General features: G+C 44.9%; 4 protein-coding genes across 4 annotated transcripts; 3 read left to right on the plus strand and 1 right to left on the minus strand.

Annotated features, from left to right (window-relative positions):
• Positions 1–34,189: 34,189 nt before the first annotated feature.
• On the plus strand, positions 34,190–34,910 carry PtA15_2A212 (uncharacterized protein; the record flags this gene model as incomplete). The annotated part of the gene is made up of 3 exons (XM_053166210.1): positions 34,190–34,324; positions 34,416–34,571; positions 34,644–34,910. 3 exons carry the CDS (start codon positions 34,190–34,192, stop codon positions 34,908–34,910), a joined length of 558 nt encoding a protein of 185 aa, XP_053017454.1.
• A 4,826-nt stretch (positions 34,911–39,736) lies between these two features.
• On the minus strand, positions 39,737–40,372 carry PtA15_2A213 (uncharacterized protein; the record flags this gene model as incomplete). Its single annotated transcript, XM_053166211.1, has 1 exon — positions 39,737–40,372. One exon carries the CDS (start codon positions 40,370–40,372, stop codon positions 39,737–39,739), a length of 636 nt encoding a protein of 211 aa, XP_053017455.1.
• Positions 40,373–49,472: 9,100 nt separating this feature from the next.
• Positions 49,473–49,755, plus strand: PtA15_2A214 (uncharacterized protein; the record flags this gene model as incomplete). Its single annotated transcript, XM_053166212.1, has 2 exons — positions 49,473–49,607; positions 49,681–49,755. The coding sequence occupies 2 exons, from the start codon at positions 49,473–49,475 to the stop codon at positions 49,753–49,755; spliced, it is 210 nt and encodes a 69-aa protein (XP_053017456.1).
• A 19,605-nt stretch (positions 49,756–69,360) lies between these two features.
• Positions 69,361–69,716, plus strand: PtA15_2A215 (uncharacterized protein; the record flags this gene model as incomplete). The annotated part of the gene is made up of 2 exons (XM_053166213.1): positions 69,361–69,518; positions 69,602–69,716. The coding sequence occupies 2 exons, from the start codon at positions 69,361–69,363 to the stop codon at positions 69,714–69,716; spliced, it is 273 nt and encodes a 90-aa protein (XP_053017457.1).
• Positions 69,717–72,089: the final 2,373 nt, after the last annotated feature.

Here is a 72,089-nt window from a genome sequence, read left to right on the forward strand (position 1 = left end):
ACCTGGCAACACCCAGAAAATGCCTGGAAATACCCTGCAAATGCCTGGCAACGTCCAGCAATTTCCTTGCAATGCCCTGCAAATGCCTGGCCAGTGGCAACACCCTGCAAATTCCAGGCAAAAAAGTTACTTATCTTGCCGCTCAAGATGCTTTAGCTTAGCGTGACGCAGCACAGTGGAAGTAGCTTGGTTTAAAACTACAGGAAAACAGGGCCACTTTTTACTCTGCTATGACCATGCTAAGATGCCCTGGAGTTTAGTGTAGCATAGCGGCCCACCATAACCATTGATCCAATGGCCTCTCTTCTTCCCCCTGTTGGGCTTCCACCCCTATTATTCTGCTCTTGGCCTTCTATCCACTTTCATCTACTGACCATTCTTATCCAAAACTGGTATCTAACTTGTAGCCTCCTTAGGCTGCATAAATATATGTATCTCATTCACCAGGGGAGATATGTTCCCACTCTCCAGGGAGTGCCCTACGTGAATTTTTTTCCATAACTGTGCTGGAGGCCTTTAGTAAATATAGCTTAAGCAGTGATGTATATAGTGAGGAAGATCATCCATAAGTGGTCTGGAACTCATCCCAAAAGTCTTCTTGTCACAGGGGAAAATTATTCAGAACTGATGCACAGCTCACCCTGAACTCTTCCAGACAGTATCAATAAGTAATTCATAACTGAATTCAAACTAATTTGGGAATCATCCATAACTCATCTTGAAATATAACCCAGAACTCAAATTCAAATCAGTTGTAAATGAACTGGAACATATCAAAGCAGTTTCCTGTAAGTATAATTGAATTATTTGTGGCCATTTGTTTATTGCACCAGCGGGAAGTGACAAATGTTTCTGAAAAGGATATGTTGTTTCTTGCAGTTGAGCACAAACAAACCATTCAACTTGCACCTAGAAATAATAGTTAATGCTAATGCTTAGTGGCTTCGATGTACAACTAAATAACCTTATCTTGCTGAAGTACTCAATTTCAATGATGCCAGCTGTTGTTCATGGCATGTTGAATTGATCCAATTTTTGATAATTCCATTTTCACGTTGTTACACAGTCATTCTTGCATAGAATTATCCATGGATTAACTACAGTGAAACAAGTGCTAAAAACACCTTGTCTAAATTGATTACAGCTCTGAATGGCTTAAATAAAGCCCAATTAATCTCCACAAAGATTTATTGTTTATCAGATTACAATTGCAGTATAAAGCCAAGGGATTGAGGGAGTTGTTGGAATGGTTTGTGATATATGATTTCATCCTCAAATACAAAATGCAGTGAGAAATGCTTGTGATGTTTCAAATTGTCCAAAGGAAAGAAAGTGACAAAACTCATACATAAATGCACATATGTTTGGTCAATTTGAACCAGAAATCTTAATCTCAGTTACTTTCACAAATGTTTAAGCACACCGCATGAGCACTTTGACTATTTTCAGCGTGGTATATTGATTCTGTTGAGAAAGAAACTTGAACGGTTCTTCATCAAAAACTTAATATTCCACATTCATCCAAACCATTCATTCGTCAGAAATTGACTTTCACAACTGATGAGATACATTCTCACAAATTGATGTGGATCAAAGCACTGTTTGGGACATTTGAGAAGGAAACTTGAATTGGATTGAAGACAGATCACTTCAAGACATGGGTTGGATGAAGAGTTTGGAAATTAAGGAACATAAAAAAAAGAGGAAATCATGACATTTCATTTAAAACTAATTGTAAAAAGATTTGGAAAACAAATATTTATTTCTTTTCTTTGGAGGAGCGTTTGCATTGTCAATTTGATTCTGCAAGCCACCAATGTCTAAATCTTTTTTATATAAGCCATTGATATAAGCGGTAATAGCATTAGCCATTCTCCTGTTTATCTGACAAGAAAATCCAATTCTGGTATACATTCCAGAAGGGGAACAGCCAGGCAGAGTTTGATGGCGGTAGTCTTGAGATCTGAATACGCACAGTGTAACACCAAGGGTTTTGTTCAAGTCTAGACAGACTTGAAAATCACGAAAGGAGAACTGACCCCCCTCCATGTCAAACATTTCATCGGCCAAGATCTGAGGATTATCCGAGTTTTTTGGGTTGAAGATCGGAATCCAACCAACAAGCGTCCAGTCGTTCACATCCTTATCGGTGTGCGGATGATTGTAAAAGTCGTACATGGTAAAGGTCAGGAAGAAGGAGAAGTCGGCCAATGTATAGGGTTCGCCATACTCCGTGTGATTCATCGAAGGGTACTGATTAGTGATGAGCAGCTTTTGATTCGAGTCGTGGACGCCAGGCGCAAAGCTTCTCAATTTGTCAGAGATCCACTGTCCAGCTTCAAGGAGTCGGGCTTTCTGGTCCTCTGGGTCGAATTTCAGGAGCTTCATCTGTTTCCGCAAAAACTCCACGGAGCAAAACCGTCCAAAGTGTTCAGTGTTCTTTGAACATTTCCGCCAGCCATCGCCCCATAAAGATCCACAAATTTGGGGCCCGTTGGTGTTGATTTCGGAAACATAGTTGATTTGGCTAAGGAGGTGAAGGACAAATTTTTCCCAACCTTTTTTCTCGCTGGCCGCCATTGTTTCAAATGGATACCAAGCTGCCATGCAGAACGGAGGAAGGTTGTTCGGCGCAACAATGCAAACGCCATGCGTCAGAGATACGTAATGTTCTCTGATTGTTTGGTCAGTTGTAATGACTTCATCAGGGCACGGATCGTGTTGACGAGAAGGTGGCACGGTACGGTGGTGTATGTTGTCGTGCTGGCCGGGGATACAAACAGGTGCTTCTCTTTTTGCCTTTTCTCACGCAAATCGCTTAGCGTCCTTGCCCATTCGTGAGCGTTTGCCTGGGCTGAATAAACAAATGAAGAGTTTATATCAGCCAAAAAAACATTACACAATTCACTACAAGAAGGGAGATACGACAAGAATAGCCGGTCCAAATAATCTTGAGCACCGCTTGGTGGTAATGCAGAAGAGGTGTGGTGTACATAGGAGTAGCTGTGGCACGGTTGATGTGCACGCCGACCGCACTACTCGTACATAACACCAGAACCTCCCTGGTCCAACGGCTTCCCCAAGAATCAGTGCCTTGTAGAATTAGCCGTGGCACGGATGATATGCACGCCTACTGCACTAACTCTACAAAACACCAATTCTTGGGGAGCCATGAGGATTGAGGGAATCTATCAGAGGAAAACTCACGGTAGATTGTTTGTCGGGTACAGTTCATGTGGCAGCGCCACAACAGTTTTGCAGACATCCCCGAATACTAGCTGGAAATCCCGGGATGGTGTGGATGATGAAGTTATTTTTGAGCAGTCAAGCATGTGGTAGAGCGAATGACGAAGGGGCAGGCCGGCAGTGGTAGTGTTGCTACCCAATAAGTAAATCGTTTCATCCCACGCCGCTGTGAGTTGGCCGATAGTCATCATTTCTGCACCTCCTTCGCAAGCGACCTCATACCAAGCATAACCTACATATGACAAAGAAGCTCGTGTTCAGGTGCAGGGCAAGCAAGGCAAAATTGGACCAATAAGCAGAAGAGATACTCACTCAGGAGGTCCAAGGCCCACATGTCGCACAGTTTCGAAGTTTGGCCATCTACTCCGCCAAAAACAAACATTTTCTTGCCAAGTCGAAGTGCTGAGTGCTGTTGGCGTGGAGGGGGAAGAGATCCCGAACAAGCTACAGATGTCCACTCCTTTTTACCAAAATCAAACGTCCATATATTGTTGAAAACGTTTTTGCCGTTCGAACCACCAAAAACGATCCATGAGCGAGCATATACAATGGCCGAATGGCCTGTTCGCGCTGCTGGGCTACAGGGGTATGAAACATTCTCCCATAGCAAGTTGGAGGTCACTGGAGAGATATACATTGAAATAGAAGACGCTCTCAGCTTTGAGATCATGTAGAGGCCAGAAAGAGAGACAAGCTTGCAATGGTCGATGTCAATTCGCCAAAGGCGATTGTGAGCCAATCCATTCATGTCAGTCCCGGCGTAAACGTCAAAGAATCCTTCAAATATCGTTGTTGTTGATCCAAACGTCGCAGCTGGAAAGGGTCCTGAGACTGTGTATTGACTCCAGGAACTAGTCGATAGCGAGAGGGAATAGATGCGTGTATCTTGCTCGGCACGACCTGGTTCTTCTGTCATGCCACCCCAGAGGAACAGATGACCATCTGCTGCAGCTAAAAGTGGTTCAGATCGAGGAGTTGGGGCGGGACCTCGCGTGGCGACAAGTTTTGCGGTTAAGTTTGGTGTTGAGACGGCAGGATCAATGCTGAATGAGTATAGATTGCCTTGTAAGGCACCATCGAACGATCCGCCAAAGGAAAAGATGGTTGGGGGATCGATGAGGGGGAAGTACACCGTTGAGCCGCTTCTCGTCCGAGGAAATGGGGGCTGTAGGGGAAAGGAAGTCAACATGATTCTCTGGCGGGTGGGATAGGAGTACACAAGGGGATGATGTGACCACCAATCGGTAAAGTGGACTAAGAGAGGAGCTGGGGCATCGATTGCACCTGTTACAGATTGGCAGGCCGAAATAAGTGGAATCGGGCGATGGGGTTGATCCCGAAGTGCAAAAGCTCCAGGAAACCAAGGTGGGCTTGCAGGGGAACTGTCCTGTTCAAGAGCCGAATTGTTCTCCTGGAGCAAACGATCAGAATGGGTCATTTAAGAGGATATCAGCGCTGTTATCGAATCAACGCTGTAGGATAGATGAAGGGAAAGGTGTTCTTACGCCCGCTCCTGATTGATCTTTGCTGAAACCAATATCCGTTAGCTCCATGGATGATACAGGATACTCCTGGGTTGATGGGTGGATGAGCGCTTGCGCAATGAAACGATTGAGGTGGGGGTTGAACAACAGATGCAGACGAGTGATCAGGGTTGATAGGCAAGTTGTAGAGGTTCTGAAAACTGCAGGCAGGGGTTGTTGAGCGATTCCAGGAGAAGATTACAGAAGAATGAGGTCTTTGCTCTAGAGAGCAACACTCACATTCAAAAACGAGGTTCGGATCATTCGTTAGCTGAGGTACAAACAGGTGCGAGGCACTCACCGGAAGGAGCAGCGGGTCTAGATCAAGCATTTGAAATGAGGGGCGCGCGGTGGGAGAGTGATGCTGTAAGCAACGAATTCAAAGAGCGAGCGAGCAGACAAGAAGATCAAAAAACCCTACCAATTGAAAATAAAACAGCACATCAGACTGGAAATACATATATGTAGTACTCAACGGTCCTCAATGATAAAATGAAAAAACAAGCCCTTGCCTCATGAATATTTCGCAACAGTTCATCAGAAAGATGCCAGTGGGAGATCAGGGAGATGTGGTCCATTTGAGTAGAAATTTTGGAATCTAGATGGTTAGGATCCTCATATGAGGCTTTGTACATCTAAATGACATGAAAAGCCTTTGAATGAACAAATGGGAAGTGGGAACTGGATGACGTTATGAATATCAGGCAGCATGTTGAGTAATCAACTGTGATTTGCTATTTGGGTACACGTCAATTTGAGCAGGGGATATGATGGTGAGGTCCGATCTGGACCCAAACAGACCCAGACAAAATCATGTTGAGAACTTAAACATGTGAGGTGATTTTTTGACATCTCTCTCACGAGGAACATGCAAATACAAAATTTGCCTGATGTGACAAATCTTGGAAAGTATAGTGTATCAATTGTTCAGAGTTTGCTGGCTATGAAATCATGCTGAAAGGATCACAAAGTTAGAATTCACTTGAATAGACTACATACATATCTATGAAATGAAATGTTTATATAACAGATTCAATAGCAGGGAGGCACATGCAAGGAAACAATTTGCTCAGTAGATTGTCATGTACGGGCAAGCGAAGGCAGAAATGAAATCTGTATTCAAGTGAGTTGTACGAAATTCTATTTCCCCTCTGGAACTGAGGTTGTATCATGTGGGCATATGTATTCCCATGATTCAGTCTGCGCATGCATGATTCTTTACATAACTGGAGATAGAGGAAACAAGAAGCATCCCCATCATGTACGTGCGTACATGATGGTGGACATCGAAAGATGCACTGGCAGGGAAGTCAAGTTTGTATGGAGATTCAAACAAGATCCAACTCTGAATGATCTTCTGATCTAATTATGTGTGATGATTAAACGGGCAGCAATCATAGGGGCGGAGAATGGTAGGATTAAGCTCCGGCGGTGGGATATCTTCAAGTGGTAAAACAGAATAATGACTCCGAAGATGACTCAGGTGTAATATCAGCTATTTCTGCTGCCAAGATAAATTTGATGTACTACCCAAAAACTGGAAGGCCCTGATGTATATTACCATGCCAGCACAACCATAAAAGGAATTTCTTGCCAGCCAGTCCTTTGTTTCCTGATATTCACCTACAACAAATTATACACACAATGATGAAAATTTTTGCAAATTGCTTCTTAGACACAAATACCCCACGAAGCAGTCATGGTGATATGATTAGTTTTAATAGTGTCATCTTCTCACGTAACTCCCAAGCTAGAATTTACCCACAAAAAATGAGACGTTATGATATAAATCTCTGTAATACACCCAGACCAGAAGTTATTCTGCCATCCACCACACAAATTCTGCTTTCAGGAACTCTGATCCTTACACAAAATATACCATTCCCAACTATTACATCCGACAACGGCAATTGGATTCCGCATTCTGGATTGCTATGTATCCACCTGGGGGAACCGGATGCAACGGAGAGAATGCATGTGGGGGGCAGAGTGGCAATCACAAGTGACTTTTCGCCCGGTGGGAACAAATCAGATCATGGATTTCTGATTGCTGTAGATGCCAGCGAATTGAATGTTTGTCATTTCCCTACTCTAAGCTATGTGTGCGGGAAACCAACTGTTGATCCTTTTGCATATTTCATGGCCAATCAGCCCACGCCAATGCGTCTGGTAGGTGATCCACAACTGAATAACCTTAACCTGGCCAGGTTCAGGGTGGGAGATCAGATCGAGATGAAGGGATCAATTGTTCCAGGGGATTGTACCAGCTTATTAACTATCCAGGTGTGTGTAAAATTTAAGGCTAGCTGAGCGGGAATCATGAGAGATTTTGATTGAGCCCTCCGGAAACTGACTGCAGTAATCTTCCAACAGGTCTTTGATATAAACAAACTACCCAGGAATACAGGGCATAATCACTACCTCCGGGAGAGACCAAATCGGCGTTTTAGATTAGACTCACACAACCGCTACTAAGAAGATTCAATTTGTGCTGGTTGCCATTGGTTGTTATGCAGATGTTACTCAATTACAAGTTTTCTTGTCTTGCCTGGTATGCTGGGGAATTTTTTATCTGCAAACATTTTCTCATTTGAGGACAATTGGATTACAAGCAGTAAGTTACCATTTACAATGTTGTCCAGTTTTCCTTGCCAGAAAACATGCTTTACACAAGAGGAATGAAGTCCTCGTCAGAAAATGAGGCAGATTTCTATGATGGAACTTCCAAATTGAGGATTCCCTTGTGAGGTTCCAAGAAAGAGTTTTCTTGTTACGTTAGCCTTTGGGTAATTGGGTGGAGAAGACCTTGGGGGCATGGGTGGTGGTATTGTTGTTTTTATGTATTACACATTGTAGAAATAGACTTTGCAGTCCCTCGTGCACATGGATATTTTGGTGGTGGAAGGGATTTTGTGAAATGGGTCACAATCATGTACGCGCGTACATGGCAGTCAACACTGAATTGTACATATGCAAGAAACTATCACAAAGGTTAATCACACAAATATGTTATGTATTATCCAAATAAAACGGTTAACAGGAAGGCCTGACAAAGGATATCTTACACATAAAGACAAACAAATCCAAACCAAAATGCCTGCCGTGGAGAACACACTTTGTAGCAATTTTCAAATTGCACCAATTAACACAGTAGAACAAAGAGGCACATTGACTTGTACATTTCAAAATTGATACATAAAATCCTTTATTCCTGAGATGAGATAACGCAGGGAAGGAAAGGGAACAAGTCATTTGCCTTTGTGGGTGGAAGGCCAAAACAAAAGTTGCTTGCCCTCCAACACTTTGGGATAGATGAGTATCGCCATTAAAAGGCGGGATTGAATGCTAGGTGCCTCTTCTTGTCCCACCCCTCCCTAGAATTCCTCGATTGCCAGTCATAACTCAGCCTGCCGTATTTCCAAACTATTAGACAATCATAATGATTGAGATTGCTGCCAATTTACTTCTTGCAAATACACGTAGTATACAACGAGTTGGAGATGAAATACACCTTGGGACCCCTATTGCATCATTTAATCTTCCCCCATCATTCACTGGGTATCAAGAATATCATGTTGTGCTCAAATTTCATGATCCTGATATTCCTGCAATCTTCGACAATACTCTCAGCCAGATCTTCCTATGTGGAAAATTATCATTGTGTCCTGTATCCAACCAACCAACGATTACTGTAGAGAACCTTAATTGGTATATTCACCATGGAGAACTCCCCGACCTATATCAATACGAAAATGCCCAGGTCTTTGGTATGGCTCAAGTTGTGCAGGTCCACTGGCATCCGATTCACAAGAGGGTCTCTCATCTTGAAATTGTGGATAATACCATCAAGCAGGTATGGGATTTACCTCTAGACTGAACACTAAATATAGCAGTTCTCTAAAATGCCCATGAACATTTGCTTGAGTGTGCCCCATCAAATTGCTGACCTTGTTCCTGCGCAGTCCCACTCAGGTCGAATCAATTTGTGTTCACTCAATTCCGAGGCGCTCAAAAACTTTCAAGACCTCAAACACGGAGATTGTATTAGATTTAGTGGCAACGCAGCTCGAGTTCCCAGTGTCCGCTACGGATTTGTTTCTGTTGGTGTATGTGATACTCCATATAATCAAGATTGACTCTAACAATAAGCACTGACTCGTGGTCTGGGTGTATATCATATTAGGTTGAGTGTATAGTGAAACTTTCTCGATCAGAGGTAACTCGATACGGCTTGAGGAGTGATCCAAAAAAGAGATACAAACTCGAAGCAAAGGATTGGAAGGCACCCCGCACTATACGAAGAAAATCCACCAAGAAATTTCACTGCCGCCAAACGTGACGATTGGCATTTAGTTTGATTTTTCTCAAAGATTACTACATATATATAACTTATGTCCTAAAGGAGAAATGAATTAAAACCGTTATCAAATGAAAAGATATCCCATGCGCCAATGACTAGAAACCGCAAGTGATGCATGGAAGGAAGACTACTATGGTCACTGAGGTTTTGTTGATGAATACCCATTGTCTGAGGCAAGAATCTGCTTGGTGTTTGGAAGTGTTACACATTCCACGGTTTGCAAAACGCACAAACAGATGTAAGGGAGAGCATTAGAGAGACTTCATTTCAGAAATCAGCAGAACAATGGCAATTTTTAATCTTAAGCGCATCAGGGCAAGATGAATTACTTATAAACAATTGTGGCTAGGAACAACAGTTGACTAGTACAGGCTTGGTATCTGGGAAGCTGAATTTGAGATATAAAAGACCAAATCACAAAGGGAATAAAAGACGAGAAGAACAGTTTGAGTGAGAAGAGGCCAGACAGCAATAAACTTCAGCGTATGTACTGATGTATATGTACAAGTTTGAAAAATCAACTGTCTTCTATATGACGGGAAGCATGGGGAATAAGGAAAGGTGAAGTGGGCTGGCATTCTGCCCAATGACTGAGAAAATCAAGAGTAATGGCCTGAGCAATCTCATGTTGGGTTGGGGTCTTTTCCATGTGGGAGATTCTGTTCGGCAGGCGGAAGACAGGGGAGAATATCTTAACAATGTATGCTGAGAGGTTTTTCCAGATGGGTTCTTCGGGCGTATGAGTTGAACTTGAGTGTTGTTTAATTACTGAGATTACCTGGGTGAATTCCATGCAATCAGAGACAACGGCGTGGCGGTGGTTCTTGGATGCTAGAAAAAGACTGCAAACACCACCGAGGAGGAAAAATATCAAGGGCTGGTAGTTTTGACAACGCTGGTAGGACTGTAGTTTGCGAGTTGATTCATCTCAAAGCTGGATCAATTCTGATGATTCTTGGTTCGTCTGAGTGAGAGCATCAGATGATTTGTGGGTGGCACCGCGGTTCCGCTTATTGGTTTTCTTGTGCACCTCTGTCTGTGGGGGCTTGCTGAGTGCATGAGTTTGGAAGATGACATATGCTGAGAGAACATCAAGAATGAGGTTTAAGAAATCATGGAGAACATTGAAAGAATGAGATTGCTGGGGGGCTGGAGCATCTGAGGTAGGATTTTCTTTGGCAGACTCAAAGCTGGAGGGGCGGTTTTTGATGGCCTTGATGTATTGAAGTACTTGTACGCCTTGAATGATTTGATCGTTGCTCTGCTGGGTTGTGGGGACGGGTTGCTTGTACAGACTATTGGCCATGATCTCCACAGAAGCGGCAACAAGCTTTGCCCACTCTGAGATGGAGGTTTTGGTAGGGTGCGCAAGTTGATAAAGGAACCGGACTAGAGTTGATTTGGGATGGGGTGTCTTTGCAGCAGTAGAGATGTAGGATTGCGGCGGGATGGATTTGTCCTTGTTTCCAAATGTGGCAAGCAAGGGGAAATCAATGATGTCGGGACAGTACCACTGTTCATTGGTGGATGGTGACAAGAAGCTGTCCGCTAGATACATGGAAGAAACAACCTAACAGTTAGTTACGCTGTGTTTGGAGACACGAATGTAGAAAAAAGAAAAGAACACTTACCCAGGGAGCTGATTGTTTTAATCCATGATGCGTATGAGCATGCCGTGCGTTGGAATTGGAATTCAGGGTTTGAAGGAGTTGAAGCGTGCATGGACTGTACACAAAATTGAACCAGAGACGTGAGGGAAGCCCAGGTGGTTCGGTACCTTTGCCAAGATGGTTTGGATCCCTCGAAATCTTGGTGAATATGAACAACTTTAATTCGCACATCGACAGACTTGAGGATTGTCAGCGGGTGAACAACAACCTGAGAAGAGGGATCGGAAGGGTTTGGGTTGGATGGGCCACTTGGGGTTGGATTTGCTTGACCAGAATGGGTTTCTGGGATACTTTGGGAAGGTTGCAGAACTTGGTTGGTTGGGGATGGTTGAGGGGCCGTTGTTGTTCCGTGTGCAGGTGGCTCCACTGGAGTGGCTAGATTAGTGTTGGAGACCCCAGCTTTCGCGTTGTTGGTCTCAGTCGCAGCTGATGGAGAGGATTCGGGCGGGATATGATGTTCTGGATTTCCAACCACTGAGTTGCAAGCTACAGGTCCAACTTGAGAGTCGGCAGGTAGAGTTGGTGAAGCCTGCACAGCATTATCAGGGGTATCCGGAGAGTGGTGCGGTTCCAAGTCTCTGATGGTGGCAAGAGCTGCTTGTGCACCCATTGGGGTGTTAATGTTTGGATTCTCGGTAGGGGCATGTTTCGGGATGGTAAGCTGAGATGTGTCCGATTTGTTTGAGAGAGCTGCTGGATTGGAATCATTACTGTTTGTTGGAGTCTTGGTATTCTTTTCCAACAAGTCGGCTGGCCGACCAGAGGCACCTTTTTTGGCTCGTTTCTTGGGGGGCTTGCTCGAAGTTGCTCCAGTTGATGTTCGAGGTGATGTGGAGCTTGGTTTGATTGATTCAATTTTGATGGCTTCATTGTCCGGAATCTCGCCTGTTTCCTCCCAGGCTTTGCAAGAGCTTCAGTCAAAAGAGAAGGCAACATCCGGATGGGGAGGGCAATCTGGGAAAACTTGAACTCACTGCGTTTCGTGCTGGTAATGGAATTAGCAAGGACATCAACTAGGTGTTTCCAACTACGGGGAAGCTTGAGATTTCTCAGCCCTTTGGCTGCTTGCTCAGCAGCTTGGATCGTTTGTCCAAATTCCTCCGCTGTAATTCGCTGGATTTCATTATCAAGGATCGGTTCAGTAGGATTCAATGGAAGAGGGCCGCCGGGATCACTTTTGCTAATTGCAAACTCCTCAAAAGTGGGGGCTGGTAACATCTTGACTGGAAAGTTTGCTTCAAGTACCTGCTGACCTAGGGGGATATGGGTAAAGTGAGAAACAGCCTGGGGGGTGATCATGAGGATAAGTCTATTGACTTACTTGGTGGTGGAGTCGGAGCATCTGATGGGAGGGGTGGTTGCAGAGATGTTAATTCCTGAGGAAGCTGAGGGGCAATTCTGGACTCTGGCTCTGCCATGTTAATATGAATTGAGAGCAGTAGTTATTTCGCCAATGGTTTTTGAGGATGTGGGGGGGTCACAAAAATAAATGATGCGATGATAGGGGAGGAATGAGGTGAAAGTGCAGAGGAGGAGGAGCCACTTATATATTGAGGATTTCATTCCAGAATGATCCCCTTGTGTAAAATTTTTTCACTCAGCCTTTGTCCACCCACAATCCACCTTTGTGATTAGATTTGCTGACAGATCTATTTGGTATAACCAAAACCAGACTAAGCATGGTTTTGACTTAGACAATAGATTCCTCAGGCTGTAATGTGTAAAGTTTGTGATGTGCCAATTCATGGTTTTGGTAGGAGACGTTTTGCAGTCAACAGTCATGCGCATGATGAAGTGATCAGGACAGCTGTAATGTTCAAATAACTTCATTAGACTGTTACTCAGATTATTCATGGAACTGCCCAGATCTGGAGCAATGATCTTAATTACAGGATTATGGGCAACTGGCAGAGACATTTGGATAAGTCAGGTGAGGTCCCATGCACAAGTGAACTTCAAGGATTTCTGAAGTTGGTGCAAACTCATGTACGCGCGTACATTAGAGTGGACATCAGACTCACTTCCGGTCCCGCATTTGTACCGAATTGACTGAGTATATATCAGGTTATCTCAAATCATGATAGCTTCTGGCAGGATGAGCCCCTCCCCTATGTACGCGCGTACATGAGAGGGACATCTCAGCATTAATCAATGCCGTATATATTTTTCATGTGTAGGTGACAAACAGCTGGCCCCATGGATACAAAATACTTAGTTACCAAGTAATCTCGAAAACAATACAGCAGCTGGAGCATCCCTCAATGATAAGCGTTTCAACAGGCAAATTGATATGGAAATGGGTGAGATGATAAAATAAAGCTAATCAACATTCATCCTCCCTCCGGCAGCCGTGGCCGAACCCTCTCCGGGAGCTAAACTTGGACCAACATTTCCAGATTCATCTTCTAACCTCCGTTTGTTGTTGTTACGAGTTGGGAGTTGAGAAGCGGATTGTTGACCAGTGGATGTGGCGGTGGTGAAACAGTATGTTTGGAGATTCTTGGTAATCTCTGGCAGCCCCATTTTTTTGACCTTGGAGATGGTTTGTTGCTCAAAAGGACTCAGGAGTTGCCACCAAGCATCGGCATAGCAATCACGCGGCAAATCTCTGGGGACCCCCTTGACGCCTTTGAAATTCTTGATTCGAGTTGCGGAGCGGCCATAGATCTTCTGATTAGTGGCAATAGTCTTGTGGTGATCTGCCTGTGCCTGTACCATTTTGTCGAGACAGTGAACAACGGAGGTGAGATGGCTGCTACGCCAATTCGGGGAAACGGTTAACAGTAACGTGTTCTGATCGCCATCTTCAATATCGGAGCCACAGTCCTTGTTTTCAACAACGTGCGCCAGTAGTATATTCTCTTTTAGGACTTGACCAAGCATCTTGCACCTGTTCTCTCGTATCTTTAACACACGGAAATATATATTTACATATTTTGTCAGAATGAGTTACAGATAGACAGGAGAAGTAGAAAGGATGTACGGACTTTCTTCCTCCATCGTTGGTATTGTGCCCTCGTGGCTTTTTGATCCTTCAATTTCTTGTAATCGTCACCGCTTATGTTTCTGGACTCGCAAATTTCGCGGCATTTAGTATGGAACCATTGTTGGATTATTGCTTGGGCCTGTGAAGCCTGCTGATTGGTTAAGGGCATTGATTGACGGATCCACTCAATAGATTTGGTTGCCAAAACCTTGACCACAGTGGAGTTCCAAGGCAAATCCGCACCAAGATGGGTATCCCAGTCAAAAGTGAGTCTTGAGATACCGGCCAACGCAAGAGTCCTCTCCACATCGGCCTTGGTTTGAGAGCTGATGGCTAGGCCCTTATGTTGGCCTTTTGAGAGAGCAGGAGTAAAGGGGGGCGACTTGATGTTCTTCCGTATTTCTTTCTCTGCCTGAGAGACAAAGTATTCTATCTCTGCCGGAGTCTTAGCCTTCAACGTGAGGCGTAATTGATTGAGTTGCTTCTTGATTTCAGCCGTCCTTCTTTCCACCCAGTATTGGGCCTTGATTTCTTCAGCGTTTGGAGAAGCTGGGTAATCATGAGGCTGAGTTGGATGACCAAGAAAAAACTTGACAAAGGTTTGGATACTCCGAGAGATCTTATCACAATGTTCCGCCAGAGCCTGTTTTCCCGTAATTCCTCTTATCCGTTTTTCAGCTCGATTATGGTCCTCATCAACCTCCGCCTCCTCCCTCGCGCGCCGGGCATTTTCAACCACAAACTTTGGTTCTAGTCGAGACTTTTCAAGCAAAGCTGATGGCTGGTTCAGTTGTGTTGAAGGAATTGCTCCTACGGATTCAAAACATTTCTCAGCAAGAAAATACATACAGCAAAAAGTAGCTACTCACCATCAGGACCGGTTTCCATTGCAGAACTGTTTCCCACTGATTGGGCTTTTGGAAGAAATCCATCTACGACCGCCGAAATCCAACTTTCATCTGGATCCACAGGAGAAGATGTATCTCCCTGGTTTCCATTCCCAGATATGCTCTGTTCATCTTGTGCTGAAGGCATGGGGACTGATTGGATTCGAGAAGCTAATTAGTAGATTTTTATGGGGCAAAAAGCAGATGATAGACGGGTTGCAGTATACAATGCAAAGGTGTTGTTGGTGAAATCAAGCAAAAGAGGTGGTTGAGGATATGGAATAGTTTAAGGAAAACGTGAAATCATGTTGGATGGAGTTATAAGCAGAACACAAATTTGGGGGAATTGCCGGGCAATTCAGGCAGGCTCCACTTTGTTTCTCAAATGGAGGAAAATACAGTTATACGGATGTTGCAATTCAAAAAAAGGGAGCATGTGGCTAACAAATAAATAATGATCCCCTTTGTTTTATGCCTAAAAATCGTTGCATAGGCCTTCCCATCCCTTCATGTGTAAATAAAGCCCAAATAAAATATCAGAAAGACATAGACCAGCACGTTTTAATGGTAGTTGTTGAGACTTACAGCTGTCCCCAATCCCACAGCACTCATTTTTTGTATTTCAAAACCAAATGTTGAGATCAGATTTAAAAGAATTGCAACATGTCCGATGACCCTTTCACTGTCAATTACCTCAGTCAGGTCGTGATCAGATTTCACTAAGCGGCAGTTGAGATCTGGGTAATCCTTGTATGGATCTTCCTCCCATCCCACTTCCTTGAATGCTTTCACGATCAACCAAGTTTTCCCAGCTGTTTGTTCCAATTGGAAAATTTGCTCCACTTCACCAAATCGCTGGTCCTTCCCTAGGTAGAACTCGACCAAGGAATTTGCTGGATGCCGATCTTTAGTTGTGAATGTCTTGCCGTTGAGTTTGATGTATTCAACAAGATCAACTTTTGAGTTAAGTGGGGGTACACCTGCATGTTGACCAAGCTTTCCCCTTGAACCTTCCTTTCCAGCCACCGCCCGCTTCCATTTTGACATCAGAGTTCTGTTCAACTGAGTAGATTTCTTCTTATTGTTGTTCTCCGAGCCGCGGTTGTGTTTTGCAGTGTGGTCTTTGAGAACTAACTGGAATGTTGAGTTGATATGCCATTCCTTCATCAATGTCTTCGGTATATCATCTAAGTACAATACACATGTCACCTTCTCAGTAATTAAATTCTCACAATGGCAATAGTTACACACAAATAAGCATGAGACTAACCGATGTGATGGTTTGTTGGCATCCTCTGCAACATTCCATTAACTCTTTCCTGTGCCCAAGCTGCTGTCGATTGAGGTGGGCCAAATCGGCAGATAACTTCAGAGTAATGCTGTGTCAGATGTAGATTTGGCTTGCTTGGTGCTTCTGGCCAGCCTTTTTGAAGACACTTTTGATAATCCAAGATTAAACTGTCAAGCTCATCAAGATCTTGAAGTTTGATCTTTGGGAGAGTCAGGAAGTGAGAAATTTTGGATAGCAAGGTAGTTGATTCTAGGAGTGAGGATATCCTTATTTTGCTTTCCTCAGTTGCGCAATCCTTGTATGCTGTGGTCCAAATAGGAATCAAGGCAATGGGATAGTAGATCTTGTAAAGTATCAGCCATTCTGCTGCTTTTAAAGATCCGTGGGTAGCCAATCCCAAGTTGCGTGGAACCCTATCAATCCAAGAGGGTACAATTGTATGCAAGATAGTCCGCCGTACTATGTCCAGCTCCTCTGGCAAGAGTTTTGGTTGGTTGAAATCCGGAATTGGTGATGCAGCAGCTCTGCGAGCTCTATGTCAAGGACGAGTCGCAGTGTGATCACTTCCACTCTCATCTGCAGAATCGGTGGTTACCTCCTCATTTGCGTCACACAGCGCCTTCTTCCGCATCCGCAGGCTATAGGAATGGGCAGATGACCCATCTGATGTTGCACCAGCACCACTACATGTTCTGCTTTGACCAAGACCTAGCGTTTTTGTGGCTGGTGTTTGCTTGGCTTTGGCTGCACGGGCTCGCTTGTTTGGTTTTTCAGAGGTTTGATTTGATTCTTTGATATCGTCTAATTTCCGCTTGCCCTTGTTGGTGGAGTTAGGGACACAATTTGTTGCAAAAGGAGTATCGGTATATGACTGGTCATTCTGCCATTCCGCATCCTTCTCTTGAATATCCTTAAGCTTGGATGCGACTGATGGCAATGACATGAAGCGCATCGTGTGATCTTTCAAGTCACCCAAAATCAAGGCATGCATCAATTCAATCGAGCAGAATTCTATTGGCCTCCAGTATGGGAGCTCATTGAGCACACTCCATCTTGCGCCATGTTCCTTCACAAACTTCTTACGTTCAGTCGCATTTTCTAGTTGAAGCCAAAGTTTTGCATGTTTTTGGTGCTCTTCATTCGTCCGCCGGGTAAACTTTGTGGTGTCCGTTTCCTCAATTTCATGCTTGCTCAACATACAAAAAGAGCAAAACCTAATTGAGGCGTGACTTCCAAATCCAGCAACCTTCCGGAGAGCAGGAAGATCTGCGATCAGGGGAAAGATCACAGCCCGTATAGTTCTTCCTTGAGCATGAGAAGCAGTGGATTCAAAGAAGACTCCATTCCAAAATTCTTTCAATTCATTCACCAGCGGTCGTAAGAGATGGTTCACCTCGTCTAGACTGGGTTCGTTGGGCCCAGGGATAATTCCGAAAAGGAATATGTTTTCCTGCTTGTAGCGCTGATTTGGAGGAAGGTTCAAGCAGATCAAGACAATCTCTCCAACAGAGTTATGCTTCCCCAGATTTGAAGTTCCTTCGGCATTGAACCAGTCAAGATATAGGCTGAACACAAGATTTCCAGAATTCTGGGTAAATATCCCAGTTCCATCGTCCAAGTTGGGGAATTCGCGCCAGATTTGACCATGCCACACATCTTCCATGTCGTGGTGTGGTTCCCATCTAGTTTTGGGAAGGCTGGAGTCTAGCAAGGTCTCGAAAGAATTCTGAGAAAGCCGCTGTTTCAACCATGACTTGAGAGTTAAGTATGAGTATGTCCGAATTGGTTTTGATGCTTGCTGTTTATTGAGTTTGAAGAGGGCTTGATCACATCTGGGTACAATTTCTTGCAACTTAGCCCACTTACAATACCCCTGATATTGGGAAAAGAAGGACTGGGTGCATGTGATCAGAGGATTTTTGTCTTCTTTTATCAGAGGGTAGAGTGCAAAAAATTTTTGGCAACATATTTGTGTTGTCAGATCTGGTACAAGGCCAAGTCGATGAAAAACTGCATCTCTAGTTTTGGGAATCTGTTGGATCATTGCTTTAGCATCAATAATTTGTTCCTCAGTGCTCCACAGCTCTGCCAAGAATGAGATGTTCTGCCTTGCTGACTCGAGGAAAGATGCGGACCCACCTTTGCTCAGTTTGTCTTTTAAGACAGATTGGGCCATCTGAATCATGACCTGTGTGCAAAACTGCTCCTCCAAAAGTGGCGCCTTCCTCGTGTTGTTTTCCAGTGGATTAGAGGTGGAGGCAGTCAGACCAGTCTGGGTCAAACTTGGATTAGCTCAAGATCTAACTATGCTTTTAAAGCAGATGTGATTCAACTCACCCGGATCGGATTAGAGCCCATTGGGTGTGCCTCCGGATGATTCGTCCCTTCCTTCTGGAGTTGCATAGTTGCTTTCTTCTGATGCAATTGATAGTCTTTCCGTCCCAAGACCCTCCCAGGAACAATTCCACCGCCATCTTCTGCATGCTGCGTGGTGTTGCACCCATAGAATTCACAATGGCAAACAAGATTGGTTGTTTTAGGCATGTTGCGAGTTTGTTTGTTTTAATTCGAGTAGATTGGGGATGAGTAATTTCAGACGTCTTCTAGATGTTCGATGGGACACGAGGAAAAAATTCACATTCATACATAAGCTGGGGAAAGCTGGTTGATGCAAGCTTTATATCATCGCTACTCAGATACCAAGATCTACTTTTTTCATGAATGTTTTGAGGAAACAGTTACGTACTTGGCACCCAAAAGTTGCATGTGCATATCTTGACTCACCACCTGACCAAAGAATATGCAAGCCACCAAGTTGATGTGATGTACTACAATCATGCACAAGTGCAAGTCATTTAGATAGCAAGATGAGCATATGTACATATCATGTGCTTCAGTACATTTTCATGAGGAGCTGGCCCAGGTCGGACTTCATCTCACCCTGTGATGCTTCCTCGTTGAACTGGATGTACATTTTTCGGTTGGATTGAATCTCAAGTTCTAATGCCCCTTGTAACCCCGCGACCATCATGCCTTCAGATGCTGTTTCGGAAAAGACTGCATCAACTGAATCCACATATTTGTGGTTGCGTTAGCCTGTTATAAAATTTTACATCATAAAAAGGGTGTTGTACCCACGGTCCACAACTCTGGAAATGACATCCTCCCCCATTACAAAAAATATTAATTGGCAGAGGACCTATCTTATCTCAATCCAACATCTCATCAACCAATGGAACCTTTTCGTACTATTCTATCTCCCATACAAATTGTTTGGCTCAAAGACATGCAGACAATGATTGATGAATCACTCAAGATTTTTGAGCCAGATTCTCATGAAGAGCAACAATTGAACATTAGCAACACCAAAGAAAGGGAACATGAGGCTTGGCGTTGGTATATTTTGTGTGATGGAAAAATCAGAGCGGGAGCACAAGATATGCGTATTCCTGAATGGGCAATCCCAAACGTTGTGGTATACAAAATGGGAAAAATCAAAAGTTTTTCTCTCATTTGCGTAATTAGTCATAGAATGCCTCATGGTACAACCATATGGACCCCAGAAATGGAATCTACGGCCAAATTACCCCCTAGTCTCCACTGAAAGTGTAACTGTAGCCCCACTGCACTGGAAGTTAGACCCTCCGGACAACCTGTAGCACCCTGTTGACCCCTGTCACGCACCTCAAGCCACCTTTCCCTACTCCATGGTATCTCCACTGCATATATTATTTTGCCTTTGTTTTCTAGCTGCATGACATCATCCAGCACTGCCACTGCAGTCTGTGCCATTGTTCTCCGCATTCTAGAACTTTCACCTCCACTTTTGTTTGGTTTTATTGCATCACATGCCATTGTTCCCTGCATCATGCATGCACCCCTCGCATAAATTGTACACAGCGCAGGCCAGCTAAAATCCCTCACTGGGGCTGCCCTGGAGCTAAAATCCCTCACATTTGTCTATATAAGGGGCTCTCTCCCCCTCATTTGTAGCTTGGGAGTTTATTACGGATCAGTGATTCACTCACCACCTTGTACTCTCAACACTTACAACTATACTCATAACAAACCTTATATATCAATAACAAATCTTTATAAAGTGTATTGAATAAACTCATCTTGAGCATTCACTCCTATCACCTAATTAAAGCTTGCCAAGCTGAGCTTGGTGGGTCTTGTAGCTGGTAGTATAGAAGGGCAGAGCTTGCAACTCCTTCATCCCCTTCTCCATTCAGCAAAAGGGTTTCACAACCACTTTTGAGTCTTACAACGTCAAGGCCATATGGGATGCAAAAAGGAACCGTCTTGGAAAAGGTATTTGGCCTCAAGTTCTTCTTCTACTTTTCTGCTGAGCTGATTTTTCAATTCACATTTGACAAGGACCATTGATGTTTTCCACGCCAGATACCACCCCAGGGGGATTGGGCGGCTCGGCAGCAGGCCAGCATTCTTAGGATGATCAAGGTTAAACAATTGGGTATAGTTTGATCGTAAGTTATCAGAACAAAAGACAACTGCTAACTTCCTGTAACTAACTGTTCCTTCTACCAACAGCTAGCTGGCTTATCTCTCTCTGGATTCCACAATACTGCCTCATGGTTTCCTGTTTTTGGTTCTGTTCTGTGCTTCCTCTGTCTGGATGGTAGTAAATCTTTGGTTTGTTCTGATCCAGATTCAAGTGAGAAATTCACGATCTCCTATCTATCTGATGTCTGTGGTTGTGTATCGCAATGAGATGGCTTAATGTGTCCCCCGCACGTCAGACAAATCTATTCTTTTTCCCATGTCTGTGTCTCTGCTTTTGGAATCTACTTCAGCTAGCAATCAATTTTTGATGTATTGACGTTGTCTGGAAATATTAGGTTATGCTATACAGTGATCAGAATTTTACACCAAAGTTATATTGCTTTGGCTTAACACTCAGGAAAGGCATTGAATCTGCTGGATGTTGGGACTAAAGAATACATGGTATTGGTGTTTGCTCACGAGGAAGAGATAGCAATGGTTGCGGCTCATGTACTCTCCAATATTTGATCTGGTGGGTGTCACTGTCATGTTCGCGCGTACATTGGCGGGAACCTTTGAGGGCAAAAAACCGATTATGTGTTTTCACATGTGATGGGCCCAAATATTCAGATTGTAATACCAAGCTGGAACAAGCAATGCATTTGCCCAAAGTCACCCCCATGTACGCGCGTACATGAGAGGGATACTCAATTGACCAAATACAACTCCTTTCATCAAATGAGAGCCAAACTGAGTTCTGAGTTGGCCAAGGCCCTTTGTCAATTACATAAACTCTCATTTGCCTTTCATTCACATTAATAATTTCTCTCTCCCCTCATCCCTTTGCACTTTCCTAGACACAACCTGATTTGTGTAATATATAATCTGGACCTCCTCTTGTCTTCCCCCTCCTGACTCTGCTCTTTTGTCCTGTGATTCCTTTACTTCAGAATGTCCTTATCCCAGACTCATTTCGCCAATGGCAAACCACCTGTTGGTGTTGCAAAAGTTAATCTTGCATACTCAAAAATCCTCCTAAATTCCAAATCATCATTTAGTCGTTGTATTGCTGCCTTCACGCGAGCTCTCTTAGACATAGAATATGACCGCAAGAAAACTCCTTCAGAGGCATGGAAGCTCCCACCTTCTGCCCACGATTTCCACATTGGCTCTAACTTGCCAGACTCCATTCTCATACAGCCCATTGATCCCATTCCTGTTGGTTCAACATTACCCACCTCACAGAAGATATCCCCAATCTTTCGAATCCTATTTGTCCAAGACCTCTCAAAATCTTGTTTTCCTGGTGTTACTTTTCGCTGGTCTCATCCATGGGATTCTCACTGGAACCAACTTTTTGCAAAATTTATCCTAAAACATTGGAGGAATGCCTATGCAGCTGGAACATTTACTCCTTTTTTCATGGATCCGGTTGAAGCCTCAAACACATCCTTCCAGCTTGGCGTTCTCCACAGATGGTTTCTTGGAAGGCAGAAAGGATTACGATTGGGTCAGTTTTCAGAACAGCACAAATCCAAGAAGAAAAAATCCAAATGTAAATCCAAAGTACGAATGCAGGTATGCCACATTATTGCTTTTCTCTTGCCCAAAATGTGGGCTAAGCTCTTTCTTCATTTCAGATCTCGCAGCACCGTCAAGAAACGCTCTCTACACTCCCATTCAACCCTAACACGAAATCTTTATTCGATAACATCAAGGCTACTTCTGAAACTGAGATCAATCCCCCTCGCTCTCTGTTCAAAATCCCTTTGCTCTGGAGGTCACCGGAGTTCTCAAAATTTGCGCAAGAATTGGATCAGATTTTTATTCAGAAGAAGACCAGCACCAAAGGACGCCAATTTGTACATGATTTTGTCTTGGAAGCTCGCAGGCAGACTTCAACCACATCTCCTCCAGCTGGCTTCAAGGAAGTTCCTCGTAATCTTCCGTTGAACTGCTACTCCCTCGAATACTTGTCAACGCTTTCCGAGTCCCAGAGAAATCTTCTTAATCCAACGGATACCATCAACTTCTTGGAATTGCTAACAGTCAGATAAGGCTTGCTGTCCACCGTGAGTTACATTCAGCGACTTTCAAGCTGTCATATTGCTCATGAGTAGCTGAGCACATTCATACTGCTCATTTCCCCCTGATGGTACACTTAGCCTATTTACAAGACATTCTCAAATCAGTAAGTACAAAAAGGAAATTAGCAAGAAATCACATACAGTGCAAGCTCTCCTTTCCTCTTTTGAACCTGATATATATTCATTTCCAGGCTCCCTTTTAGATAGTATTGATATACATGAACTGGATGACCCTGTCCCAAGCGGTAAAGTCGGTCGACAGCTTGGACTTCTGCTGCAGGGTTCCACCCCGGTTCCTGAATGATGTAGTATTATTAGCTCTCTTCTATGCCTGTAAAAAACAACTATGGCTTACCGTCATGTACACATTCTGAGCGCAACGCAAATCAATGCCTACCCCGGCAGCTTGGATTGAGGCCAAGAGAACATTACACTGTCTGTTGGTTCAAAATTGATTCAGGTTTTCATCACGTTTTTTGATTGTCTGGTCCCCAGTAAGCCAGGTTAATCTAATACCGTTCTCCTGAAGTGCCCGTTCAATACTATAAGGTTGAATCAGAATCAACATCTATCCCCTTTCCATGCTCCAAAGCAAAACAACATAACTTACATCCCCAGAAACCCAGTGAAACTAGAAAATACCACTGCTTTCGTCCTTTCAATTCCACGAACTCCTCCCAAGAAGACCTTCAGGTTGTCGACTAGGTGGACAATCTTTCCTGAATCCTGCCATCGCCATTCTGGTTGATGAAGTATCTCTGATCTTGCAAATAATGGATGGTTGCAAAATTGACGAAGCATTGTCAACTGTCTGAAAAACTCCGATGAATCCCATCGCTCCCCCGCTGTTCTTAGCCTCCCAAAATATTGGATGAACGTCTGGTGCAGATCCTTCAAAATCTCCTCCCATTCGGAGCTGATTTTGACAAGTATGAATTTCTCCACTTTCTCGGGGAGATTCAACAAAACATCCTTTGTTCTTCTCAAGCAAACAGCTTCCATGAGTTGGCTTAAGGTCTTGATTGCCTCTCGAGCACCAACGTTCATTCGAGGGACCAGACAGCTCCTCCATACCCACTCTTTGTCCCATGGATGTATTTTCAACAGCGTAATCAAGCTTTGCAAGTCGGTCAATCGGTTTTGGACAGGTGTCCCTGTCAAGCAAAGAACAAACTGGCACTGAAGATTTTGAATGCTCTGGGTTCGGTGCGTTGCTGCATTCCTTATCAAGCTATCATCGTAAAAATAAATCAGAACCATGTATGCCAATTGTCCACATGAATCATTTCACTTACTGGGCTTCATCCAATACAATCCTGAACCAGAACAGATCTAGAGCTCCAATGTTGTGCTGGTTGGGGTGTTTCTTGTTGCCACTCGTTCCAATCATTTCGTAAGTTGTCAAAATCAGCATTGTCGACTGCAGGTCTTCACTAGTAAGGCTCTTCCGATTGTCTCCATGGAAAACCTCATAAGGGATTGCGTGATCTCTGAAATGGAGATCAATTTCGTTTTTCCAATTTGAAAGGGTTTCCAGAGGGCAGATGACTAGTGTAGCTGCAGATCGTTTGTTGGGATCAGCTTGTCGGAAATTTCTTGCGTTATCACTTGTCGCCAGGATAAAAGCAAGGGTTGTTAACGTCTTTCCTAATCCCATATCGTCAGCTAGTATTGATCCCTGGGACCTGTTGTGATTTGGTTCCTTCGCGCTAGAATTTGAATCTTTCTCGCAGTAATCGCGAAGCCAGGCATTGTCATGATGGTACCACAAGGCTTCTGGCTTGTTGTTCTCGGAGTCCTCATTCTTGAGGAGGAAGTTTAGGGCGGAAATCTGATGGGGTTTCATACTTGTCTTGCACTTTTGAAGCGATGTCGAGAGCCAAGGTGCTGGTCTGGAGTTTGAGTCCCTAGTGGTTTCAGTGAGGTGGGGAATTGCGAAGAAAACATCTGGGCTGTAGTTCCAGATTGGGCTTAGTTCCACTTTGGCAGCTTCAAAGGCCAATTGGACTTGAGATATGTTTTCCAAGCGGCTGAAGACACATCCCCTCAGCTGAGGCTGTATACAATTCTTGGTCACGAGGAAGGCACGCAACTTCACCAGAGCTACATCATTGGGAGGGATTTCTGGTTGGGTGGGTGGAGTTGAACAGCTGGAAACTGGCCCTAATAATGGACCTAGATATTCACTCTGCTTTCGGCTGAGATCTCCAAAGCAATTATGTGGCGCGCAGTATATGTGAACTAGCTGTCGGCCTCGTTGAAGAAAAGCTACCTGAGGGACATCAGAAGTAAGTGTTACAGTCCTAGTGGAAGGCAAGGTGATGATAAATTGGCCAAGACAGAATGTTGAAGACATTTGTGGAAAGGGATGGGTAATTTGATTTATTCTGTTACACAAATGCGAACTGAGAAAGACAGGGGAGATAGTGTGTTCCTTTTGAAACGTTCCAGAGATGGGCCACTGGGGGTATCACTGAGCATGACAATATCAAAAAATCTGTTTTGAATTTGTTTGGCACTTGTATTTGGGCTCTTGAGCTCTGCAGGTTGGGTTAGGATGGTCCAAATCGCTACTTGATTACAAGAGCATGCAGGGTCAACTTGAACATATCATGAACATGAAATCATCTCCCCTTTGCCCCTTTGGATATTGAATCTTTATGTAAACTCACAGGCAAGGATATTCATGAAGATTGTTTTTCTATGTTTAACGTGACAATTGAATATCCAATATGTGGGATATGTGGGAGTGACCTCACTTACGACTGCAAAATATAAGGTTTTCCCCTGAAGCATTGGTACGTCACATGAATGAACCTTGCAGTTAAGTAACCGTTATCTAGCCATCCAGTTAGCCTTATAGCTCTTTTTACATTTTGAGTAGTATCTTTTTTAAAATATCACACTTCCTTGCCAGATTTCACATTCACCCTGCCTGTCCTGCACAGTGGAATGGGGCTTGAGGTGGGGCAAAGCATGCTTCTTTGCAAGGGCATTCATTCCACAACACGAAATCTTTCTGGAGTAATGATTCAGTTACACTGATGCGCAACACATATTCAACAGGAATTACTGTTTGAATGGCTTGTACTAATGTCTCATTGCACATCAGTTGTACTAAAATTAAGAAAAGCAAATCAAAGAGTTCTACACAACATTGTGTTACCTCCCACATTTCTTCTAGCTGTCTTGAGACTCAATTCAGCCTCATTTCGTTGCCGTACTTATGCATCAATTGTGAATCACTTCTGGATTAATTTCAACTTTCTTGTGGCTCACTTCTGACAGAGTTCTTGATCAGATTAGGGATAAGTTACTATTCCCATCCGGCTGACATCCGACCAAAACTCACATACAATTCAGCGGTGACACTCCCTGGGGAGTGGGAACATATCTCCCCTGGTGATTACTCTGATTGGCACTCTTGCACTTCTCATCAATTGTCTATCTGAGTCACGTATATTAGTCATACTAGACTCTCAAGGGATGGGGTTGATGTTGTGTAATGGTTTGATTTGGGGGAGAAGGAGGAGGGGAATGCAAATGCAAGTAGGCATAGTGGAGTGAAGGGGAATAGAAATAATTGAGGTTGGATACAAAATGCAACATGAGCATCCCTAAGATGTGCCATATTCAAAAGGCATTTGCTCATTGGAATAGGTAAGAGACTGGCCCTTGTGCCTAAAGAAATGTTGCATGCTCTTTGCCAGCGGTGGGTAGTTACGTTACCGATAACGGTAATGTAACGGTAACATAACCGTTTTTAAGCCGTTATCGTTACATTTACTCGTAACGGTGGTGCGCTACGTTATCGCGCCACTGCTTGCACCATTTTTTTCTTCTCGTTACGTTATTGGGGCCCGCGGCGCGCCAGATAATGCGCTGATTTCAGCGCCAAAACAGCCCTTAAGGGCTTGTTATTGCGTTATCCAGGCAATAATGTAGCGTAACGGCGTCGGAAAAAGACCCGTTACGCTAACCATATGGCGCTTACAAGGCCTGTTACTCGTAACGTAACGGGGCGCGGTGGATAACGGAGGTAGTTACGTTACGCAAATAGCGAGGATGACACAACGTAACGTAACTACCCACCATTGTCTTTGCTTTGCTTCAAAAACCATGGTTTAAGCAAAGCGCAGCAGAGGGCTGCTTTACAGCCAGCCCAAAAAGCGGCAGCTCAAGCGGATTCCTGCTGCGTGCATCATGCCTGCGCTTCTCATCCCCCCTATAAAGCACAAGAAAAGCACAAATACTGTGCTAATGCTTCAAAATAAGAGCAGTGGTCCCAACTTGCCAAGCCACCGCATGCTGTGCTTCCACACTTTCTTTGCGCCCGCTGCACTGCAGGGAAGCGCAGGGCTAACCGCAGGGCTGCATTTACAAAAAAAAAAAAAAAAACGGCTGCGCTCACCGCTGTGCTGCGCATACAATGCTGCTCCAGCTCAGTGAGTGGAATTGGTACTTCTGGCCTGTTTTTCTCTTAATTTGTCTAGAAATATTGGATATTGCATTAGCTCCTACATAAACATCAATCATTGAGATACATCACATTGTTTGACTTTGGCACATGTTGTGAAGGAAGCCAGTTAGAAAATCTAAAGACATCCATGCCTAGCCCTTTTCCCCTTCTTTCTTTTATCTATGCACGCTCAAGATGCACTTTATTGAAATATCCTCACCCAATACATGCTCAATAGGTTCTTGGTCAAATGTTTTCTTGCTTTTATCTTCTGCCCTCCCCTGTTATCCTTGCTATCTTTCTTCCAAACTAAAGCGCACTGCACTGCTGCTTCACAATATCCACTCACAAAATAAGCACAATGAGACCGCTGCAAAGCCGCTTTTCTCAGCCTAAAGTGCTCCTTCTTGCACCACATGTAGCGCGCTTCGCGCTGTGACAGCGCTGATTCAGCGCGCTGCAAGACACCTAAATATGCCACTGACTCACAAAGCTGAAGCAGAAGCAGGCCACCTGCTGCACTTCAGGGAAGCACAGCGCCGCAAAAAAACTGCTGTGTTAACCGCTGTGCTGCACTTTCTGCAGCAAAGCATGTACAACATTGCCTAATTTAAAGGAAGATCTTAAGCATTGTCCGCAAAGAAATTGATGCAGACAAAGATGGTTGGGAGTAACATACCCACCATCTGTCTGCTTCATTGGAATGAGTTGGTGCAACTTGTCTTTGATGAAGGTTGTGTTGAAACCAATATGCACGGTCAGTAATTTGGCTTTCATATCAGGTGTACAGTATTTTATTTCAATAATTTTTAGCCGCCTCTCCATCCTTTTCCAAATCACTTGCTATATCAGGCAAGGTTTGCAAGGAGGAAGTGTCTGTATCAAACACAAGCGCTCAGATCAATGATTTGTGTTGTTGTGGGAAAAGGACCTCCTCCATAAGAAAAGCTACACCCGCTGGTTATATTGTTGGCTTGCCAGGAATGGAGGCTATGGGGTTTGACCATGCTCTAGGAGCCACATACGGTTTTGGGCAAAGGAGGGACAATAAAGGATGGTGGCATGTTTACTTCAAGTGGTCAAGTTGTCCTCCACAAGCGCCCGGCGCCCTTTTGCAGTTTTGCTTTGAGTAATGGCACATCCCAAGTGAATGAAGGTAGGATCTAATGTGCAAGAAGTAATTGTCCTTGCTCCTTCATTCTGCTGGCTGAGTCCAGAGGAAGGGGTTGGGTCTAGTTTGGATCTGATCCAGGAGATCAGTTCTCCATAATTGGGGGAGGGCTACCCCAAAAAGTAAATGTCAAAACTGTTTCCAGGATTTTCCAATGAACAATTTGGCCTTGTTAGCATATGATACCTACAGAATTTTATTTTCCTCAATCAGATTACCAGTGACTCTGATATTTTCATTATCATGCCAAAGTGCCTTCTTTGAAAAGTAAATTTGTACCACATTAATCCATTTCAGGAAAGGCTTGACCTATTGGAACGGCCCCTGTAAGTGTGGTCCATCCATTGTACAGAATTGCTTTAAATCAATATGATTAGATGTCAAGTGTGGAGTGGGAGTGGGTAATTACCTAGGTTCAGTTTTGAGGAGCAGCATTTCCTCTCAGCCAGCCATTTATTCTGCCGCCGCTTGGTAATCCTTGTAGGCTTGTATCAACGGTGGGCCGCTACGCTAACCATAGCGGTTAGTGTAGCGTAGCACAGCACAAATGCACTATTTTTTAGCGTGGCGTTGGCGCATGAATTGCACGCATCTGCACTAATGCTACGCGCACAGGGTGCGCAGCTAAATTAGCTGTTAGTGTAGTGTTAGCGCAGATGCGCGCGCTTGCGCTAACATTACACACGTAGGGCGCAAAGAAGCGCGCGCTACGCTGCGCTACAGCCCTTTTAGCGGAAAAAAAGGCCTTTTGTCCGCTAAAAGCGACTGTAGCGGCGCGCTAACGCTAAAAAAGAATTGGTGCGCTGTGAGCACCGCTGAAAATTAGCGCAGCGTAGCGGCACTAGCAGCGCGCTAACGCTATTCCAAATTGGCGGGCGCTTTTTGCCGCTACACTAACGCGTAGCGCTGAAATAGCGTAGCGTAGTGGCCCACTGTTGCTTGTATGGCATTCTGCTGCTGGAAATGTAGCATCAGCTTAACAAAATCTTCAGTTTTTGTCAATGTTGAAGATCTCTTGCCATGCTTCCAGGAGTTGGAATTTGGGATGGAAGGGTGTTGATTAGACATGGTGGGTCCTTCCAGGAACAGAAAAAAAGGGGAGGGGTTCTGACAGGTCCGCTAGTGAGAGCTTGGTAAGTGGGGCAATGACTGTTGCACTGACCAAGGTTGCTGTTGGTTTGGATTGAGACCAAAAATTTGCAGAGTGCAGTGGCAGGAAGACTGCTCATACCACTGTGTTACAGCGGTTAATGCCAGAAATGCTGGCAACTCCATGTAAATGTGGGGCAGTCCGCAGCAATGCCTTTCAATACCTGGAAAATATCCGGCAATTTTAGTTTCCTCTCTCTCATCTCCTTGTGTCAGCCTCCCACAATGGGCATCTTAGCTCACAGCTGCATACTGGTGTTTCTCATGTCCTGCAAGAAAAAAACCATGCTTGAAAGTTTTATTAGTGAGTTTTTCCATGTTTTGGTCCATCTCTATAGATCTTACACACTGGAAACATAACTTGACTCAATTGGGCCAGCAGATTGGCCTGCTGGGACAGCAGATTGGCCTTCTGGGACAGCAGATTGGCCTGCTTGGCCAGCAGATTGGCCTTCTGGGACAGCAGATTGGCCTGCTGGGACAGCAGATTGGCCTGCTGGGACAGCAGATTGGTCTGCTGGGACAGCAGATTGGCCTGCTGGGACAGCAGATTGGCCTGCTGGGACAGCAGATTGGCCTGCTGGGACAGCAGATTGGCCTGCTGGGACAGCAGATTGGCCTGCTGGGACAGCAGATTGGCCTGCTGGCAGAGCAGTTTGACCAGCTTGCTAAGCAGTAATTTTACCTGCTTGGCTTGCACGTTAACTTGCTCGGCCAGCAGGCTGACCTCCTGGCAAAGCCGGTACATACAAATACCTGCTCGGCCAGCACGTTAGCCTGCTGGGCTTGCGAGTACAGGTCCTGCTGGCCGAGCAGGTACCAGTAGTGTACCCGCTTGGCCAGCAGGGAGCAAGCTTAACTAGGCCTACGCGCGGGAGAAGGAGCGAGCAGCGGAGCTGTCCACGCCAGTGGAGGCCTATACCGTAAGTCGGGATTCCCGCATGATTAGTTTTATGATTTCGCCGGGAAACCCTGTTTTTTGACTCCCTCCTCCTGTACCCGCTTCCTTGATCCTATCCACCTAATTTCCTTGGCAGACAATGATGTGAATTTTGATAGAATTCGATTGGAGATCTCGGAGGAATTATTGAGGGCACCTTATAAAAGTGATTGAGAATCTGATAAACAAGCTGGGCGACGACACGACAAGTTTGAGCAATAACACACCTTATAAAAGTGATTGAGAATCTGACAAACAAGCTGAGCGACGACACGACGAGTTTGAGCAATAACACACCTGCAATGAACGCAGAGTGATTTTATTTTGATTTGATTGATTGATGTTTTACGAGGGATGTGCGCAAGAGAACGGTGATTAGTCTCTTCCTCACGATTGAATGTTTTGTTGCGCGTAATTTTATTTCAATTTTAACTAACCTTATAAAAGTGATTGATCAATCTGATAAACAACCTGTGCAGCGACACAACAAGTTTGAGCAATGACACACCTAAAAGAAAACAAATGAGAAGAATAAAAGATAGAAATGATGAAAGACAAGCAGACTAGATGAGAATGGTAAAGAAAATGTAAACGGAAAATAGGCATACCTGCGATGAACGCAGAGTGATTTTGATTTGATTTGATTGATTGATGTTTTACGAGGGACGCGCGCAAGAGAACGGTGATCTATTCAATGGGTAAAGATAGGGGAAAGAAAATAATGGGAAGAGTGTTTAGTTGTTGTTGATTTATGATGTTGATGACTTGAGGAATCTGGAAGAAGGAAAATTTTGCTTACTAGTCTCTTCCTCACAATTGAATGTTTTGTTGCGCGTGAGGAAAAGACTAGCAGGCTTGGGCGGAGTTGGCCTTGATGTCAGGGAAATTTTCAGCTTGGTTTAGGTTAAAGTTTGGGATATTCACTATGGGCGTGTAGAGTTTAGGATATTCACTATGGGCGTGTAGAGTTTAGGATATTCACTATGGGCGTGTAGAGTTTAGGATATTCACTATGAGCGTGAGAATTGGAAATGCTTGCTGCGTATTCACAATTGGAAGACGCAGTATTTCAACAAATGAAGGCTTGCTTCTTGTCTTTCTTTTGGTGTTATGTATCATGTTGTACTGGTCCTCACTGATTTTATAATGATTTTTGAAAACTGTCTGTTTTCAGCTCCCTAGGACTTGTTTTGTGTGCGCGGGGTGCTCGAACCGCTCGTTTGAGCAAAAAAAAGTTTGAAGTGTAATTTCATAAAAATCATTATAAAATCACAAGATTATGTACTTGTTCTGAGTCTGGGTGGGATGAACAGGAAGATGCAGCTCTTCCACAAACCCTGACCAAACATCCTCAAAGTTTTGAGGCAAGTGAGCAACTTGAGGATGAAGTTTCCTCCCACCAAAAGGTGGGAAACTCATCACGCGGGTTTGCCAACCTAAGGCGCAAGTCCCCCCTGCGGGGGGGTTCGCTTCGCGAACCAACCAGCCAGCCAAATGGCTGGCGCACCCCGCAGCAGGAGACTTGTGTTAAGTTCGAGCAGGGAGCAGGTACATACTTGTACCCGCTTCACCAATCTGCTTGGCCAGCAATTTGACCTGCTCGCCAAGCAGGTGCTTTTGACGAGCAGGTACCTGTAGCGGCTTCGAAGCGGGCACAAGTACCTGCTCGGCCAGCCAGTTGACCTGCTCGGCCAGCAGCTTGACCTGCTCGCGGAGCAGGTCAGGGATATGCTGCTTGCGGAGCAGGTTGGGCTGCTCGCCGAGCAGAGGTTGGGCTGCTCGCCGAGAAAGTACTGTTACCTGCCGGCTGAGCTGGAGCAGGTACCTGTAACTGTACCCCCTCGGCGAGCAGGTTGTCCTGATGGCCAAGCAGGTAAATGTACCAGCTTGGCGAGCTTTTACCTGCGAGTAGGTCAACCTGCTCGCCGGAGCAGGTCATCCTGCTGGCCAAGCAGGTAAAAGTACCTGCTTGGCGAGTAGGTTAACCTGCTGGGCGAGTAGGTTAACCTGCTCGGCGAGTAGGTTAACCTGCTGGGCGAGTAGGTTAACCTGCTCGGCGAGTAGGTTAACCTGCTGGGCGAGTAGGTTAACCTGCTCGGCGAGTAGGTTAAACTGCTGGGCGAGTAGGTTAACCTGCTGGGCGAGTAGGTTAACCTGCTAGGCGAGTAGGTTAACCTGCTCGACAAGTAGGTTAACCTGCTCGACAAGTAGGTTAACCTGCTTGGCGAGTAGGTTAACCTGCTCGCTGAGCTGTTACCTGCTCGTCCAGCAGGTTGACCTGCTGGCCGAGCCGGAGCAGGTACATGGAATTGTACCTGCTCGGCCAGCAGGTCATCCTGATGGCCGAGCAGGTAGAAGTACCTGCTCGGCGAGTAGGTCAACCTGCTCGGCGAGTAGGTCAACCTGCTCAGCAAGTAGGTCAACCTGCTTGGCGGGTAGGTCAACCTGCTCGGCAAGTAGGTAAACCTGCTCGTCGCCGCGCAGGTATGGCTGAGCCGGAGCAGCTACCTGTAACTGTTTCTGCTCGGCGAGCAGGTACTTTTACCTGCTTGGCCAGCAGGTTGATCTGCCAGGTACCTGAACCTGCTTGGCCAGCCGGTTGACCTGCTCGGCCAGCAGCTTGACAGGTTGACCTGCTGGCAAAAGTTTCCTCGGATTAGCCAACAACCGATGATTCAAAATCATCGGTTATTGAGCCACCGATATTCATTTTCCTCGGTGGGCCCCCGACCAAGTTTTCATATGATTGGTTGTGGATGACCGATGATATGAAAGCTCGATTGAACTGTCAACCGAGCTTCCACTACTCGGTTGGTGGCGGCCGAGGTTGACTCGGCTGACCCCTGACCAAAGAATTGAATTCATCGGTCAGGCATCGTGCCGATTTTGGCTTGGCTGCGGAGCAGCCGACTTTGAATCGGACAGCAAAACCTTTGGGTTGCTGTCACCCGATGTTGACTCGGGTGCGGATTGCCTTGGATGCGTGCAACCAATTTTAAATCGGTTGCGCGCACCCCAGATTAACGCGGATGCACGCATCCGAGCCTTATATGCTGGCAGTGAAAACAAAGAAAATGCAGCTCTCTCAATTCTCAACCTAGCCTTCCAACATCAGCAGTGCTGTGCCCCCAGGCTCAACCTCCAGCCCGTGTCAAGTGCACAGGTCAAGAAGGTTGGACGTGAAGGCCCCCGGCCTGCAGCAAAGGCTGCTGACCAGTGGGGGGCCCACTCTTTGCCCCTCAGACTGCCCACGTGCAACAGCAGAGGGGTTGAGGACAATGGATAGCTGGAAGTGCAGCATCTCCAATTGCCTGGGGAAACAGCTACAACGCCAAGCTACCATCTTCTAAGCTCTCCGCTCCCCGTCAGGCCAGACAGCTCACTCCCCTCACGCAAACACCACGCCGCGGCCCCGTAACCGTAATTGATTCCACGGCAACGCGCAACCCTACCCACAGCCCTTGCAACCGTCCACTGCTTTGAACCCCTCATGATTGGTATCCCTTGCTATATCAGAATCCCTCTTGCCACCTGAAAATGCTGGATTTTTGCAAAGCCATCGACAGACAGAAGCGCTTGCGGCCCCAAAGAACGCCAAAACAAACACAAAAGATATCTCAATAGATGCAGGAATTTTATACAAATTGAGTTCGGCCGCGCCAAGAGCCTTGATACCGTGGCAGGCGCCAAAGCGCCTTCCACAGCCAACTTGGTGATTGTCAGCCAAGTTCTTCGCCAAGCTCCTCGCCCCCCATCTGGCCAAGCTTGACGGTTCCTCCTCACGCCCTCAAATCCAGGATTTTCGCACAGTTGTGGGATTCCGTAGTCATCTTGGGCGCGACGCCGGCGCCCTTGTCAAATTCTGAGTTTTGGATAAAAAAGGGCACAGGGTTGGAGTGGGGATGTATTTATGTATGCGCCACCGCAGCCATTGTTGCCCACTTGAGATTGATCAACAGAGCCTAGGTCAACAGCCAGTCAACTCCGCCTGGAAACCATCTCAAACAACTCCGCCTGGAAACAATCTCAAAAATGCATACCTGGATTGGGTGAGCTTAATCAAAAAAATATAGCAGAACGTTTTCCCATCTTTCTCGATCAACCTCGCGCTCATGCCGCCCAATCAAAAACCACCTCCAGCCATTCCATGCCGCCAAACCACTCTCAACCACCACCCCATCCTCGATCTTCAAGCAACATGATCTGATGGCCAAAGCGTCCCAGACCAAGGAAGGCCAAGAACTATCCATGCGATGGATGACTAACTCATCCACCTCTCAAATTGATTCCGATAGAGTAAGTCAGAAGTCATGATTGCTTGATGACCACGCGAAACTGACTACAACATTCATCATCCGGTATCTTCAGGAAACGATCATCAAGCTGCTCTACTCGATTGCCTCCAAACATGAAGTCAGAAGATACCTCAGGATTTTCTCAAACGCAAACACCTTTGCAGTCCTCAAATTTGACGGTGTGATCTTGTCTGAGGATCTAAAATCACTCTCCTTGAGCCTTAGCTTCTTGAATAAGGTAGGATTATATCTGGTTGTCTGTCACGGAATGGGAGCTCAGCTCAATAAGCTACCTATTTACTATGCCATATGGATAGACCTCAAGATCATCTTTGACTGACCTTTTTTCTCCTTCTGTTGTTAATTGACTTTCAGGTCAGTCTGCAGAATCAATTCAAAGTTGTTACTTCTACCAAGTTTTCTCTAATGTGATGTAATATATAAAATATCATTGCTCCCCTTCAATTGAAAGACTACTGTGAATAGTTGAGCAGATGTGAGGCTTAATTTTCATGAGAAGAGTGTTGAGGCAATTATAACAAACATATTTGGTCACCCATGTCTGAAATATCCCTTCAAGTGGAGAGTTCCAAAATAATACATGGGAATTTCACCTTCAGAGGGTTGTCAAAAGGTCAGGACAGTTGAACCCAGCTATAGCAATATCTGACACATAGAAAGAGATCAACTAATGGTGCTGGACCTATTTGTGCTGAATACTAAGCCCACAATTTACAATAAAGTTTGCTCTTCAGTATCAATGCCTGATTTAAAAAAGAACTAGAACCCAATTTTAAATATGGGATGAAGAATGAATGACATTCCTAAGTTTTCAGACAAGCTTTTTCAAAAGCTGCTTTTATTCCATGCTGTCAACTAATCTATGCACATGAAATTCTTGAATTGCTGATAAAATGCATACATTCAAGTTTATTTCCCTTTCTTGTATCTCCACAATTATGCTGGGATTTAGCCTATCCACAAAGGAAAGAACCTGATAAGTGATTTAACTCAACTCAGAGAGATATATATGTGACAATCAAACAGAATCATGAGGTGAGAAAGGTGGGTGAGATGAGCTTTGCTACCTTAAAAGATGAGACTCAGGCTGAAATGCATGTTCTAGGAGCCTCTGAGCAAACAATTCAAGTGGTGTTGGTGGGGTGGTTTCAAGAATCATTCAAACTACAACTTGTATGTGCAGCGGCGAAGCCGCCTTGGCCTCTAGTTTATTTTTATAGAGTGGTGTGAAGTATAGACCCAAATACATTTTTTGGAGGGGGAATTATAAAATGAGTTTAGAATGATTAAATTGGGATCTGCAGCGGCGAAGCCGCTTTGGCCTCTAGTGAGATAAATAAATAAAGGCAATTGGCCAATAAACTATGGTCAGTTTTCTCTGCTGATCTGAAAGAGAGGCTGGGCTCTGCCTTTAGGAGCTTTTTGCACACCATCAGCTTGAAACTAAAAACTTCTTGGTACATTGATATCTTTCAACAGGGGTAAATTTAGTAAAGCACAGCCAATATACACTGGTTTTAAAGCCAAAACAAACTACTGCGGAAATTTTATTGAATGGGTAAAACACCAGCAGACATCTAGCTTGACACAAGCCCCTTAATCATTTGGGCCTGATGCTTCAGTAGAGAAAGCATATTCTACACTCAATTAACAGTCCAAGCTGTTGTAGCATTATTGCCTCCATTAGGGGAGTTCACAATTGAAATTTACAAAACTTTGGGACACATTTTAAGGTGTTTCTGAACATTTTTTTAAAAAATTGATAACTTGCACTGATTGTTCAGTAGCACCTGCTGCTGTGCATTTTCCCAAAATTTTAAAATTTTGTTCATAAATGCCTTGAATTTGGCTCCAAAGTTTAGTAAAATTCAATCGTGAACCCCCCTATTGAAGTGACAAGCGGAACCCCGCTATTGGCTGCTGACAAATGGTGATACTAACACCTTTTTTTCAAATCAGTTGGCCAAAATACAAACATCCAACAAGCTAATATTAGCCCATCAAAGTGGGGAAACCCCAAGCGTAACAAATCCTGCAGCACCGCGGAGCCGTGGGTGCAAGCGGGGCTTACGACTAACAACAAGATTCTCACGTGAGAGAATCTTGAAAATACCCAAAGCACCGTGGAATTTCTTCTTCCTCTCTTATAAAATATTCAATCAGCTTTCAGCACTCCTTACTTTATCCTAGCTGAGCGCTGGCATCTTAGCTCCAATGCTACATAGGCAGCTTCCTCCCAAGTTTTCTCATTTTTTTCTATCTTTTTTTGAGTATTGTGACTTCTTGAAGACTTGTCCAACTTTTAAAGTTTGATCTCCTCCGTAAATTAAATATTAATTAAAAACACATCTTCTTTGCCCGTAAGCCGCCAAGCATCTCAACTTTTGATTTTTTGGGGCACAAGGGCATGGATTCCCAAAATTATGAAGGGTCAATCTAAATGCACGCCACTTTTTGACTAGATGCACGCCAAAAAAGTGGCGTGCACGCCTGCACGCCAAAATAAATGGCGTACAGGAGCAGTGCACGCCATTTGTTTGGCGTGCGTAGCCCTGCACGCCAAAAATACTCCTTTTTGGAAGAATTTTGGCGCGCACAAACCCTCCACACTTTTTGGCGTACAGGCTTTGCACGCCACTTTTTTGGCGTGCATCTATTCAAAAGTTGGCGTGCACCGTTTTACATGCAGTTTTTTTGGGGGCACAGTTGGCCACTGCGCCCCAACGGCATGATGAATAGTGCCTCCGCCACTATGAATAGTGCCAGGATGAATAGTTTTCATAGTGGCCGAGCTTGGCAGAGTCACTATTTACAGTGGCGGGGCTTGGCAGAGGCACTATTCATAGTGGTGGAGCTTGGCAGAGGCACTATTCATAGTGGTGGAGCTTGGCGGAGGCACTATTCATAGTGGCGGAGCTTGGCGGAGGCACTATTCATAGTGGCAGAGCTTGCGGAGGCACTATTCATAGTGGCGGAGCTTGGCGGAGGCACTATTCATAGTGGCGGAGCTTGGCGGAGGCACTATTAATAGTGGCGGAGCTTGGCGCGAGCACTATTCATAGCGCGGAGCTTGGCGGAGGCACTATGAATAGTACATGAAATATGTCATTGGGCCGCAGTGGTCACACCCTATTTTTTTGTGTGAAACTGTTCCCGCCAAAAAAATTACATTCAACATGGTGCACGCCACTTTTTGAATAGATGCACGCCAAAAAAGTGGCGTGCAAAGCCTGTACGCCAAAAAAAATTGCGTGGAGGGTTTGTGCACGCCAAAATTCTTCCAAAAAAGAGTATATTTGGCGTGCAGGGCTACGCACGCCAAACAAATGGCGTGCACTGCTCCTGTACGCCATTTATTTTGGCATACAGGCGTGCACGCCACTTTTTTGGCGTGCATCTAGTCAAAAATTGGCGTGCATTTAGATTGACCCAATTATGAATAGACAATTTGATTTGGAAAAATACAAGCTTCAAACCACCAAGGCAAAAAAAAAAAAAAAAAAAAAAAAAACCGGGCAGAAACTGTGGCAAGCAGGTGGTGATGACATTGCTCACCACCAAAATTTGCATATTCTCTCAGGCCAAATGTCCTGATTAGTCCTAATTCCTCTCCCTGCGGGAGAGATCTCAATGCTATGCATCTCAACCAGGCCAAATGGGTGCCCCCCCAGCCGCACCGGGGACAAGGACTTTGATAAGTTTGGAGAAACCCAGTCATTTGAACGCGCCTGGAGGCAAATCCATATGTTGTGTTACCGGGAGCGTAGTGGAGGGTGGGTGGAGTCCATGGGGTCTGATATTTGGAAAGCTTGGGACTCCCGCCAAGCTAAATGTTTCTTTGGAACGAGCAGGTTATGAAGCGCATTAGGCTGGCTTCCTTGCAGCGAGCTGGGTAAAAATGCAACTCAAGAGCTGGATGTAAGACAAACTCATTGGGAGAAAAACCTCTCAGGAGAATTTTGCTTGCCAAGGAAGAATGAATTAAAAATTAAAGCCAAATGATGGGGAGGTTTTCCTCCTGGAAGCCCTGCCGCTAAGCTGGTTTTGAGCTTCTCGGCAAGCGGGCTATAAAGAAATCTTCAGGCAGAAATCTCTTCTGACAAAGTTGTATATAGCCAACCAATTGACAGGGTTTGCAGCAGGCAAGATGGCTATACAATGAACTTATTGGGATGAAACCCTCTCAGTGTGGGGGAAGATTTGAACGTCAGTCCCTCTTCTGAGGGGTGGGCAGGCGCTAACTTAACAAGCCCCTCTCTATGTGGAGGGGGGACACCGACCTCCTTTAGAGGTCGCTGCGGTCCCCCAAGCAGGGAAATTAGCCAAGTTATGTTATGAGAAGGCCCCCCCCTGCGCGAAGCGCCAGCCACAAACAGAATCCTCCCCGAGCTTATGGGCTCAAAGGCCTCCTCAAAGTATATATTGTCAGAGGCCTTTGGTGCATGGCCAGTATGGTGTGGGGATTTGCCTGTTGGCTTGGCCAAGTCGTGGAAAACTGCCCCCTTTGGCGGAGAGATTCTAAAATCACAAGTTGTCAAAAAAGAATGACCACATTGGCGCGTCAGGGTCTTCATATTGTATGTATCCTCTTGATGAACAGTGTGACCGGTCATCAAGCAGCTTGAGTCCTCTTGATGACTGGTTTGTACCGCTCATTGAGAGGGTTGAGTCCACTCGATGACCGGCTTGTACCGGTCATCAAGAGGGCTAAGTCGACTCAATGAACGGTACAGACCGTTCATCGCAAGGGTTGATCCCTCTCAACGACCGGTTTGTACCGGTCATTGGGAGGCTTGAGTACTAGCGTCAACTCTAGACAGCTCTAGACTCGACTCCTTGTTCTTGCTGCATACTTATGTGAAAATCATTTTGGACAACGGCAATTGGTTTACTGCAGGAAGGAAAAAAAGAAGATCAAAAACACGGGGTACATATGTATTCAAATTAGTATTTCTGCAGGAAATGTTAAAGGCAACTGGGGCCGGCTTGAGGGGAGGAATTGTTTTGAGCAGAAGACCTGGCGGACGCTCGTTCCTTGGCGAGGATTTTTTGCCTCTTGATGCGGAAATATTCTCTGGACTCGTCGTCGCAACAGGCGGACAGATCTTTGGACATGATTTTGAGGTTGATGCGGTCGCACTCATTTCAAGCTTGGAGAAGAGCGACATCAATTTCCGGCTGAACGTGAGCCTTTGTCTGTCCAGCAAGATCACGTTTTTGGATAGGAGGTTTGTTGGCGGGTTGAGGAAAATCCATATACGTCATCCTCCACGTTGGATGATCCCAAAGGATGCACCAAGCTGATTTGAAGGCAAATGGTTTACCATTTTGAGCCTTGTATGCCTCTCTTGTACATTGCATCATTTTGCTGTAGGAGGTGTTTTGTCCAAGGCTGAGTGAATGCTGCTGAATCAGGCTGAAGATGTTTGAGAACTTGATGGAGGTGTCCTTCAAGGCAATTAATCGCCTCCGGAGAAGCTTGATTCTGATTGAGTAGCCGTTCTCCTTCTGGAACCAGGTCTGAATCGGCTTAAGATTGGTAGGGATAGCAAGTTGTTTGGGTTCAGAGGTTCCCGGGCCGGCCAGGTTGCTCTCCGGAAGACCAAGCCAGTAGATAACCAGCAAGTCATCGACATCAGGAGTTAGATCACGCTGTCTAATTGCTTTAATGGTTGGTTTGTGATGGTAGTCTTTCTTTGCAGTTGCCATTGGTGATGCCAATGAGGGAGTGTGGCTGCCACTGGCCTCAGGCTCCGTTGGGTTGAGGTTACTTTTGGCCATGGCCGTTACAACGGAGTCCTTAATCTGCATCTGCTGTAGTTAACCATCCATCAACAACCAATGGCAGAGTAACAAGCAAGAAATTAAGACATTTTTTACCTGGGGCTTGCTTGCCATGCTTGCCATTTGTTCAGTTTATCCGCAAAAGGGTGGAGCACGGTTTTGACGTGGATTGCAGAATTATGCTTTTGATAAAAGTTTTGGAATAGTCAGATCAATTGATGATTGGGACGTATCAAAAATTGCGGGCAATCCACCAACTACGAGGCACTAAGCGCTTGGTGGGGATGATGGATGATAACCAGAAAGATAACACACCTAGGTCACAATGGTAGTCGGAACTGTCGCAAGTTGCTCATAAAGAGTTCGTGAGTAAGGTGTGTGAGGAATGTAAGGAAAAGGTACTACAAGGCTGTAGGGTTATAGCTTTAAAGACAAAGGCAGATGGACCAAGATATTTCCAACGGTGAAGTCAATGAACTTATATTCTGTTAGTGGTACTCTTAATTCATAATGTACCTGTTCATGCAATTTGTATCTTTAATCAAGCCCGCGGCTGATTCATCCCCAACGGGAAGATACGAGGGCAAGCAGACACGCCTTGCAGCTACTCTCCAAGGAAGATTAATCATTACATTCCAGCCAGCGGATCTCAGTGCCTAGTTCCCCTTTGGCAATTAAAACACTCCTCCTTGGGGAGGATATACGACTCACAAGGTGTGGCCACTGACTGCAGCGGATTGAGTCTTGAGATCGACAAAACAAATATTCTCGAGGATACCCCAAACTCTGATTAGGTTGTTACTTTTGTAAGAATTGAACAACTGAGAGTTTGATTTCTTAATTAGAACAATGTTTTATACAAGTTTATTTTAATCAGGAACAGATGTTGCTTTGGCTCTTACCTGAGAGCAGGAGTGATGGCGCTATGAGAAGCGGAAACTCTCTTAGAGAGATAAGACAAGAACACACGAGATGTTTTAAGGTAAAGAGAAAAGAAGACAGAAAAGTATCCGAGAATGGCAGGGCACGGTACGAGGTCGTCGTGCTTATGCTGATGAGGAAAGATGAAACAATTTTAATGACAATGAAGAAAATGTGCGAGAGATTGTTTTCTCGTTTGCCCAGGTGGGAGCAAGGGAAGACCGCAGCAGCTATTGGATTGTCTGTACTGGGAGGAGCTAAGGTGGTTGAGTCAAGAGTGCAATAAATTCGATTATTGTGAATCTGAGGACACAAAAGTATGCGGGAAGAGGAGCGACTGTCAGTTCACTGAAGCGGAACACAGAGCTGCTTTTATACTCTTCGATGAGTGTCTTGTAGAGGAAACTCTTACGGTAAAAACTCTTGACTAGTCTGGTCAGAATCTCCTACGCCACGCAAGGGTTTACGGGGTCCATGTCAACATCCTGGTCCTGCCTAGGATGGTTACAATCACCTGTTCAGGCATTGTTGTCCAGAGGACACGGTAACGAACTGGGTTAGTCTTTTGATTCCTTGCCATCTTCTGTCAGCCAGAAGGCTGATTCAGGTACAGCAAGGGTTTGGTTACTTACGAGTGGTTACCAGGGTCTCACCGCAATGAGGCAAACTCTGACAACTTTATGGCTATCCTTGACACACCCACATCGGTAATAATTAAAGATACTGTACAACATGGAAGGATCTTTACAAAAGAAAAAATGTTTGTTGAAAAGCAACTGGATGCGAAAAAAAGGACAGCTGCGGCTCATTTGTCACAATGGTCCCAAGCCACTCCCAGCACTTCGACTTCCTCAACGCCAATCAAAACCTTGCTCTTTCCGGCCGTTGGTGCGCCAGTGTCTGATCCGGCGACGGAGCGCCAAGCCTATCGCGCGTTGTGCATGGTGGTGTCTTCTCCAGCAGGCCGGAATGGCCCGGTGGGGTCTCCGAGAGCTGCATTGAGCCCCTGCTGTACAGATGATACCATGGCGTTTAGCGGGTTTGGAGCTCTGTGGATCAGAAGCGAAGGCTGTTAGATTATGAATATCCCGCTTGCAAATCATTTTGAATATTCAAGAATCATCCAATTCTAACTCGCATCCGCAACATACCAAAGATAAACCTAACCTAGTTGAAGGATTCCCCCGCACTCAAAAGGAAGCACATCTGGCCATACTTGCTAGTCTTTTTCTTCACGTGCAATGTCAAAACAAATTTCAGTGAAGAAAAAGACTAGTAAGTACCATCCTCAATCCTCAAAATCCAACCCGAGTCAAATCCAAGCTGAATAGTTTCTTTCATCTCTTATCATTCTTTTCACCCCAACCAGATTGTCTTTTGCACGTCCTTCCCATGGCCCAATCAACCAAATCCCAAAACATCAATCTGCGTCGCCGCAGGTATGCCTGTCATCTTCTCTATTGTTCAATTGTTTTTCTATCATTGTTAATCTTCTTTTCCTTTTTTGTCAAATCCCAGGTGTGTAGTCAAGAGTCGTAGTCGTTGTTATTCCTGAGCTTGTCACTCAGATAAAATCTTAAATCATCTCATTCAGGTAGTCAAGAGTTGTAGTTGTTGTTATTCCTGAGCTTGTCACTCAGATAAAATCTTAAATCATCTCATTCAGGTTTCAAGGAATTCTTTCAATTATTACATGGTAGCAAGAGATCAAAATGGCCGAACAAACCTAAACCAAACAAGCCCAACTCCTGAGTCTTCAAAAGATCGCAGCCAAGAATGCCGCAACATGCGGTGGACTAGTCCTAGGCGCAGAGCAAGCGCATGTGTTATCACGTATTCCTGGATTTTCCTCTAGTACTTTGTCATTGTATGTTAAACATGGTCCCTTGATGACACTGTTGTCAATGAATATGCCTATGTGTTCTGGTATCTCATCCTGAAGAATCCACATCACTTGCGCTTGATACATGGCTACCGAGTTAGTCGCCCCTTGGGGAAGTCTTGTGAGCTTGAATCTACCCAAAGGTGTGTCAAAGGTGGTTAAAGGTCTTGATTCCGGAGCCAATTCTCTTTCATCATAGCCTCCCATGATATCACCTAATCCGTAGCATGCACGTCCTGCAAATGATTCTACAAATTCTTCCGTTGCCGTTGGGAGTCCTGCGTCCTTAATTGTGACTTTTTTAACTTCTTGTAGGTCATGAAATGTTCTTAATTTTCTGTTGTGCTTAAGTACGCAAAAGACCGGGCTTGAGTAACTAGAGTTAGACTGTTCGTAAAGTTTTGTTCAAATTCGTTCTCTGACCAACTCTACGTATTTGTCTTTTACAGCAGCCGGTATAGGAATTGGTTTCTTCTGCCAAGGCACGTGATCCACCACGGGAATAGTATATGGTAACCCATAGGTATGCTTCAAGAGTCCTTGTTCTTCTGGGCTGAATGCCAATGCCTTTTCCCAAATGAGGATTAAATGCTTGAAGAGCTTCAACTCTTTTGCCCATAGCCATCCTTCCGGTCCAAAATCAACTACCTTCAGGTGTTCTTCTGTAATCCTGTTGGTAGGCTTGAAGTCCGGAGGGTTTGGCTTAAGTGGTGTGTTGTAAGGATTGGTGAAAGTGGTGGTTGTTGAAGCGGAGGATTTAATGCTTGAGGAATTGGTTGATTGATTGGTCTGATCTTCTTTGCTACAGGTTTATACTTAGTCATACACCATAGTTGCCCCTCCCTCCAGCTCTGACATAATTGATCCTGAAATGTTATGCCTAGCCCTTTTGTGAGTAGTGCCTCCATTTCCTTGTATGTGGGACTGGGGTTAGAAACTGTTGATGATATAGTGGTGGTTTTGACAAGAACCATTGTTTGGTGATTTAGTTTTTCTGATGCTGGCTTATTCAACCGAGTTTTCCGTAGTTTTGTCTTGAACATTTTGAGTAACGTGAGAAAGCTGTGCAGAATATTCTTTTTTGTTAGTACCAATTTAAAGAAATATTTTTGTGTTTTGCATGATAGAGTCTTGATTGATTTGAGGATTATTGTTTTGAGCCAGTCAAAGAAATCCGGCGCTTGAGATATAACCCGCTTGACTAGCTGGAGTGAGTTTTTCCCTAGATGAACGCCGGTATTTATAAAAAATGCTTATTTTTCTTCTTTTTGAACATTTTCTCCTCATTGTTGATAGTAGAAATGGGATTCTGGCCCATGTCTGGCTTCATGACGTTAGTAATGAGATCCTTTTGATTATCCCAGCCTTGCCCTTGACTAATACGTGCTAGAGGTACTAACACCCGCCTTCCTTTGGTTCCTTGGAAAGAGGGTGTCTCCCCGGTGTCATGGTACTCCAATGTGCAGCCGTAGTCAAAGAGAAAGGGATGTCCCAGGATGCAGTCTTGCGCTTTTGGTGATATGAAGAGATGAGCAGGTCCAGCAAATCAACCAATTCTCAATGGGCAGTTTTCTGCTACTCCCGTGATGTTGCACCTGGCTCCGCCAACTCCCTTCATAGGTAGGTCGACTTGTATCCTCTCTAGATCCAGATTGTTGGCTACTGATTGCGGCATGACATTTTCCATAGATCCAGAATCAACCATAAAATTGACTTTAGCTCCCCCAACTTTGGCTGTTACATATCCTAAGGCGCAACTGTAGTAGCATGGATCTGATTGATCTTCTACTGGTGGAGTGGATATTGCTGCTGCTACTTTTGTGGCTTCTGTTGCCATGTAGGTGGTATTATTCTTCCCTGGGAGTTGTCCTTGTAGCTTTGCAATGACTTGCTTCGTATATGAAGGTGAGATTGCTGTGAGCTGCGCAAGAGTTGTTGGAATTTTTACGTGATCCAAGTCCTGTAGGAGGGTTTCTTCTGGCAAATCTTTTTTCAGGATAGTTGGTACTTGTTCTTGACTCCAAACTTTCCCAGGTGCTTTCCTTGGTGTTTCTTTTGGCAATTTATCTTCTTCTTCTTCATCAATATCCATGGTGTCTCTTTGCGGTTCTTGGATCCTAACACCGCGTCTTCCTTTCTGAGCTTCTGCTCTAGTGACCACGTGTGTTTTCATAAAATTTTCCAATCCTAAGGACGGGGGATTCCAATCCACGGTTTGTACTGAAGTCTTCATTACTGGAGTGTTACCGTTTCCGGTTTGTCGTGATTTCGCCAGATTCCTGATTGATTCTTGCATCTCTGGTCTTGCAGATTCTGTGGTTACCACTGTTTGTATAGTTCTAGAAGATACCCAGGGTATGTGCTGCCCATTAGGTAGGAACCAGTCTTTTCCTGCTCGTCTAACCAGCCTTTGCTCTTCATCCTTCAAGTATTCCAGACATTTTGATGTGGAGTGGCCTTCCCGCTTGCAATAGTAGCAAATCATTTTCTTGTACAGTGGAGTGGAAGGTTGGGAGTTGCCCCTAGCAAATTCCTTTTTGTCAGACGGGCCTTGTCTATTATAACTTGATGGTGGGTCATTCTTCATCTGTTGCTTGAGAGCTGCCAATTCTTGAAGCAAATTGTTAAGTTTTTGTTCCACAGCTTTGTCATTTGGGGTTTCTTTTAGCATTTGTTCTTGTTGTCTATTGTCTCCTTTCTTGGTATCCAGATCTTTCTGCATTAGTCGGTTTGATTCAGAGAAATGCAAGAAACTATTATAGCCTTCATCTACCCTAACTTTGGTTTCTGCAGCCTTAGTTAAGTCCTCCCATTTTGGGGCCTTGTTACTTCCATCCTTAGCTCTTGGGATTTGATTCTTGTTGACTAGAGTGCGCTTGATACTTCGTTGACTTTCAGCTGAGAATGCACTTAAAAATAGGATTCCGGCATCACTTTCTTTACTGATGTGTTTGTTTTTTACTAGATATTTGCGCTGCCAGCATAATTGGCTGGGTTGAGGTTATCCCAGTTAAACTGGGATGCACTCAACCAATTTAAACTTGGGTGATCTCAAATGATGAAATATAAATCCAAGGTACCCCCCTTGGGTTTATATTAAATTGGTTGAGATCAACCAATTTTAAATTGGTTGAGTGCATCCCAGTTAAACTGGGATGACTTCAACCCAGCCAAATATGCTGGCAGTGTTGAGGATTGGAGTGAACTTTGCCAGGTACGCTTTGTATTACTGGTGACTTGAAATTCCTTCCTTTGCTTGAATTTTTGCCACCTTGATTAGGTCATCCACAGTATACATGACAGTGTTATCCAAATCTCCCCAAGCTGTGACCATTTCCGCTCAAAGTTTTGCCCAGTCGTAATCATCGTATTAATCCATTTCTTTGAGTTGGCATTTTAATTCCTCCATCCGTATGAATCGTAAGATCTGGAGTAGTTGAGTTTGCATTTCAATTCCTCCATCCGTATGAATCGTAAGATCTGGAGTAGTTGAGTTTGCATTTCAATTCCTCCATCCGTATGAATCGTAAGATCTGGAGTAGTTGAGTTTGCATTTCAATTCCTCCATCTGTATGAATTGTAAGATCTGGACTACTTTTTCATGATCTGAAGCTCCGTGTGCGTATGCTGTTCTTTCAAACCGGGTCAGGAATTTCAAAAAATGGCTTCCTTTGTAATAGAGCCCTGGATCTTTTGTGATGATTGGTTTGGAGGGATGCGCCGTCTGGAATGGTGGAGTCGGGACCTGTGGTTGTGGCCTTAGAGGTTCTTGTCAAGATTGAGGCTGACGTTGTTTTTGTTGAAATTGAGGCTGATACATTGGTTCTCTGATATTTTCAGTGTTATGAATTCCATACCCTGACGGTTGTTGACGTGGTGTTGTTTGTCTGGGGGGGATATTCTGGTGTTGTGGAGTTTCATCGGAGTTGGACAGCCCTTCTTCAGCTTGATCTCTGAATTTATTTTCTGGTTTTTTTTCCTTTTTTTTTACTTTTGTGGAGGTGGCGGAGGGTTCTGCGATTCCGAAGTCCAAAACAATCCTGAGGGTCCTGCCAATGGTCTGTTCCTAAACGGGGTGGAGGGAGCAAATCCATCTTCCAAATCGGGTGTGCTGAATGGTAAATTCATGTTCATCTTTTTGACTCCTAGGTTTCTATTATGTTGATCCTTGGCTTTCTGTTACAGTGCTCTGAAAAAGAAACAATAATATCTGGTCTCTGGTCTCTTTACCAGGGCAAATTGGGGGTATTTTTTCAATATTTGGAATAAATAACTTCACCGTGCTGGGAGTTTTTTTCAAACAGTATCCAATTATCTGAATCCTTAGGTACTACACACCATTTTTCAGCATATAATTGGCCGCTTCCTTTGAGTGGGCTCCAGAGTTTTCTTCTAACAGTATCTAATTATCCGGATCCTTAGGTACAACACACCGTCTTCCAGCATATAATTAGCTGCTTCCTTTGAAATACTCCTTTCAGGTCCGGTGGTTACACGTTCTCTTCAGAGGTTTGTAATTGATCCCTTAGATGGTTCCTAATAGTTGACTAGTCTTTCAACAGAATAACTGAAAATGCCGTTGAGTGCTTTTGGTTTGTTGATGAATTTGATTCCTTTCGTCATTAGAAGCTTAGATTCTTTGACAAGTTTTTCTGGATGTGTGGAATCCGGTTAAACTTATACGTTGTTGATCAAACAAGATTATCCCATCACGTTGGGGACTCCCTTGTAAGACTCAAAAGTGTTCCTGAGAACCTTTTGCTGAATGGAGAAGGGGATAATGGAGGTGCAAACTCTGCCCTTCTATGCTATCAGTCAACAAGACCCACCAAGGTGTGCTTGGCAAATTTTAATCAAGTGATAGGGTGGGTTGGCTCAAGATGAGTTGTTTGATTGACAAGGTATAGAGCTGATGATTTATTAAAGGGTTGGTCATAATTGGTAAGAGTGAATGTTGGGGTGACTGTGATTGGTGAGTGATGAACTCAGGAGCTGACAACTGGGGAGAAGAGAGCTCCTTATATAGACAGAAGTGGAGCCCCAGAGGGCTTGTGGGTTAGGTTTCAACTAATCTAGACAACAGGGTGAGGGATTTTAGCTGGTGGGAGCAGATACAAAATAATGTCATAATATGTCAAGGGTACATCAATGATGTCAGAAGAATGCAGTAGGGCCACATGAAGGCTGCGTAAAGTGACATTAGACTGCATGAGTTGACAGGTGGATGCAGGGGGTGCATAAATGAAGTCTGAGGCTGCAGAGTCAGTGCGTGATGACATCATAATATGGAAATATAAGAGTTCTTGATACTATGTGATGACTATAGTCTGATGGGGAGATGTATGTTTGTATCCTGTGATGTGTATAAGCATAATGCTGTGATCCTTGACTTGAGGCTTGTGACAGGTTGGTGACACTGCCAATATGATTGAATTGGTTGGCTACATCCGCGCTTACATCAGATGTTTTGAACCAATGTTACATCGGCGCAAGCGTCCGACGTAACTGTCTGGCGATGTTATATCGGCGATGGCAGATGTCACATCGCCGTGGTCCAATTTCAAAAGGGACGGTGGCAGTGTAACATCGCCGGGCACCCCACCGACACAACCCTTGGTTGACGTCATGTCGACCAAGTTGTATACCCACTCAAATTACCTCCAACTCAACATCGGCCCAAGGCGAGATTGCATCGGCCATCAGCGACGCAATAGTTGACTCAAAATTGGCAGGGGGCGTTTTTGGATCGGTGTTGACAAGACTACAACAGTATGGCACGATGCAACCTCGCCCTTGGGCGACACAACTCCGCTTTCGCTCGATGCAAACCCGCTCCCGGTCGATATAACATCAATTTCCGCCGATGCAATCTCGGTCAGAGGACCCGACGCAATTGCAGAGTAGGATCACACCAGGTACATAAGGCAAAACACTCGAATTACCGGGGCCTCCCTCCTTGAATTGTCTTATCTGCTAACTGGGACTATTAGTCCTGCTAAACGGGCACAGGAACTTGATACTCGTTTCTTAGATGGTCATCCACCAGCTAACTTGAACGGGTCAACACGACTCGGCTTGCTTGCTAAACTAGTATTTTTCTTATATTTTATCAATAATCAAAGACCCATGCAGGTGTTCTAGAATCTGCACTGGATCCCACCAAATCACCCGCCGCTAATACAATATTTGGGCTCTCTTATTTGTTGATTGGACAAGCAGCTACACGACTTCATTTGTTGTTTGATTGAGGCTCAAATCAAAGCTGGTGCTGAAGCAAGAACTTGAAGCGCCCGAATGGCCGAACGCCTCGGCCCGGATTCCAAACGGGCGGCTACCTTGCGCGCTCCATTGTTGGCTTCTTCCGGTTCTTCCGGCCCTTCGGTTTTTGCCAAGTCTTCTGAACTTTGCCTCACAAGATTCATCCTCCACGTGAGCAATTCCTTGTCTTCTCCTCATCGCCACCACCTCCATCTCATATCTCACTTGACAATCGCAAGCCAAGGCGGCTGATGCTCGCCGTCAACCCTTTCCACGTGTCCGACTCCACGCTGAGCCTCAGCTTCTCCGCAAAGCCTGAGTGGGTGCCCTGGGGTATCTGCTGGCCGCGGCCGCCGAGCGCTTCAACAACGTGCTTCTCTGGTTGCGCGCCAACGACCTTGCCAGCCACCCCCAACCAGCTTCTCGCCCCGCCCAGTCTCCCGCCGTGCACGGCTATCCGGACGGACTCGCCTCCCACCCCGTGCACCCGGCTGCTCTTCTTCCGCCGCCCAAAAACCCTGCGGCTTCCCTTACGCCTGCCTGTGTCTCGTCGAGTCCAGAGCCGACGGCCCGCTCTGGCAACACTATGTCGGCCTCTTTGCCAGCTCCAACAAGCGCCGCCTGCGCCCCGCACCGCGCTCGGCAATCGGCTTGAGAACACCCATCCGCCTAAGCATGCACTCAACCATCCGGTATCTGCGGAAGACAATCCTGTGCCCCGTGCGCCTCTCAAGCTCGCCAAGATCCCACAAGCTCAGTGCCCCCATCGATGAAGCCCCCTCCGTCGCCACTGACCATCTGTGTGGCCTGCAGATTTCGCAGGCGCCCGTCTCGTGGAGCCAGACCTGGAGTCCCCGGTCGATGCCCTTGAGCTACTCGGCTTGTGAAGCCTCCGAAGACCCTACGCGGTGCCCGTGCAGGAACGCCGTTTTCCCGGCTGCCCCCCGCACGCCATCAAACCCTAGACGCCCAACGAGGCCGCGCACCGGCTAGACACCTATCTCCAACGCTGCGCGAGATCTTGGACACGGCTGTGGAGGTCACGCGCTGGACGCCCAGACAGAAGATCCCGCGGCGGCGCCTGCCGGCCACTTGGTGGCCCAAGTGATGGTGGAATGCGCGCTGGGCAGCGTCAGCCGACGAGGAGTTGTGTGCCGAGTCTTCTTGCTACAGCCCCTCCGTCCGCTTGCGCCCTCAGGCCGTGCCTCTACCCGCCTCGGCCCCCATCCAAGACCAACTGGCAACCGTTCTGACAAACCCAAAACCACATCCGCGCAAGAACCTGCTTGCCCGCGCCGCCTCCTCGACCCCCTTCTGCTTCCTACGGAAATGAATAATGAGGATCAGAATTTAAGTCAACTGTGTATGGTACATTATGTGGTTACTGTGGTGGTCTTTTGGCTGAGTAGTTTCCAGCGGACTATTAACTTCCATAGATGTGTTGATGTTGTCAAGGAATGAAGCAAATGGATCTTTGCACATGAGCAAATAATTAGGGAGATTGACTTGCCCCTGCGGTTTCTTTGGGGGGAGCGGAGCTAACTTAACTAAATCCCTCCTAGAGGGAGGGACTTGCCTTACAAGTTACAGGTAATTTTGGCCTGAGACAAACATCAAATTTCTAGGTCTTTGCAAATCTCTATGTTTGTGTAATCTCCCTCTACTAGCTATTACTACATTCAGAATTAGACTCATCAGAAGCTTGTCTATCTTCTACCATTGTCTTATGTCTTTTGCTTCAACCAAATCATATATATGATGTGATTAATGTAATATCAACAAAATCCATCCTGGTTCAAATAGTATGGTTTTGAAATTCGCTAGACTTTTAAGGTTGCTCTGCCAGCGCTTTTCACAGATTGTGGCTCAAGATTGTTCAAGAGCAAGTATGTATGTTCTGGTCAAATTTTGCAAAGAAATTTGGCTGTTGAGTTTAAACTCTAGTACATTGAGTATTGGTTTAGTCTATGCATGTGCTCATACATATAACGTGTACATGTGGCACTGGTAGCATGTCGATCAATCAGACCCCACTTGCTGAACACCAAACTCCAACTCTGACCTCTCTCTTTGCAAATAACTCTAATCTTGCCTGTTCTCTTCTTTCTCATTGTTGTCAACCCTCAACCTTCATTACCACCAAAAAAGATAAACTGTCACTACACTACAGGTGACATCAGCATAATTCCATTGAGCTACCCTCCAGTTGCACAGTTGGCTGCATGGACATCCCCCTGTAGGAAATAAAGGGGCCATTGTAGCCTAGTTTTGATAGGGCCAGAGCTGGGAATAAGTGACAGCTATTGTTGTTTGGTGTCACCTGATGTCTGGTGACAATTGATTTTTCCTGGTGTACAGTGCTGCGGGTTTGTGCTATGGAACTTGTATTGTTAAGGGGGGAAGGAAAGGGTGATGGTAGGGCCCATGCCACATCTAGATTACTGTGCCAACTAGAACCCTTTAACAAATGAAAATGGTAGTTGAATAGTGCTCCGGCACTATTCAGTGTGCCAGGGCACTATTCATAGTGCCAGAGGCACTATTCAACGAAAAGGGTAGTTGAATAGTGCTCCGGCACTATTCAGTGTGCCGGGGCACTATTAAGTGTGCCGGGCACTATTCAGTGTGCCGGGGCACTATTCAGTGTGCCGGGGCACTATTCAGTGTACTGGGGCACTATTCAGTGTGCCGGGGCACTATTCAGTGTGCCGGTGTGGTAGACACTTTAGTTCTGGATGGAAAAATTCAAAAATTTCTAGTTTACATATGTAGTGTTAAAATTACACCATCTTTTGATACACACACTCCCTTCAGTTTACATACACAGTTTTACAAAACTGCATGTATATAGCTTACATACTACCCTTTTACATATATATGTGGCTGCGTAGCAACCAGCCAGCCTCATATGCAGCTGTGTAGCAACCACAAGCCACTTATTACAGTAACCCAGCAACCACAAGCCACATTAATAAAGCGGCATAGTAACCATGGGGCTGTGCAAGTCAATCAAGCAGACTACACAGCAATACAGAAAGCTGTGCAGGTCACTTGAGAAGACTCCATAGCAACCAGAGGGCTGTGTAAGCCACACTTGTAACTAGATCACCAGCTAAATTTGCTCATGTATACACTGCCACACTGTACATAGCTGTATTTGCACAGCATTTGTAAAGGCACACCAGCCAAAACCCCTCATGTACATAGACCACCAGCATAAATGCCTCACATTTTCCTGGCTCTCTCTTCCTTTTCCCCCCATCCATCAAAGGAAGGAGATCATTCCCCCCCGAGATTCAAATAAATTGTCACCCTCACACTCTCCGCCACATAATGAAATACTAGCTTTATATTTTGAAATACACAGTCCATTGTGAGCCACTTGTGAGAAAAGTATTCAACTACACTAGACCACTGTCTTCTTGCTTCCAGCCTAGCTGGGGGTGTTGTCAGTCTTTGTCTTTCAGAGAAGCAGGGGTTTCCCCACTCATACTTCTCTAAATTCAGCCATAAGAGGTGCAAACCGCTTTTGGAGTCTCACACCGGGGCACTATTCAGTGTGCCGGGGCACTATTCAGTGTGCCAAGGCACTATTCAGTGTGCCCGGGCACTGTTCATAGTGCCAGAGGTACTATTCAGTGTTCCGGGGCACTATTCATAGTGCCTTTGGCACTATTCAGGGTGCTGGGGCACTATTCATAGTGCCTTTGGCACTATTCAGGGTGCTGGGGCACTATTCATAGTGCCTTTGGCACTATTCAGGGTGCTGGGGCACTATTCATAGTGCCTTTGGCACTATTCAGGGTGCTGGGGCACTATTCATAGTGCCTTTGGCACTATTCAGGGTGCTGGGGCACTATTCATAGTGCCTTTGGCACTATTCAGGGTGCTGGGGCACTATTCATAGTGCCTTTGGCACTATTCAGGGTGCTGGGGCACTATTCATAGTGCCTTTGGCACTATTCAGGGTGCTGGGGCACTATTCATAGTGCCTTTGGCACTATTCAGGGTGCTGGGGCACTATTCATAGTGCCTTTGGCACTATTCAGTGTGCCCGGGCACTGTTCATAGTGCCAGAGGTACTATTCAGTGTTCCGGGGCACTATTCATAGTGCCTTTGGCACTATTCAGGGTGCTGGGGCACTATTCATAGTGCCTTTGGCACTATTCAGGTTGCCTGGGCACTATTCATAGTGCCTTTGGCACTATTCAGAGTGCCGGGGCACTATTCATAGTGCCTTTGGCACTATTCAGAGTGCCGGGGCACTATTCATAGTGCCTTTGGCACTATTCAGAGTGCCGGGGCACTATTCATAGTGCCTTTGGCACTATTCAGAGTGCCAGGGCACTATTCATAGTGCCTTTGGCACTATTCAGAGTGCCAGGGCACTATTCATAGTGCCTTTGGCACTATTCAGAGTGCCAGGGCACTATTCATAGTGCCTTTGGCACTATTCAGAGTGCCAGGGCACTATTCATAGTGCCTTTGGCACTATTCAGAGTGCCGGGGCACTATTCATAGTGCCTTTGGCACTATTCAGAGTGCCGGGGCACTATTCAGAGTGCCTTTGGCACTATTCAGAGTGCCGGGGCACTATTCAGAGTGCCTTTGGCACTATTCAGGGTGCTGGGGCACTATTCATAGTGCCTTTGGCACTATCCAGGGTGCTGGGGCACTATTCATAGTGCCTTTGGCACTATCCAGGGTGCTGGGGCACTATTCATAGTGCCTTTGGCATTATTCAGGGTGCTGGGGCACTATTCATAGTGCCTTTGGCACTATTCAGGGTGCTGGGGCACTATTCATAGTGCCTTTGGCATTATTCAGGGTGCTGGGGCACTATTCATAGTGCCTTTGGCATTATTCAGGGTGCTGGGGCACTATTCATAGTGCCTTTGGCATTATTCAGGGTGCTGGGGCACTATTCATAGTGCCTTTGGCACTATTCAGGGTGCTGGGGCACTATTCATAGTGCCTTTGGCACTATCCAGGGTGCTGGGGCACTATTCATAGTGCCTTTGGCACTATTCAGGGTGCTGGGGCACTATTCATAGTGCCTTTGGCACTATTCAGGGTGCTGGGGCACTATTTATAGTGCCTTTGGCACTATTCAGGGTGCTGGGGCACTATTCATGGCGCCTTTGGCACTATTCAGGGTGCCTTTTCCAATCAATTATGTCATAGCTCTGGAACCATGAAATATTTCATCAAAAAAAATTACATAATCGGAAAGCCCTATTACTTGGCTGCCCATCATCATAAATAATCTTCCTTCCTCCTTAATCAATTTTAAAACCATACTATTTGAGCCAAGATGTGCTGTTTGTCAGCTTGGACAGTGGCCAGAGCTGGAGAATCTTGATTGTCAAATGAACTGTTGAATAGGTGAAAGGGGGGCGGCAAGGTTTCTTGAGGGCTGAATCACGTGGGTGTCAGGGGCAGCACTATCTCCTGAGAATCAGTGGATGTTGGTCCTGAGCATCAATTGGATGTTGGGTTGACTAAGTGGTTGGGTTGATTATTTTGCCTTGCTGCTGGAAGGGTTAGAGAAGTTGAAACACATTGCTTCTTCCCTTTCTCAGAACTCCTTGTTGACTGACGTAAGATGTGTTGATTGAAGCACAGATGCGTTGACTCACTCACAGATGTGTGGACTGACGCACGGATGTGTCGAGCTTACGCAGCCTCTCTGGAGATGTTGTGGGACAACACTCTTGTAGAGAGGCTTATGCGCAAAGTCAGGCCGCGGGGCTGGCAGCATCTCAAAATCACTCAAATTACCTCTTTAGAAATTGTTGCAGGAAAGCAACACACTTGGTTGACTATCCCAACAGATGGAATCCATCATTGTCCTGGCGCACAGTTTTGGTGATATGTAGCTTTCTCATATCTTGCAAACCTGAATTTTGAGTGGCAAAAGAAAATCAAGTCAAACTCCTCTTTTTTACAGTGCAATATTGCCTTATTCCACTTTATGGCAAATTTATTATTAATTCAGTTTTGCCAGCAAAGAACAAGAAAAGGCACAGGAAATTTCATTTAGGTTTTTACTACATATTCTGGGGTTTGATTCTGATGGTGAAGGATTCACCAAAATCAGCAACTTTCAAAAATACGTTGTGGTGCTCCATTCCAAACCATAAGTAGTGTTTTATTGCTTTTCTTTACATACATTCATCATTACATTTCCCATTTCCCCCATAACTCTTCACAAATACTTCATTATTATTGCATATTCAGATTCTACGCCAAATTTCACCTATAGTCACTCATACATAGTACCCCCTTATCTTCAATGGTTCAGTAGTTATATAAGGATATAAGACTTGCAGACAACCTACATTCTTCATTAGTTACAATACTCATTTCATTAGTAACCTACTTGAATCATTACAGTAAATTCCTTTTACATATTTATTCTCACATACTAAACCCTTTACATATATTTCTCATTATGTACTATGCCTATTGTACACATTACATCATTGGATCTGTGCTTACCTCTTTCAGTAGTGCTCATCATTACAAGTAGTTACTATGTTCTCATCACTCTTCCCCATTAGTACATTCTTTTATTCCCATAACCAGCATTCCCCTTTCAGCATTGCTCATCATTACATACTGTTACTATGTTCACATCACTCTTCCTCATTTGTACAACCTTCATTCTCATAGCCAGAACTCCTTATTGTCTGTGCTCATCCTTCCTTCATATAAGAACTGTCTTTCCCCCCTCACTTGTACCTTATGCAGAATTTATAGATAATTTTAGATACAGAAATTATAAGTGCCCATTCTCATCAACCCCTTGCCATTAAACCTTGCCATTGCATTCCCCACTCTCATCACTCCTCCAACTCTCTTACCCTCAGTAGTCAGTAGTTAAAGCTCATAGTACCAGCTCCTAAGATCAAGCAGAAATCAGCCACACCTTTTTCTTCTTTTTCTTAGTGTTACTCTCATCCCCTCAGCATTAGTCAGGAAGGCAGCCTCATCAGCACCCTTGCATAGCTTACATTAGTACTAGTGTTGCTATCCATTTCCCTTCCAAGCTCTATTCTCCCCCTTGAGTAATTCCACAACGTATAAACTAATAATGTAAAATTCAAAATTTTGAAGAGACTATTATGATGGGATGACACAGCCCATCCTTTCTGTTGAAAAACAAATCAAGGTTTTCTGAGTTTGTGAGGTGTAGTGTGGAAAAAGGGTGCTCTACACCAAACAATTTCCTGCTCTCAGGCCAAAAGGCTGACATTGCAAAGTCCCTCTACCAATGTTAGTGGGGTTGCACACGCCTCCCGCGCCCCTCTATCAAACTGGGTACGGGGGACTTGTGTCAAGTTTGCGGATGCGTTGACTGACGCACGGATGTCTGGCCAGGCATAGCGGCACACCCAGCGCGCATTCCGCCATCACTTGGGCCACCAAGTGGCAGGCAGGCGCCGCCGTGGACTCTCCTGTCTGGATGTCCAGTGCGCAACCTCCACACCCATGTCCAAGATCTCGCGCGGCGTTGGAGATAGGCGTCCAGTCGGTGCGCGGCCTTGTTGGGCGTCCAGGGTTTGATGGCGGGCGGGGAAGGCGGGGAGGGGGCAGCCAGGAAAACGGTGGTCATGCACGGGCACCGCGTAGATCCTTTGGAGGCTTCAGAAGCCGAGCAGCTCAAGGGCGTCGAACAGGGACTCCAGGTCTGGTTCCACGAGACATGCGCCTGCGAAATCTGCAGGCTACACAGATGGTCAGTGGTCAGTGGCGCGGGAGGGGGCTTCATCGATGGAGGCACTGAACTAGAGGGATCTTGGCCGCGAGCATGAGGGCCGCACGGGGCACATGATTCTCGTCCTCTGATACCGGATGTTTGAGTGCATCCTTAGGTGCATGGGTGTTCTCAAGCCAATTAACGAGCGCGGTGCGGGGCGCGGGCGCTTGTTGGAGCTGGCGAAGAGGCCGAAAAAGTGTTGCCAGAGGGGGCCGTCGGCTCTGGACTCGCTGAGACACAGGCAGGTCTATGTATGGGCAGCCGCATGATTTTTTTGGCGGCGTAAGAAGGGCAGCCGGGTGTGTGGGGTGGGAGGCAAGTCCGTCCGGATAGCCGTGCATGGTGGGAGACAGGAGTATGAAGTTCCTGTGCGCAAATAGTCCCAGTTAGCAGATCCATTAGAGAGACGCGGAAAATTCAAGGAGGGAGGCCCCGGGGTAATTTGAGCATTTTGCCTTATGGACCTGGTGTGATCCCACTTTGAGATTGCGTCGCGGCTTCTGACCGAGATTGCATCGGCAGAAATTGATATTTTATCGACCGGGAGCAGGTTTGCATCGAGCAAAAGCAATATCGGGTCAAGCAAGGGCGAGGTTGCATCGTGCCAGCCCGGTGGAACCTCGCAAAAGCCCATCAAAAAGCGGCATCACGCAATATTGAGTCAATCGTAGTGTTGCAGATGGTCGATGCAATGTGGCTTGGGGCCGACGTTGAGTTGGGGGGCCTTTGGGTCAGCTTACAACCTGGGCGACACAACATCAACTGGGGGTTGCGTTGGTGGGGTGTCTGCCAATCTTACATTGCCCACCGGCCTTTCAGATCGGACCACAGCAATGTAACATCTGCCATTGCCGATTTAACATCACAAGACAGTTACGTCGGACGCTTGCACCGATGTAACATCGGTTCAAAACATCCGACGTAAGCACGGATGCAGCCATCCGACACAATTGTATTGGCAGTGTGATTTGGTATGTTGAATGTGTGATGGGTGTCCAGTGTCCAAAGAAGTGTAGGTTCCAATGCAGAGGGGCTCCAGTGACGCTTCCAGTGGTAACTAGGGGTAAAAATGGCCGTAGAATACTTTTCTGGGGTCCATTTGATGGTATCTTGAGGCGTATTGTGAGTAAATATGTAGTATAGAAAAAACTTTTGATTTTTCACTTTTCCGTCTACCACACCAGCGATCTCAATTCAAGGACTGGTTACTCTGACCACAACGTTTGAAACATTCAATGGTCGCCAATTCAAGCATTTTCTGGAATTTGACTTGGTGAGTCGTGCTAGTGCAAACATCAAAGGGTATGTAAACCTGAATGATGAAAGGGGTATTGAAAGGGATGTAAAAAACTCAAAGGGGACATGTAAACATGAAATTTTCATGAAAGGGGAATTTCCACAGGTATTAACTCAGGATTGTGGAGCCTATACTCAGTTTTTCGGAGCTTAGACTCACTCTTGCATAAATTATGCAATTTGAATGTAATCAACAAGAGCTTGATTCTTGCATGAGGCACAGCTTGCCTTGAGCTCTTGCACATCAACTGCAAGCAGTTTCTAGAGTTTTTCTTGCAGTGCTCCCCCCTTTTTTTTCCAACATCAGTGAAACATCAAACTGCATGAATTGTTGACAACCAAACACTGAACACCACTGAACACCAAAAAACAACTGAACACTGAACACTGAAAACCGACTGAACACTGAACCCCACTGAACAAAAAACCAACTGAACACTGAACCCCAGTGAACAAAAAACCGACTGAACACTGAAACCCACTGAACAAAAAACTGACTGATCACTGAACCTCAATGAAGAAAAAACCAACTGAACACTGAACCCCAACTGGAATTTTTTCTCCTCTGTCTTGATCTGCCACCAGGAACTTCCTGAGTTTGGTTTGTTCTGCCTTATTGGGGGCCCTTATTGAAAGGCTTGTACCGGAGGCTCCTATTGAAGAGCTCAGTCTGGCACCAATCTGCTCAAAGAAACCTTCTCTGCAAATTTCTCATACTTTTCTATGACATATTTTTGATCTTGAATTGAGATGATTTTTTTACCACTATCTTCCCATTTGATAACCTTTCTCCTGCCCTTTTTCTTTTATAGGAGGGGAGACTGTAACCCCCTCCTTTGGGGTCTCACAAGGATGTCAAATAGCTATCACAAGATTACATAATCCACCTGATATTTAGTCTACACTTGCTTCCACCCTCTAGCCAGTAGAGATCTTGCCCTTCACATCTCTCCCGGCTAGGTAAGATTCCCTGTTTCCTTTTTTCTTCTTCTTCCCCTTCTGATTCCCATAGTTGTACTTACTGAGAGATCTTGCCCTTCACATCTCTCCTGGCTAGCCCTCACATTGATTCCCCCGTAATACAGACCCATGATCTAGAACTTGCCTACTGAGGCCCTTCAAGCTCCGCCCATTGTGCACCATCCAACATACAGTGAAGGACTCATCTGAAGTCCTTACATAACTGGGTGCAAAGTGCCAGCTCTAAATCTCACTGATAGTGTGAAATCGGAATTGAAAGATGTAGGAAGCTTTAGGCAAAATTGTGAGAAAAGAAGTTTGGCTAGCCTGTTGATGGGAGATAATCTGCATTTTGGGTTTGCAGCGGCAGAGCCGCTTTGGCCTCTAGTGTTGTACATACATGAGATTAAAATTAAGAAATCCATTTCTGTTTCTCCCATTATTTCAATTTTTGACTTTGCTAGACAGGGATGGACAGTTGTACACGGTGCACCAGCTTGCTGGTGTTGTGTGGCAGTTTTTGGATTGTTGTTTTGTTGTACTGCTGATGCTTATTTTTTTCTAGATGCTATAGTTACTGGGGGAAAGCCTGGCTGTTCCTCTTTGCCACTCTTGTAAGGGGGAAACCCTTGATTTTGTTTTGTTATTTTTCTTGTTTTGTAGGGGGGACCCTTGGAGTTTTGTTTCATGAGTTGAAGGATTTAATATAATTGGATTGAAGCTTTTTTGAAGCAAACTATGGCAAGTGTTCAAATGTAAATCAACTTCTACCTTTCAGTTCCCAAATGACAGCTGGTGGCAGTTGACCAAATTTTTCTGGTAGTAATATAAAAATGAAACAACCCATTTATGTCATTTTTTACTAATTTGAAAATTTAACAGATTCCAATGTGCTACATCATTATGTAATAGGTAGAAAGCCATGAGCAGTTTCTTTTGAAACAAATTTCACCAGTTTTTTCAAGTAGCATCTTTTGAAAAAAACTCACATTTGAAACAATGTATGTAAGGCTGTCTCTTGATGGTGTGTTCTACTTCTTGATAAACTCTTCAGATAATCAGATTCATGCAGATTGGAACAATTTTTTACCAGAATATCTTCTTCTTTTCCAATCAAGGTGGAAAAGTGAACTCTAATTCAAGCCTTCCACTTTGAACCTTGGTCCTACCTTTTGTGACAATTCAATACCTCTGCAGTCATTTAAAATGAGGATATTCCAGTTGCATTTATTTATTTTATTGAATATCAAGTGCAATGGCATGGATTACTTACCCCATGATTATGAATCTTTCTTTGGATTTGAAATTCCTCAGTTGGATAACATGGATGATTTCATGTTATCTCTTTGTCCAGAAATTAGCAATTCTGATCCCAACCTAAATTCCACTCCCACTTCCAGTCCCAGCACATTCAAAAATCAAGTTTACCCTTTAGATCATGCAGAAATTCCATATCTCAATTCTGAATTTTTGGAAGTGCCCAGAGATATTGATGGAATTTTTTCTCCTATCCAGCAGAACCAAAACAAGAACCAGCCAAATGTTAAAATAGCTGATGAAATTGAATTGGTATCAGGTTTTTCTTTCAACTCCATGGAAATGGATTTTATAAGACCACAGGAAGATTTGAAATCAATTATACCAAATAATGGCCCAGAAGTAATCCAAGACACTTGTAGGGGGAAAAATCCAAATTTGACTGCCCGGCATGATTGTTTCAAGAAGTCTGCTTGCTCAAGAAGCAAAAAAAATTCTTCTGAGCTTCAAAAAAAGCCTGAATATCCAGTTGTAACACAATCACAAAAAATGGTGATGACTGCAAGACCATCTAGCCCCCCACCTTCAAGTAGCATCAATCTGGGGATTGAAAAGGCAATATGGCACTGTGAGATCAAACATGATTCAGATAATTTATAGGGTCCATTAATTTCTTGGTCCAACTCATCTTACAAGAAGGGTTGCATTATAGAATTTCCATACAATATTATCAACAATGATATTTTTCTTATGGATAAAACTCAAATAGAGAAGAAGGAGGAAGGAGAAAGATTAATATTTGATAGGATTGCCTTCACCAATCATCAATCAGCCAATCCTGAATTACACACCAACATTCTAAACCTGATTGAAAAAATTTCAATAAGAGGGCCTGCATGTGGTGAACTGAGGATGACAAAAAAACAGTTCAGTATATATCACCCTGATGTAAATCTAATCTCCTCCAAGGAAGTTCCAATGCATGACTATAATCCCGGGAACAAAATCAAGAAGGCTGAATCAAAAAAATCATGTTTTCCCAGAAAGATTTTCACAAATGATGGAAGGAAAAGAGTGATCTTTGCACAAGACCTTCTAATGCAGAAATCAGAGCTTTGGTTTTCCCATTGGAGTAAGAGACTGAACAGAAACACAAAATATCTCATTGATAAATTTGAACTGATTCAACCTTACAAGATGAAGAAGACAGTGATAACCTTCCTATTCTATGTTGAGATGATTGAAAACATTTTACCCAGATCAGCCACGGAAAAAGAGGAGTCAAAGGGTGGGATAGAACTAGAAGAAGCTTTGGTTGTCTTAGAAACCATCTTCAATCCATACAAGACTGTTGATAATTGGAGCCTGAAGGAGAATAGGGGATATATATTTGAAAGGATTGGCATTACAAGAGGTTCACAAGGTTTACTCCCAGCTTTTTGGAATATGATACAGGTTTGGGTGTGTAATTATAGGAAGGAATTGGTTGATGTTACTTTTGTCAAAAACAAATCCATTTGTCATTTGGTCAAGTCCTTCTTCAATATTGTTTTCTTTTGTTCCATTAAAGTTTTGAGCAGTAGAATCAAAACATAAAAATACTGTGTCAACACAACTGGTAAGTTTTGTTCTATTAAAAACTGGAGTCCAAGGCGGCTATAAAACTGCACTTTCACCGGTCCAACCTCCACTTCCATTCCTTTATCCCCCACAGTCTTCACCCCAATGCCTGCCCGACACAATCACCATTGGCATTTGCCACCCCTGTTTGACATTATAGCTCCCCCTGAATCTTTTCAACCAGGAATAAAAATTAAAACCCCAAAGCTATGAACATTCCCTTATCCCACATAGTCTTCACCCCAATGCCTGCCCAACACAATTGCCATTGGCATTTGCCACCCCTGTTTGACATTACAGCTCCCCCTGAATCTTTTCAACCAGGAATACAAATTAAAACCTCAAAGATATGACATCCACATCCTTGAGTTGCATTCTTTTTTAGTTTTCAACTTTAAACAGTACCCAATCACCCTTGACACTCAGTTTGAAGCATAAAGTTTAGTTTTTCCCAGTGTAAGATCTCATCATATCAATTAACAAGTGAGCCATGAGGGTCACAATTTTATAGCCCACTAGAGGACAAGGCGGCTTTGCCGCTGCAAATTGATGATCATAGCTTGTACCGGAAAGCAGTTTCTCCAGGACCCTTGAAAACTCCATAATCATTGGTTCAAAAAATTACCAGATGATCTGGTTTATTTTGTTTGGGTGTTGATAAACGCACTCCGGTCCCCCCCCCCCCGGGCACGTCCACACTGTGAGCCTGTGTCTCTCATGTGAAAACAGGACACAAAGAAAAATGTTGGATTTTTTGGGATAAAGAAATACAAACTGAGAGAGAGAGAAAGAGAGAGAGAAAAATAGAAGATCAGGGCTAGAATTTTAGTCTTTAACTAGAATTTTGGGGCGGCTGCGCCGCTGCTTTCTTATTTGATACTAGAGGCCAAGGCGGCTTCGCCGCTGCAGGGGGGGAGCTGCAATGCCAGGGGTCTAACATGAAAAAGAATCTCTCTAAGATAAGTTCTTCCTCATCTTACAATGCACATCACTGATCAGTAGGAACCAACAGTGAAACAGCTGCACTGTGCTGATATCAGATGTATTTTCAGTGCAGCACAGCTGTCTACTGCTGATACTACAGCCCAATCAGCTTGAGTGCAGCAGTCTGACTGTTTCAATGCAAGTCTATTAAAACCAGAGTTTTGTGGAAAAAAAATCAAGGGTTTCCCCTATTTTTTATGGGGTAGGTTAATTTTAGGGGCAGGCTAAATCCACACCAAAAAATTACTACATCCACTCCAAAAATGGAGTGAACAGTAGTCCACTCCAACTTTCATTGGAGTGAACCATAGTCTACTCCAAATTTTGTTGGAGTGAACAAAATTACACTCCAAAAAAGCCTGTTTTTTGGAGTGTACCCATAATGCACTCCAAAAATTTTGGAGTAAACCCAATTCCACTCCAAAAATATTTTTTCCAAATTAAAATGATTTATTTTTTTTGGAGTGCACAGACGTTCACTCCAAATTTATTGGAGTGGTTTTACACAATATTCTAGTGAAAGAATTCAGGGTTCTCAAAGAGTAACAAAACCTTATGTCAGCATCATATGTGTATTTAAAATACATCAAAAATGATGTATGTACAATTCTTTTAGTTTCTACAATGACTAAAACCTTCACCAGAAATAAATTTGGGGGGATTCAATTAGGTTGATTCATGTAACCTGCATACTACTGCTATAAACTTTTCCTGGTACTCCATCCCAAGAACTTGGCATATACATTTTTCAAAGTTACAAGTTTTGATTATACAGATTCAAAATTGCATTTTTTTTTCAAATTTGAGAAGCCTTAATCCACTCCAATAAATTTGGAGTAAACATCTGTGCACTCCAAAAAAAAAAAAAAAAAAAAAAAAAAAAAACTCCCTTGAAAAAATATTTTTGGAGTGGAATTGGGTTCACTTCAAAATTTTTGGAGTGCATCATGGGTACACTCCAAAAAACAGGCTTTTTTGGAGTGTAATTTTGTTCACTCCAACAAAATTTGGAGTAGACTATGGTTCACTCCAATGAAAGTTGGAGTGGACTACTGTTCACTCCATTTTGGGAGTGGATGAAGTAATTTTTTGGTGTGTATTTAGCCTGCCCCTAATTTTACAAGGTGTGTTTTACAAGTTAAAAGGCCTTGTAAAAAAGTTCCTTGTAAAATTACACATTGGGGGGGTGATGTGTAATTTTACAAGGAGTTGTCCAAATCTTGACCTTGTAATGGAAGTCCTTGCAAAAAGACCTTGTAAATTTCCCCCTCAGATTTTCCATGTGTAATTTCAAAAGGTATATTTTTTCAAGGGGTGACCTTGTAAGAAAATCCAAGTTTATTAAAGACAGAGAAACACAGAAACAAAGATCAAGGGTTCCCCCTACAAATTAACAAAATTACAGAAAAATGCAAGGGTTCCCCCTTCCAAAAAAAAAACAAATCACAAAAAAAGTGTTATTAACACAAAATCTAAACACCACAAACTAGACCCACTATCCATCCCTGTCTAGCAGGGTTTAAAATAGTGGGTGGATGGCCCCCAGCGTGCCGCATTGAAGGCATTATGCAAAGGGGGGCCAACGAGATTAGCCCCTCAAACTGCGCAAGTGCAACAGCGGAGGGGTGAGGACGAACCGCACGCTGGAAGTACAGCGGCAGAGGACGCCCTGGGGGACATAAGCAAGCAAGCCAAGGTCTATTTTATAGACAATCCAGCATTTGAAAGCCCTGACAACTACGCCACTGCCACGCCCCTCTGGTATCTCCGACCTGCAAGCCGGTGTTTTGAAAGGCTAGGTGTTGTCTAGGTTTTGGGCTGCGCGTGACCACGACAACATGTATCCAGAAACCACCAAAGCCGCAAGCAACCCAACCATCACCAGCCTCAGAATCTAGAGCTTGCTGCCCAGGTGAAGGATTACCACTCCGAGGCAGCCGCCCTCAAGGATGCGATCTCAAACTTATCCAAGGATGGGGTCACCTTGGAACAACACCTGTTGGATTTGGCCACACAACTTCCCAACGACATCCACCCCAGTGTTCCGATTGGCGCGTATGAAAAATTTGAGATCGTCTCTCTGTCTTCCGGCTCAACGCTTTCTGCCAACCCACTGCCCTTCAACTCTTTCGAAGTTCCTTCTCGCCCACCAGACCCTCACCGGGACCATTTCAAAATCATGACCGAACTAGGATGGTTATTGTTCACAGACGGACAGAAGACAACCGGGCCGTTGTTCCCCTTTCTGCTCGGCAACGGGGCCTTTCTCGAGCTCGCGCTAACGCAGTATGCGATCTCCACTGCCGTTTAGTCCGGCTGGAATCTCATCCTGGGGCCAGACATCGTCCGAACCGAACTCTCAGAGCGATGCGGCTTTTCTCCCCGGGACGGGGGCGAATCCAATCACACGCACTTCGTCTTGACCCACAAGACCAACGACACCAACTCGGAGGAAGGAGATCAATCGTTAGAGCATCTCTCGACCCAATCTCTGTCTCGCCGCAACGGCCGAAATCCCCCTCGTGGGCTCCTTTCACTCATCAACTCTCCCCAACAAGGCTTGCCCCTCATTCCCATCAAGGGCCATCCAGCTCGTCAATCTATGAACAGCTTATAGGGCCGAAGCTGGCGCGAGAGGAAGTGAAAGTCGAGGCTTATATCGAATTCATCAGTTTAAGAAAGTTGAACTCATGGCTATCACCCACTCTGACCTCGCAACAAGTGAGAAGATGCTTCAAAAGATGCTTGAGCTTCAGATTCAGATTTTTGCCAGTCTTAATCTTCCATAGAGGTATTTCGTTTTGTTCTTGAAAAACATGGATTTATCCATTAAAACTTGGTGAAGCCATTGATTGACGTCTTTCCCAAAAACAAAAGGGTCTTGGAGTTGTCAAGTCAGGAGTTAGGCGCATCGGCCTACCACAAATATGATATTGATACGTGGATCCCAGGGCTGGGAAGATGGGGAGAGGTAACTGATGAAATTGTGTTTGCCTGGGAAATCCTCCCGACAGAATTCCCAACACTCAGCCACCGCACATCTATACCTAGGTCTCTTCAGCCTCAAACTGTACGGATTACCAATCCCGGCGGCTCGGGGATCCGCTCCAAAGTGCGCCGACCGTGTCCCGATCCCTGTACGGGAAATCAGGACTCAGGAGAAGGCGAGCCGGAGAGCAAGCCGGTTCCAAGCCGGAGAGGAAGCGACAAGCCGGCTTACGTCCACACTCACAACGCCACCGCTGCAGCAATGCCCTGGCTGATCGTAAGTCTGGTCAAGAACGGCGTGATCCTGGACCAGAATAACAAGGTCACGGGCATCAAACTACCCGCGATCTTGAAGGATTTTTGGCTCGGCGAATCGACAGACATCGAGTGGGTACCTTCTAAACCGTCAACTTGATTCACGTCGGTAGGGTCTCCCTTTTTGGCTAGGAAATAAAATTGGTTTATGCATATCTATTTAGACCACTATTCAAAATTCTGTTAGTGATGATTTTCCTATTGAGATGCCATACTCAAAACTACATGTTCATAGTATAATCTTTCTCCCCTCTCTGCATTTCTTTGACCTTGTCTTAGTGTACTCAAATGGCTGCGTGGATCGAGATGTATTGCATGATAGGTGTTTTGTGCAATACTACCAGCTGATTCAAAATAAAAGGTATGAAAAGATGTGTTTGGATCTTTTTGGAGAGTAAAGATTTATATGCAGGCAGGAACATGCCATTCCTGAGGTTACAAAATGCACCATGCTTTGCAAATCTGCCCGACCCTTGACTGTGTACCAGGCGCCCTTTCAAAGGCTTCCAAATTATTATCATCACTTCTACATGTTGTGTTGTCAAAAACAATCATATTCAATTCATCTCACTAGCCCTGGCCTCTCTTTTTTCACTTTCTGTTATGAGCAAACAGAAGTGGCCGCCATAATCTTATGATTAGGGCCTCCATGAACATGTATATCTCTGAGGAAGACAATCCTGGAGGTGAAAAGTATTGTCTGCAATGAGGTCTCATCAGTTCAAATCAATGTAAGTTGTTGACTGATGCTACATTTTTGACTGATGCTACATTGTTGACTGATGCTACATGAGGACAAAAGCTCATTTCCAGCTTGATAGAGAACAGATTACTTATCAGCTCCAGCCCATGACTATTCCCCCTTTCCTTATCAGTGACTGTATACTATTTTTGACATGGTCACTTGACATCCAACTCATTTCTACAAAATCAAAGTTTCCTGGTTGTTATTTTCCTGATTGAAATATCCAAAGCCAGCTCAGCTGAGCAGTGCATGCTTGTTTGTAATGAAGAGCTCTGATTTGTATTTGGAATTACTGAAATTGAGATTGATGCAATTTACAAACTGACCCAATCCAAAGCTGTGTTATTCATTTATAAGGTGTCACTGTTAGCCAAAGAATAAAAAAGGCAAGTTCTCTGCTTGTTAACCCATTAAAAAGCCACACAATTATTAGTGTGCAGGCCGGCCTGCTGCCCCGGTGTCTTTTTGAGGAAACTTTTTTTTTGAATGCTGTGAAGTGAATCCCTGATTCTCTGCAGCGGCGCAGCCGCCTTGGCCTCTAGTGACCTTTCAAAATTGCACATTGTTGGCAAAATCTTGAATTTTACAAGGGAAATCTTGAAATAGTAAAACACCTTGCAAAAGCACCTTGTAAAAATCAATGACAGTGGTTAGCCAAGTTAAATTTACAAGGTTTCAAAAAACATTTCCAAGGTCATTCCCCCCCCCCCCCCCCCCCCCCTCCCCCCCACCCCTCCTTTTTCTTTTTTTTTTGGAAAAACAACTTCAAACTGCAAAATGTGCCTAAGTTGACTGGGTGCCTCCCCCTAGGGATGACTTAGAGCCCTACAGGTTATTTTGTCCTGTAAGACCCCTGTGCCTTGGGTTTCATAAACCTTCAACAAGACCCAACTCAGACCAAATAGTCATGTTGCCTCCTCCCCTCCTTAGAAAATGGGAAGTTACACTATCTAGGTCCCTTAGATGTCATTTAGTTATCCAGTGCTATGTGTTGTGAAAAAAAACATAAATAGAATCTGTGGGTTCCAAAAGAAAGATTGAATGTTTCTTAAAAGAATGTGACCTAATTTCTTCAAAGAAACTCCTGTTTTTGATTTGAAATCCAAGTTTCTTAAATCCACACAAACGTGGAAACTTAGATCTAAGTTTTGGCATATTTCTAATTTAAAAATAACCCAACAGAAGAGCACACAATTTAGACAATACACACAGCAGTTGAAAATATCCCCAAAGACCCAAAGGCCCTATGGATGACCCTCCAGCTGTGCAAGAGCAACAAGCAAAAAAGGGCCGGTTGTGAAAAACTCTGTGAAAGAGCTGTCAAGGAGGGGCCTAATCAAACAACTAGGGGGCTTCCAGGGAGGGGGCGGACAAAACCAAATCCCCTGGGGGGACAATAGACACCAGCCCCCTCCCTCCTTAAATATTCAAGCTCAGCCCATCCATAGGTGCCAGGCGATGAGTTGTGACTCTAGCGGCATCCGGCGCCATGGCCACCGTATCCTTGCCAACACCACGCCACCCAGTTCCACCCAACCAAAACCCTTGCATCAAAATTTTACCTGGCTCTATGATGATATTGTCTCACTATCCTGGTTGCCTTGCTCAAATTATCTCCTGACAACCATCTAGACAAGGCGAGGATGTAAATTTCCAATCTGGTCAAGGGCTACTGGCCACAACAATATCGTCCTTAAAACCTGGCTCATTGGCAACCTCACAGACCCGACCAATGAGCCCCGGGTGATCACCTTCAATAAAGATGGAGCATGTTTTGTGTGGATGAACAAAGATAGGCTCAATCCAGGCAATGAATCAGATGATGAGTAGGAACGCAGGGCAAGTATTCCGGGCTAGAGCATTCATTGGTCCCAGGCGTAGTCGAGTCGTTGAAGATCATCACACAGAAGAAGTGCGAGCGGATCGCCCGCTTCGCCTTTGACTTTGCCTCAAGAACCACTGCAAACACGTCACCTGTGTCCACAAGGCTAACATCATGAAGCTCGCTGACGGCCTCTTCCGCAAGACTTGTCGTCAAGTCGCCAAGGAATACAAGCGCTCCGGAGTCACTTTCAGTGGCATGATTGTCAACAATGCCTCCATGCACCTTGTTGCTAAACCCCAACAATTTGACGTCATGGTCATGCCCAACCTGTTTGTCCCTCCTACGCTCTCCCTCTCTCCCACTTACGTCCACCAACACACTTACAATCTCTTTTTCTTATGATGTTCCCCAGGTATGGGGCTATCGTCGCCAACATTGGTGCGGCTCTCGTCGGACGACCGGGGATCGTTCCGGGGGCAAAAATTGCCGGGAGTTTGCGTTATTCAAGCCAGGTTGTTGACATGTAGCCAAGGAAATCATGGTAAGCCTGGCGGCATTTAACTGCGTCTGACCCGTCTCCGGCCGACTGAAGCTGTGGGATTGACAGGGCCAAGACGTGGCAAACCCGATTGCTCCTGTTTGGGCCGGGTGTTCCCGCTGGTAAACAACCTGAAGGCCGCCAGCGCCAATGCGCCGCTTGCCGTCTTCACAGTTGGTCCCAATCTAAGAGCAAAAATTGCTAGCAATCCTCGAGTGGCACCGGGCAAAGCAGAACCTGCTGACAACAATGTTTTGAAAGCAGTACAGGAAGGCAAGCTGCCCAATATCTGTCCTCCCTGCTCGCTCCGGCAGACAGAGAGAGAGACTAAACCCTACTAAACCGCGCTGCTGCTTGATCTTTCTGACTTGGAAGGTCCTCGTCTGAGCCTTGCATTCTAAAACACCGGTACTCAGAGGGATTCAGGTGAGCAGCTCGAATTCCAGTCCACCTGAAACTCTCAGCGGAGCAATCAAACATGCGGAATGCGCCGGAGGTGCTGTTCCTACTGAGCTTATCCCATGAGCATGAGCTGATGCTCGCGCGAGCGCTCAACCCAGCTTCTCAGCAGCCGCCTCCAATAAGCATCTTTGCATTGGACTCCAGGAGGCCATGTCCTGTTGGCTTTCCATTGTTGCCATCAACTCCAGCAGACCACATGAGATGGTCAGCCATCAGTGCACCGGCTTTGTCATCCCCCTGATCCCCAGAAACAGGCCCACCAAGTCCACAACATTCCTCAAATGGACAACAAACAATGACAAAAATTGAAAATGCTGACTGCAGCTGTATTCTTGAGCTCTTCAATGAAATCATGGGTAAACATGTTGAACTTGTGATCCACGATATCCTGAACCGTATCTGTCAAACCAAGTTTGTTTGCTGTTCAGGAGCGTTACTTTACCGTTTTAGATGGACCTTTATTATTATGATTACTTTATGGTTACTTTAAGCCTGCGGAGCTATCTTGATGCTTTTATTACGCGGAGTTTGGAGTTTCCCTTGACTACTTGGGATTATCTTGCGTAGAAGAAGGCTGTCAGCCTACGTGATGCCAAGGATATTATCCTTCTAGCTACACGTTGTGCAAAGCAAAAGATTAGAGTTATAAAACTCTAAGACAAGGTTATAAGGGTTAATTCCAACGTAAGTGTTGGGAATTATGGCGTAAGAATAAGGCAATTTGGGCCAATTTGGGCCAATTTTGACGTAATAAAATGAATATAATTAATTTTAAGAGGGGCCTGATAAATCAGGGGTGTTTAATCCCTCTAGAATGAAGAACTGGGGCCTGTAAACAGGGGTGTTTCAAATCCCAGAAAGAAATGGCGGAGAATCTCAAGAGAAGGGGCTTAAACTTACTAGTATAAGACCCTAGAGTCACTTGAGGTTCTTCAGGCGTGAAGTTGGGCAGTTGGAGGAGCTCAGAGGAGGTAATCTTGAGGGCAGGGTGATTACTGGACAGCTTCAGGGCGGAAATTGGGGCTAAAAATCACGAAAGTAGGTATTTTACATGGCAAATCACAGGCTATTGAGGCTGTTGAAGGCGGGTAAAATTCTAGTAGGTAATGTAAAGCTGGGGAATCTCCTTTTGGGCGGAGAAAGGGCCCTTTATATAGCCTAGGCAGGCCTCCAGGGGCGCCCAGGGGACATGGGGACACTTGTGGGCGCATTCTGAGGCAATTTGGTTGCGCTAGAAGGCGCTGTGGGTCGTGGAACCTTGGGGCTTGGATACAAGGGTTGCCAAGAGCCTTTTACAGAGGTTCTGCGTGTTTTTACACATGCCTTACACGTCATGGGGGCTGGTTTGGGGGTTCTGTGACGCTCATTTCCGTGGAAATGTGCCACAGAAGGTACTAGAACTGGCTTCTGTGCAATTGTACACGTGCAAGCAGTGCTACATACATGTTCTGGAGGCGCTTATTAAGTGCTCCAGTTCATTTGACCCCTTCTACATATTTACTACAGTTGTAATTTACACGTAGTGAGGCTTGGGAGAAGCTGGGGCGCTTTCTAGTGTCTCCTGTGCACGTTGCAAGAGCCTTTTTCCATCTAGAATGTTTTGATATTGGATGACGTGGTAATTAAATCTTGTTTGGTGATTAATCACATGTGTACAAGACATATAACACATGTAGTATTGCTATTGGGGCGTATTCTGGCCCATTCTTACTTACTGGTAACCTGAGCGCTTTGGTTGCAGGCTAGTTTATGCATTATGCATATATGTACACTAGGAGCGCGGGCTTGAGCTCTAGGCAACAGAGCACGCGGGCTTGGGTGCGCCACGCAACAAATAAAGCCATCTTTTAAACTATACACAACACCTCAGTTACGTCACTAAAAATGGGTGTAAATATAT

Source organism: Puccinia triticina, chromosome 2A (genome assembly GCF_026914185.1).
Source record: "Puccinia triticina chromosome 2A, complete sequence".
NCBI classification, from domain to species: domain Eukaryota; kingdom Fungi; phylum Basidiomycota; class Pucciniomycetes; order Pucciniales; family Pucciniaceae; genus Puccinia; species Puccinia triticina.